The sequence below is a fragment of the Furipterus horrens genome, unplaced genomic scaffold (genome assembly GCF_987537825.1).
Source record: "Furipterus horrens unplaced genomic scaffold, mFurHor1.1.pri manual_scaffold_9, whole genome shotgun sequence".
Classification (NCBI taxonomy): Eukaryota; Metazoa; Chordata; class Mammalia; order Chiroptera; family Furipteridae; genus Furipterus; species Furipterus horrens.
The window spans coordinates 53006676-53078267 of record NW_028327179.1 but is presented as its reverse complement, the minus strand read 5'-3'; the positions used below and the strand labels follow the sequence as shown (position 1 = coordinate 53078267).

Genomic DNA, 71592 nt, shown 5'->3' with positions numbered 1-71592 from the left:
ATGAACATGAACTAAGGGGGGTGATATTCTGGAGGGAGGTGGGATGCTGGGCGGAGGGGAGCAAAGGGAAAAAAATTTGAGACTTCTGTAACAACATAATCAATAAAATATACTTAAAAAAAAGAAACAAAGAAAATCTCAAATAAACAATTTGATTTTATACCTAAAGAAAAAGAACAAACAAAGCCTAAAGTGAGTAGCAGAAAGGAAATAATAAAGATTAGAGTGAAAATGAATAAAATAGAAGTTATAAAAAATTAAAAATCAATTTATAAAGAACTAGTTCTTTGAAAAGGTAAAAAAAAAATTGATAAATCTTTAATCAGACTCATTAAGAAAGAAAGAGAAGACCCAAATAAATAAAAAAGTGACCATTGACACCACAGAAATACAAAGATTATAAGAAAATACTACAAAAAACTGTTTGCCAACAGATTGGACAATCTGGAAGTAATAGATACATTTCTATAAACATACTTTCTTCCAAGACTAAGTCAACAAGAAACAGAAAGTCTAATAGGCCAATAACTACTAATAAAATTTGATCAGTAATCAAAAATTCCCCAAAACCGAGTTCTGGACCAGATGGCTTCACAGGTGAATTTTACCAAATATTCAACAAATTAACAACTATCCTTCTGAAACTATTCCAAAAAATTGAAGAGGAATTAAGGCTCCCAAGCTCATGTTATGAGACCAGCATTACTCTAATATCAAACCCAGACAAAAATATTACAAGAAAACAATATTATAGATCAATATCCCTGATGAACATAGATACAAAATTTCTCAAGAAAAGATTACCAAACTGAATTTAGTAATACATTATAAGGATCATAACCATGATCAAGTGGGATTTATTTCTAGAATTCAAGATTTGTTCAATATCTACAAATCAATTAATGTGATAGAAAATAAACAAAATAAAAATTATATAATCATATCAATAGATGCAGAAAAAGCATTTGTCAAAATCCAACACATATTTATGATAAAAAAACTTTTGGCAAAATGGGGATAGAGGGAGCACACCTCAACATAATAAAACCATATATGACAAACCCAACTTAACATCATACTCAATAGGAGAAAGCTAAACACCTTTTCTTCAAGATCAGGAACAAGACAATTTTCCACTTTCACGACTTTTGTTCAACATAATATTGGAAGTCCTAACCACAGTCATCAGACAAGAAAAATAAATAAAAGGCATCCAAATTTGCAGATGGCATGATGTTATATATAAAGAACCCTAAAGATTCACCAAAAACCTATTAGAAATGATAAATGAATTCAGTAAAGTAGCAGGATACAAAATTAATATTCATAAATTGGTTGTATTTTATACACCAATAAGAAACTATTAGGATGAGAAATTAAGAAAACAATTCCATTTACAGTTGCACCAAAAAATAAAATAACAGGAAAAATTTAATCAAGGAGAGCCCTGGGTGGAGTGGCTCAGATGGCTAAGCATTTTCCCACAAAGCAAAAGGTCACCAGTTTGATTCCAGGTCAGGGCACATGCCTGGGTTGCAGGTCTGGTCTCCAGTTAGGATGTGTAGAGAGACAACTCTACACATGTGACTGATGTTTCTCTCTCACATCGATGTTTGTCTCCCTCTCTTTCTCCTTCCTTTTCCCTCTTTTTAAAAATAAATAAAAAATTTTTTAAAATTTTAACCAAGGAGATAAAAGATCTGTATTCAAAAACTATAAGACGTTGAATAAATAAATTGAAAAGATACAACTAAATGGAAGCATATACCATGCTGTAGATAAGAATCAACATCATTTTTAAATGTTCATACTACTCAAAATAATCTGTAGATTCAATGCAATCCCTATCAATATACTAATAACACTTTTCACAGAACTAGAACAAATAATCTTAAATTTTATATGGAACCACAAAAAGAGTCAGAATAGTCAAAGCAATCTTGAGAAAAGAAAACAAATTCGGATGTATTATGTTACCCGATATCACACTATAGTGCAAAACTATAGTAATCAAAACAGCATGTTACTGGCATAAAAACAGACAAATAGATCAATGGAAGAGAACAGAGAGCCCAGAAATAAACCCACACTTATATGGTCAAAGTAATCTATAGCAAAGGAGGCAAGAATATACAATGGGTGAAAACAGTCCTTTCAATAAGTGGAGTTGAGAAAACTGGAAGGAGACATGACAAAAAAATGAAATTAGAGCACTTTCTTAAACCATGTACAAGAATAAACTCAAAATGAACTATAGAAAATGTAAGATCTGAAGTCATAAAATTTCTAGAAGAAAACATAAGGAGTAAACTGTTCTACATTGTTCTTAGAACAATTTTTTTAGTATGTTTTCTCAGGCAAAGAAAACAAAAGAAAAAAAATGAGACTACATCAAACTAAAAAGGTTTTGCATAGCAAAGGAAACAATCAACAAAATGAAAAGACAGCCCACTGATTGGAAGAAAATATTCACCAATGATACACCTGATAGGAGGTTAATGTCCAAAATATATTATATCAAGAATTCAATTGTAACACCAAAAAAAAAGAACAATTCAATTAAAATATGGGCAGAAGATCTAAATAAACATTTCTCCAAAGAAGAATGCAGATCACCAATAGACATATGAAAAAATGCTTAATGTAACTAATCATCAGAGAAATGCACATTAAAACCATAATGAGATATCAGCTCACATCTGTCAGAATGGCTATCATCAATAAATCAAACTACAAGGGTTTGGCAAGGATGTGGAGAAAAGGAAACCCTTGTGAGTGAGATTGCAAGTTGGTGCAGCCACTATGGAAAATAGTATGGCATTTCCTCAACAAATTATAAATAGAATTACAATATAACCCAGAAATCCCCCTTCAGAGTATTTATCCAAAGAAATCCAAAATAGTCATTTGAAAAAATATGTGCATCCCTATGTTCATTGCAGCATTTACAATAGCCAGAATATGTAAGCAACCTAAGTGTCCATAGATCGATGAATGAGTAAAGAAGATGTGATATACAATATAGTATTACTCAGCCATAAAGAAGGATGAAGTCTTCTCATTTGCAACAACATGGATGAACCTAGAGAGTATTATGCTAAGTGAAATAAGTCAGACAGAGAAAGACAACAAATATCATATGAATCCACTTACTTGTGGATTCTAAACAACAAAACAAAAAACAAATAAAACACTTATATATACAGAGAATAAATTGATTATTGCCATATGGGAGAGGGGTTGGGGAGCTGGGTAAGAAAGGGAAAGAGATTTAGAAGTACAAATTGGCAGTTACATAATAGGGAATGTCAAGTACAACATAGGAAATATAGTCAATAATATTGTAATAACTATGTATGGTGCCAGGTGAGTACTAAACTTATCAGGTGATCACCTTGTAAACTATGTAAATGTCCAACCACTGTGCCATATACCTAAAACTAATATTAAATGTCAACTTTAATTGAAATATTTTATTTTTTCAATAAAAATAAAGTTTACAGTGAAAGGGAGAAAAAACGGCGGCAGAGTAAGTAGCAGTGTTGTCTACTTGCTCCCATTGTGGCAGGACTTGGAGTACAAACACAAGCAGAGTGAGTGAGAGCAGCTTTCAGGGAGAGCAAACAGAGATAGGAGTGTGGGAACAGCGAGGGAGAGGGCAAAAACCGCAGCCTGCACCCTCCAAGTAAAGACGCCAGGCTTCCCACCCCAGTGCCTCTGTCACACCACAAAGGGTCAGCTGCTAACTGGCTCATTAGCAGGGATCTGCTTGGAAACTGCACTACCGCCCTAGGTTCCCTGACCAGTGACAACCAGGAGGGAGTCAGCAAGAAGGTTTGGTGAAAACAATCAGAGGCGCAGGAAGACACAGGCCATCCCTGACTGCCAGAGACTTATGATTTTTGGAGTACGTAGACTATTTTAAAAGAAAAACTGAGGCAGGATCCAGGACTTGGTAGGGTCTACTGGGCCAGAAAGACTGCACGGGCATGCGCACAAGGGCTCCAGAGGCCAACACAGAGGAAAGCTTAGGCAGGACCTGGAACTTAATAGGGTCTCCCAGGCTGGCAACCCAATGTGCATGCATAAAGGCACTGCCAAACAGAACATAAATTGGTGCTGCAGTTTGGAAGCCACGCAGAGACATTTTTGGAAGAAGAGCTGAACCTAGACCAGAGGCTTGGCAAGGACAAAGGGTGTGCACACCAGTTCACTGGCATACTAGCGCTACTAAACGAAAACAAAGAAAGCAGAGGGTCCCACAGGACCAGTCAGGGGACTGAACTCAATGTGGCTCGCAGTGGAGAGCTGCACCAGATCTCCTCACAGACAACCAGCCAGAAAGGAAGATATGAAACCCATGCAACTTTGACTGGGGGCAGATCCAGAAAGATAAGAAAGTGGTAAAAACCAGATATTACTAGGATGACTTCCACCGTGGTGTTCTTCGTGAGTTATTTTCTTGTCCTCCCAGTTTATGCATTTTAAGTCACTAGTTGTTATATTATAGTTTATTCCAAATATCATATGTTGCTCCTCCCTTGTATTACCCCACCTTAACATCTGATCTCCTCTTTTTACTTTGGTCTTAAATTCTATCTTCTCACCTACTACAACTAGTATCCATTCTTTCAGCTTAAATTTGAAAATTTTTTCTCTTAGCCTGATTTTCACTCCGCATTCTTAGTATACCTACCCCTCTATCATCTCAGATTCACTTCCCTTTCCTTTGGACATCTCTTAAACTTTTATTTCTTCCTTTTTTCCCTCTTATTCCCATTCCACTTATATCAATAATAGACCAAAAGTTGTCCATAGTACTGGGGAAAATCTCTTTCTTTAATCTATTTCCTAACTTCTCTTCCTCTTCTTCTTCTTCTCTATTTTTTTGTTTTGTTTATGTTCCCTCTCACACTAAATACATATCCTGTAACTTCTGTATAAACCTAATACTATACACTTCCATTCTTTTACTTCATTCTGCCTTCTCCCCTCCCTTTTACAACATATTATGTAAATTTTACTTACTATCTCACATTGCTTTGTCCCTACTCGCTACTATTATTAATCTTCCATGTTCCCTCTCAGAAATCATCTTTTTTTCAGTTAGCCAACCCTTATGTTTTTCCTATAGTAATATAGTCTTAATCTCTTTACATCTATATTAGTACTGGCTCATTTGCTGTTGATAGTGTGATTGTGGGTGAGGGATATTTTTGAGAGTGTGGATTTCTTGCCTGGGTTGTGTGTTTATGCTTTAACAGCATCTCCACAAAATAATTCAAGATGGGGTAGGCAGAGTGACTCTCAGCTAGCTAGCCAGAGGGAAGATCCCACCAAAAAACAACATAACAATAACCAAAACTGAAACACAACCAGACTGCCTAAATAAATGGCGTAAAGGTCATCCAAAGAGCATCAAACCCAGGAGATCAAAGTGACTACACCACTGGATCCTCTAGGCCTCCTATTACAGAAGGTCACACCACAAAAACAGGGAATCAAAAGAAACAAATCTAAGGGAGAAAAAAAGGAGAAGAAGACTCCCTAAAACAGTAATACAAAGAAACAGCCCCCAATGAAAGGAAAAGAGGAATCCCCAGAAAGAGTGCTGGATGAAACAGAGGCAAACAAACTATGAGACATGGAATTTAAATGAATGGTTATAAGAAACCTCAATGAACTCGACAAACTCAGAGAAAACTACAACAAACTCCAGGGGAAGTTCAGAGAACTACAGGGAAATTCAAGAGAACTCCAGGGAAACTACAAAGAACTCTAGGGCAACTACAGTGAACTCCAGAGAAGCTACAAGAAACTTACTTCGAACTACACCAGCATTAAAAAGGACATAGAAACTATCCATAAGACCCAGGAGGAAATGAAGAATACAATTTCTGAACTGAATAACAATAGAAGAAATAAAAAGCAGGCTAGAGGAAGCAGAGGATTAGACCAGAGAGCTGGAGGACAACATAGAAAAAAATTTCCACACAGTGCAACAAAATGAAAAAAAAAAAAAACTAAAAAAGAATGCAGAAGGTTTAAGAGAGCTACAGGACAACATGAAACGTAATAATATCCATATCATAGGGCTACCAGAGGGAGAAGAAGGTGAGCAAGGTTTAGAAAACTTGTTTGAAAAGGTAATGACAAAAAACTTCCCTGACTTGAGGAGAGAAAAAGTCACACAAGTCCAAGAAGCACAAAGGGTCCCAATCAAAATAAACCCAAAGGTCCACTCCAAGACACATCATAATTAAAATGGCAATATTCAAAGACAAAAAGAGAATCCTGAAGGCAGCAAGAGAGAAACAGCAAATAACATACAAGGGAGCTCTAATAAGGCTATCAGCGGATTTCTCAACAGAAACACTACAAGCCAGAAGGGAATGGCTAAAAATATTTCAAGCAATGAAAAACAAAGGCCTACAACCAAGACTACTTTACCCAGCAAGGCTCTCATTCAAAATGGAAGGTGAAATAAGGAGTTTCCCAGACAAAAGAAAGCCAGCAGAATACCTTTCCATCAAACCAGCACTGCAAGAGATGCTAAAGGGACTGCTTTAAGAGAGGAAGAAAAAGAGAGAAAGAGAGAGAAGAACTCAGGTACAAAGGGAAGAAAATCACAATAAATAAGTACCTATCAAGGACTAGCCCTCTATATGAGGTTGGGGAGCGGCTGAGTTGGCCTTTTCCACCTGCTTCCCCCACCCCTAGAGTGCCGTTCAGGCTGCAATGCACTCTCTAGAGTTCTGGGCTCCTGCTCAGCCAGCGCCGCTGTCGTATTCTTCCAGCTGCCATCATGATCAACTACTGGGACCTGATTAGCCATGATGAGATGTTCTCCCATATCTACAAGAGCCGGGAAGTCGCAGACGGGCTGTGTTTGGAGGTAGAGGGGAAGATGGTCAGTAGGACAGAGGGTAATATTGATGATTCAGTTATTGGTGGAAATGCTTCTACTGAAGGCCCCGAAGGTGAAGGAACAGAAAGCACAGTAATCACTGGTGTTGATATTGTTATGAACTATCATTTGCAGGAAACCAGCTTCACAAAAGAAGCCTACAAGAAGTACATCAAAGATTACATGAAATCAATCAAAGGGAAACTTGAAGAACAGAGACCACAAAGAGTAAAGCCTTTTATGACAGGGGCTGCAGAACACATCAAGCACACCCTTGCTAATTTCAAAAACTACCAGTTCTTTTTTGGTGAAAACATGAATCCAGATGGCATGGTTGCTCTGCTGGACTACCGTGAGGATGGTGTGACCCCATATATGATTTTCTTTAAGGATGGTTTAGAAAGGAAAAATGTTAACAAATTGGCAATCTGAATCTATCACCTGTCATCATAACTGGCTGCTTTTCATCCACACACCAGGACTTGGACAAATGGGACTGATGTTATCTTGAGCTCTTCATTTATTTTGACCTTGATTTATTTGGAGTGGAGGCATTGTTTTTAAGAAAAAAACATGTCATGTAGGTTGTCTAAAAATAAAATGCATTTAAACTTAAAAAAAAAAGTACCTATCAATAATAACCATAAATGTAAATGGATTAAATACTCCAATAAAAAGGCATAGGGTAGCTGAATGGATAAGAAAACATGACTCACATATATGCTGTCTACAAGAGACCCACCTCAGAACAAAAGATCTACACAGACTGAAAATGAAGAGATAGAAAAAAGTATTTCAAGCAAACAAAAATTTTTAAAAATCTGGCATAGCAATACTTATATCAGACAAAAGAGATTTCACAGCAAAGGCCATAAAAAGGAAGAACATTTCATAATACTTAAGGAAACAATCCATCAAGAAGATATAACTCTGGTAAACATATATGCACCCAACATAGGAGCACCCAAATATATAAGGAAAATCTTGGAAGACTACAGAAGGATATCAACAGCAACATACTCATAGTAGGAGACTTTAACAACCCATTGTCAACAATGGACAGATCTCTGAAGCAAAGAAACACCAAGGATATTGAGACATTGAACAACACTCTAGAAAAAATGGACTTAATTGATATATATATATAGAACTTTTCACCTCAGAGAAGCAAAATATACATTCTTTGCAAATGCACACGGGACATTTTCAAAGATAGAGCACATGGTAGGACACAAAACAAGCCTCAACAAATTCAAGAAAATTGAAATTATATCAAGCATCTTCTCAGATCAGAATGCCTTGAAATTAGAAATCAACCTAAGGGAAAAACTCAAAAACATTCAAATTCATGATGAATGAATAACATGCTATTAAATAATGAATGGATTAACAATGACATCAAGGAAGAAATCAAGAAATTTCTGGAAACAAATGATAATGAACACACAACAGCCCAAAACCTATGGGACACAGCGAAGGCAGTCCTGAGAGAGAAGTTCATAGCAATACGGGCCTACCTAAAAAAGACAGAAGAATCTCAAGTGAACAACCTAAACCAAAGCTACAAAAACTAGAGTAAGAAACAATTCAAAAGATCAATAAATCCACAGGTCGTTCTTTGAAAAGATAACAAAATCAACAAGCCTTTAACCAGGCTCATCAACAAAAAAGAGAGAAGATACAATAAATAAAATCAGAAACAAAAGAGGAGAAATCATAACCAATACTACAGAAACACAAAGGTTTGTAAGAATTACTACGAATGCCTATATGACAAGAGATTTAACAACCAGGATGAAACGGACAAAATTCTGGAAATGTATAATCCTCTAAAGCTGAATCAAGAAGCAGCAGAAAGTCTTAATAGACCAATAGCAACTAATGAAATTAAAGCGGTAATCAAAAAACTCCCAGCACACAAAAGCCCTGGGCTGGATTGTTTCTCAGACAAATTTTACAAGACATTTAGGGAAGAACTAACTCCTATCCTTCTCAAACTATTACAAAAAATCCAATAAAAGGGAATACTCCCAAAATCTTTTTATGAAGTCAGTATTATCCTAATTCCAAACCCAGGTCAAGACACAACAAAGAAAGAAAACTACAGGCCAATATCTGTGATGAACATATATGCAAAAATCTTCAACAAAATATTGACAAACCAGATCCAGCAACACATTGAAAAGATCATATACCACGATCAAGTGGGATTCATCCCAGGGATGCAAAGATGGTTTAATATTTGCAAATCAATAAACAAATACACCACATAAACAAAATGAAAGACAAAAATCACAAGATCATATCAATAGATGTTGAAAAAGCATTTGATAAAGTACAACATCCATTTATTATAAAAACACTCAGCAAAATGGGAATAGAGGAAGCATACCTCAACATAATAATGGCCATATTTGAGAAACCCGAAGCCAACATCGTACTCAATAGGCAAAAACTGAAAGCATTCCCCTTAAGATCAGGAACAAGACAAGGATGTCCACTCTCTCCACTCCTATTCAACATAGTGTTGGAAGTTCTAGCCACAGCAATCAGACAAGAAAAAGAAATAAAAGGCATCCAAATTGGAAGAGAGGAAGTAAAACTATCAATATTTGCAGATGACATGTTAGTATACATAGAAAACCCTATAGACATTGCCAAAAAACTTAATCAAATAAGTAAATTTGACAAAAGAGCAGGGTACAAAGTCACTATTCAGAAATCGGAGGCATTTCTGTACATCAACAATAAAATATCAGAGAGAGAAACTAGAAAAAAAGTCCCATTTATTATAGCAACGAGAAAAATAAAGTACTTAGCAATAAACTTAACCAAAGAGGTAACAGACCTGTACTCGCAAAACTACATAACACTGAAGAAAGAAATTAAAGAAGATACAAATAAATGGAAGCATATACTATGTTCATGGATGTGAAGAATCAACCCCATTAAAATGTTCATACTACCTAAAGTAATTTATAGATATAATGCAATCCCTATTAAAATACCCATGGCATATTTCACAGACTTAGAACAAATACTTCAAAAATTTATATGAAATCAAAAAAGATCCCAAATAGCTGCTGCAGTCTTGAGAAAGAAGAGCACAATAGGAGGAATCACAATACCTGACATCAAACTGTACTACAAGGCTATTGTGACCAAAACAGTCTGGTAGTGGCATAAGAACAGACATATAGATCAATGGAACAGAACAGAGAGCCCAGAAATAAACCCAGGTCTATATGATTAACTAATATTTGACAAAGGGGGAAGAAACATAAAATGGAATGAAAATATCCTCTTCAACAAACGGTGCTGGGAGAACTGGACAGGGACTTGCAAAAAAATGACACTAGATCACCAACTTACACCATACACCAAAATAAACTCAAAATGGATCAAAGACTTAAATATAAGCTGTGACACCATAAAGTTCATAGAGGAAAACATAGTCAGGATATCCCACATTGCAATATTTTTGCCAATATATCTCCCATAGCAAGGAAATAAAGGAAAAAATAAACAAATGGGACTAGATCAAACATAGAGTTTCTGCTCAGCAAAAGAAAACATCAGCAAAATGAAAAGGGAACCAACAGTATGGGAAAACATATTTGCCAATGATACCTCAGACAAGGGTTTGATCTCCAAAATAAATAAAGAACTTATACAACTCAACACCAAGAAGACAGACAATCTGAATGGACAAAGGATCTGAATGAACACCTCTCAAGAGGACATAAGGAGGAGCCGTAGGCATATGAAAGAATGCTCAACATCACTAGCCATCAGAGAGATGCAAATAAAAACCCCAATGAGATACCACCTCACTCCAGTCAGATGGCCATCATCAACAAATCAACAAACAAGTGCTGATGAGAATGTGGAGAAAAGGGAACCTTAGTGCACTGTTGGTGGGAATGCAGACTGGTGCAGCCACTATGGAAAACAGTATGGAATTTCCTCAAAAAACTAAAAATGGAGCTGCCTTTTGATCCAGCAATTCCATTTATAGGATTGTACCCGAAGAATCCTGAAACCCCAATTCAAAAAGTACCTATGCACCTCTATATTCATAGCAGCACTATTCACAATAGCCAAGTGCTGGAAACAGCCTAAGTGCCCATCTGTAGATGAGTGGGTCAAAAAACTGTGGTACATTTACACAACGAAATACTATGCAGTAGAAAGAAAGAAGGAACTCCTACCATTTGCGACAACATGGATGGAACTGGAAAGTATTATGCTTAGTGAAATAAGCCAGGCAACAAAAGACAAACACCATATAATATCTCCTAAAACAGGACACTAATGAACAACACAAACAAATGAGCAAAATAGAATCAGAGGTAAGTAAACAAGGAGCAGACTGAAAGTGACTGAGGGGAGGTGGGTGGAGAGAAGGGGGGAAAGAAGGGAAAGGGTTTAGTCAAGGAACTAGTATAAATGACCCATGGACATGGACAACAGGGTAATGGGGTGGGGATGGTATGTGGGAGAAGGGGTGGGCAGGGTGGAATGGGGCAATGGGGGAAAATGTGGGACAATTGTAATAGAAAAAAAGAACTTAAAAATATGTAGGAAAAACTAAAAAAAAAAAAAAAAAAAAAATTGTCCACAATAAAGATCTCTCTAGAATTAAAAAAAAAAAAAAAAAAAAAAAAAAACTAAAGCAATTTAAAATCCACTCATTTTTTAGGCCACATATTTAATTTTAGATATATGTATCTATTTATGAAATTTTGATAAATTGATATTATTTCAGTGTTATAAAATGGGTTTGCAAATGTTTTGTGTGAAGGGACAGAGAGTAAATATTTTAGGGTTTATGAGACAAAAGACCTTGATTACAACTATTCTGCTCTGCTACTATGGCAAGAAAGCAGCCAGATACATAAGTGTACTGAGCATGGCTGTGTTTCAATAAATTTTATTTGCAAAAGCATGTGGTGGGCTGGATTTGGCCAAAGGCTATTGTGTGTTGACCCTATTACAAAAGGTAAAAGAATTACTGTGCTTATCTCTTTCTTCTCCCTCACTTCTCCAGATTTTCCTTATATTATTTTTACTTTGTTACTGCTTATGATATGTATATTCTTTTATGCTACCTTCATGTTCACACATGATTAGCCTTAGCTGTGAAATTAATAAAATTTTACGTCTATCTTTTAAAAAATAATAAAGTTTATGCCAATTTTTATGCAACAATGGCTAACCAAAACAGGAAATAATGGTAAAACTTACTAATCTAAATTGGAGGATATTAGAAAATTTACTCATTATTTTGAAAAATAGTACATAAAAGAAAGAATTGAGAATTTTTTCTGCTTCTCTTGTGCAAAATTGAAATTGGTATCCAGATATCCAAATAGTGCATGCTGGGAAGTTTCTCCTTATAGACATATTTCTGTTAATAGATGAAAAGAAGTAATAGAGTATCACCATTGTATAACTTCAAATAAATTAATAGATTTAAATATTGAAGATCAATGTTGTCCAACAACAGAGGAGTGACAACTAGACATTTGTACCTCCTGATGCTTCCTCACATACCATCTATGAGGTAATCTTGAAAAAAATCTAAGGATCAAGCCTCTTGATTTGCAGGAACTACCAATTTACAGAAAATAGAGTCCAGAGGAATAAGTGAAACTATATCACAGACCTGCAGTCAGCAAAATCCAGACCTACAGTGTCCAATACTGTAACCCCTAGCCACATGTGGTAGTTGAGCACCTGAAATGTGGCTAGTCAAAATTAAGATGGGATATATGTGCAAAATAAATACACACTGGATTTGTATCCAAAAAGAATGTGAAATATCTCATTAATAAGTTTTATATTGATTGCATGTTAACATTATAACATTTTTAATATATTAGATTAAATAAAATGTATTATTTAAATAAATTTTACTGGTCTCTTCTTATATATATATATTTTTTTAATTGTGGCTACTAGAAAACTTAAAGTTACACATGTGGCTCTTGGTTTATTTCTGTTGTGTACCACTGATTCAGACCATAGGAAACTACATGAAAACCTAATTTTTTTTAGTAAGTAAACTGCAAGGAAAGATATAAAATGAAAACCCACATATTAAAACAGACTTTAAAATATATCAACCAGTTGCAATATGTGGACCTTATTTGTGATTTTTCAACCTGTAAAAGATGATTTATGAAACAATTGGAAATTTGAGCACCGATATGATTCAGGAATTGTTATGATTTGGTTTGATAATGATCTTATGGATGTTTTTAAAAAGAGCATTTATCTCTTAAAGATCCATACTGAAATATATACAATCTAGGATTTGCTTCAAAACAATACATAAAATGGTAGACTTAACAAGATTAACCTTGAGTTGACAATTATTGAAGCTGCATGGTGGGTGCATCGTTTCATTATTCTACTGCTGTATATGTTTGAAGTTCTCAATCATAAAAAGTTATTTTAAAAAAAGGAACAAATAAAAGAAAGCACTAAGCCATATTCTTTCACAGAAGAATCCTAACAAGGAACTGTTATGTTGTACAAACTTTCGCAGAAGATAAGAAAAGATGCAAAGCTTCTCAACTCATTCTTCAAGACTAGTATAACTCTAATGTTAAAACCAGACAGGGATAGAGCTTGAGATAAAGAAAAGAAAATTTTAGGCTAATGTCACTCCTGAACATAACTGTTAAAAATTTAAGGTCAGCTGTAAGCAGGGCTGGCTTCCTGAAAAAAAAAAATTAAGTATAATATTAACAAATTGAATATAACAATATATTAAAGACTATAACATAAGGAAGTGGGGTTTATTTCAGGTAAACAAGGCCCGTTCAGTACTAGTAAATCATTCCACATAATTTTTTGAACTGAAAGATTAAAAGATAAAAGCCATGTGATTATTTCATTAGATACCAAAATAGTATTTTAGAAAAGTCAACACCCATTCATGTTTAAAAAACAAAAATTCATAGCAAGCCATGACATAAAAATCAACTTATACTTTTAACTCTATGTATACATGTACTTCTGAATCCTATATTACCAATGACTTTCATGTTCAATGCCTGTTTAATTAAAACATAACAATACATGCACAAAATGATCAATAAGTTGTATCAAAGTTATTACATAATTTTCCAGCTGTCCACCTTTATATCTCTGTTCGCACAGACTCTGTCACATGATCAAATATAATACAAACTTCTAAATGTATAAAAATAATTTAAATGAATAAGTATGAGTTCATTTCTTCTTTGATTTTTAAAATATATACATATGCTAATTAAAATTCAGGGCCTGTGGAGCATTTATGTCCTCCCAAATTATGCAAGTCATCACATCTCAGTATAGTCACACACATAAATAATTACTTTGAATAATTTTATTGTGAATAAACATGTGAATTCTTAGTAAATGTGATGGCTCTGGCACACAGATTTAAAGTCATTCCTAAAACTTGAATATTTTTGGCCCATGAAGGACTACACAAGAATATCCAGAACATGGGGATAGATTAAGGAAAAGATCATCTTCTGAATGTGAAAACAAAAAGCAATGTATTAGTTTGGCAAAATATTTTTTTGTTTGTTTGTTTCTGTATGATGGCTCTAGTAGTCCTTAGTTGTCTAACTTCATTTGAAACAATTTTGTTAGATTGTATTGTGTAGCTGTCATATCAGCGTGCATTTTAAAAAAAACTTATCAAAATTGGTGAATTTTTGTGTAGCCATATTAACATTGAAAATGAAAGAAAACACGCAACATTTTGGTCATATTATGTTTTATTATTTCAAGAAAAGTAAAAATGCAACTGAAATGCAAAAAAAGATTTGTGCAGTGTACAGAGAAGGTGCTGTAACTGATAGAATGTGTCAAAAGTGGTTTTTAAAGTTTTGTGCTGGAGATGTCTTGTTGGACGATGCTCCATGGCTGGGTCGACCAGTTGAAGTTGAAAGTGATCAAATCTAGACATTAATTGAGAACAATCAACGTTATAGCATGTGTGAGATAGTCAACATACTCAAAATGCCCAACTCAATAAAGTTATTGGTGAAAATAAAAAATGTGTCTTTCATTTTATGGAAAAAAAATGACCTTTTTGGCCAACCCAATGATAATTATAACAGTAAAATCTGAAGGGACAGCTTACAAATGTGCTAGTGGAAGGCCTGGAAAATGACCAATCCCCATGTGACGAACAAGGCGCAAGTATCACTAATGTAAAATAAAACTGCACTGTAACTTGCCTGGACATTGAAATGGTACCTGTGGAATTTGTCAGTGTTCTGATACTATCCAAATAGAGGGTACATTGATTCTAGAAGACCAACAGCCCTAACTTGGACAGAAATATCCTCAGAATAAAGAAAGCTACTTTTCAAGACTTAGATGGCTTAATGGAGATACCTTTTTAGAAAATCTAACACTCAGTGTCTTATTTTGTATCTGCCAAACAAATTATTGGTTTTCAGGGGGAACTTGTTGTACAAATAACAGGATCCCATTGTCAAGTGAGGTTCATTTCACATTGCAGTTACTTAAATTTTCCCTCAAAGAGACCAATGTATTGCTTGCCAATTTAGTTAGTGTTTCGCAGTCCTCTATAGCTTCATCACCTTTGAGTGACCTGAAAAAATTATTTCTGGACCAGTATCTGTGGGACATCCTGTCCACAAGCCCACGAGAATTCTGAATTTCAGAGCAGACTGCAGGGATTCCTCTTTGCATGAGGAGCCTCTCATCCTTGGATTAAAAAAAAAAAATGGGGAAAAGCTTTTTGGGTTTCATAGTTGGTCCCAGGATGTTATGATTAATACCTCTACAGAGATGGGATCCAAAATGTTCTCTCACCTCTGATTAACAGGTGTTTCAGGGGAATAGAAAATTTACCGCTGAGAAAGAAAGAAATACCTAGCCCAGACTCAGATAAAATTTAAGGTAGATAACACATGGTTTTTTCTGGGACCCACAGCCAAGTTCTAGCAGATAGACTATGGTTAGGCTTTCTTTGGAGAAAATACTCTCTCACCCTAACGCCAGAGGGAAAAATAAGAGGAATAATGATTAAATGAGAAAAAGAAACTTCTTTTTCTTTTACTGGTGTTACTAGCCAATATCTGTGAACTACAGCCATTGGGTCTGCCAGCTTATACGGCCACACAGAGATTGGTAAAATGAGGAATGAAAGTAGTAGAGATGGGAGTTGGAGACTTCTTTTTCTGGAAAAGGAAAGAGATATTGTGGTAACTGGGAAAGAGAAGGTGTTTTTTTGTTTTGTTTTGTTCTTTAAGATGGAAGAGATTCAAATATGTTTATGTGACAAGGAGAAGTTAGGAGGAAGGGGGTGTTTGAAGGTTCAGAAGAGAGAAGGGGTGATGACTAATGGACAGGACATAAAATAGGTGGGGAAGGGGAGGAGAGGATGTGGGATGGATCTAGAGCACAGGTGAGAAAGATTAACCTGGGGCACAAGGAGGGATACCTCTTTCCCTGAGTCTAGAGAAAAAAAAAGAAAAAACATGTGAATGTCTATATCTGTCAGGATAAACGTGGTCATGCTGTGGTGACAATCTCCAAAATCTCTATGGCTTACAGCAAGAAAGGTTTACTTCTGCCTGCGAGCCAAGTGTCACTGGTTCGATTCCCAGTCAGGGCACGACTAGGTTGCATGTCAGGTCCCCAGTTGGGGGCGCGAGTGAGAGGCAACCACACAGTGATGTTTCTCTCCCTCTCTTTCTCCTTTCCCCTCTCTCTACAAATAAATAAACAAACAAATAAATAATTTTTTTAAAAAAGAAAGAAAGGTTTATTTCTCACTCATATTACCTGGCCAGTGCAAGTTGGCTATGATTCAGTTCTCTGTTGTTCACATTTCAGGATTTAGGCTATGAATCAGCCCCTACCTGGACTACTGCCCTCTTTGTGAGGGAAGAAAAAGAGAGAATGACAAGTCATGCATGGGCCCTTAAAGCTTCTGATGGGGAATGATGCATATCACATCAGTCCACATTTCATTTAGGCAACTCCCATGATCATGCCTGAGTTCAGTAGAACAAGAACATAGGAGAGAAATAATGAATACTTCGAACAATATAATAGAGAGGGGCTTTGAATACAGGCAAACAATGCAATCTATCACAAGGTCCATCCTGCTTTTGTTGGTGATAGAAGTTGCACCTTCATTCATTCAGTAAATATTTACTGAAATCCTGTTTGCCTTAACCCGTCTCTGACGATCACTGACCTTTTTTTTCACTACAGAATTTCTAAAACTTAATATAAGTGAAATCATAGATCATGTAGCCTTTCATGTTTAGCTTTCTCAAGGAAACCAGTCTTATGTTGAGGCTATAAAAACAACTTATAGGTTTAAAAAAAGCAAAGAAAGTAGTAAGGTTCACCAGTCTGAGTACCCACGTACGTTGGTTTCATCCTACATAGTAATTCCCCAGAAAAAAAAAAAAATCAAGTTTTCTGTGCTAGTATATTTTTCTAAAACCTACTTAAAATAATTATTAAAGTTAAAAGTGTTTATCTGAGTACCACTGATATGCATCTCAAATAAGTAATCCTCACATAAGAAAACACTTCATTAAAAGATCTTGACAATTTTTTATACTTCCAACAGTTTCATTCACTCAGTCACTGATTTTGGCCATTGAGCCTTAAACACAGTGGCCATCAGCAAAATTTATAAGTAATTATAGCACCCAAATCTCCACACATAACATCATAACATGTACGTCTACATTTACTTTACTTTTAAAGATGAACTCAAACCTTTTCTTTTTGCTTTCTACCTTTATGTCCCATTTTATTTGGTTGTGATTAGAAGATTTTATGTTTGGATATAATGAAAACCAAAAACAACTTAAAAGGTTGGAAAATTGAGATTTGCCATGCAGCATATATAGACTGGGAAGACTTCCTGCAGGATATGAGATTTGAAGAAAGTTTAACAATAGATAGATAATCGAGCCAGCATTGCCCAGGCAAATATTTGGTTAAAGAGCATAGCATAGTCAGAGCACAAGGATGCCACAAAAAGTATACAGTGATAAAGACTAAGTGAAACTTTAAGGAAACATAATCAGTTGGGTCTATGGGAAGAGCTAGGGCTTACAGACGTTCTCATACTCTACCATACACCATGTAATCACAAAATCTCTAACTTCCCCTTCCCTTAACTTCCTTTTCCTTTATATAAATACTTGCCTATCTTGGCACACAGGCCAGAGTGTGCGTGTGGCTTGCTATGCCTGCATGCACTAGGTTGCAACCTCTTATCTTTTTTCTGAATAAACCCTTTTTGGTGATGAGACACCTGATTGACAATATTTTTTAGTCAACAAGAACATTTTGCAATGCCTGTAAACAACTCAGTGCATGCACTAATTCTTCCCATATATGGGTTACAGTTACTCTGTCACTTCCACACTTGTAGGCTAAGACTCTGCAGTTTTCTGCCTGTCTCTGTGTGATTATAGAGGATGCAGCAGACTGAATCATTAAAGAGTGTTTCAGGGGTGGTTAGTTAGCACTGGTAATTGGATCCATGAAGACCCATGTCTTTCTGTAGATGAGGCCTTTTCCTTAGGAAATTAGAACTCTGGGAGGTCCCTAAGAAACAATGGAAGTTTGAAAAAGAAAAAAGTCTAACTTTAATTTAAAAATTCCTTTGTTATGTTTGTCTTTTGACAATTGCTGCTTGGTAAGGCTGAAGGAAGTTTTGAAGGGTGATGGATATGAACACCAACACGACTTGCAGGCGGATGAGCCCTACATCTATTTCTCCAGTGTATTTTTCTGAGGTGAAATAAGGTCAGAATGGAATTCTGAGGCAACTTAGAAATACAAGTGTACAAAGGCTGTCTGGAAGGGTGTGTGGAAACAGGAATGGTGTGGTAACACACACTTTGCCTGACCAAATGTATGGGTCCAGAGGCCTTTCATAGCACTCTTGTGGGATATAAAGGAGCTGGATGCCCAATTCACCCTGCTTGACTGGCTGCTTGGTAGGAATGATAGATTAATCCAGGGCTTTGAATTAAGTGACAGGGTCCATCTGAGTTTTGTACTAGTCTGGTTTTTGTCATTTTGTGGGGACCTGTGAGAAAGTTTCTCAGATTTTTTACATACTACTAGGTATGCTAGCTGTTAAAACTGTATTTCATTTAAGCAAAGTAGGTTATGGAAATTTCAAATGAATAAAGAAAAAAGCACCTGAGAGTGGCAAAAAGGATCGTTTTCCTTCTCTGAACTGCACTGCTTGAACAAAATTAACAAAATCTCCCAAAATAAAAAATTTTAAATAATTTAATTTGTTTTTAAAAGCAATTTCCTTCAGTAAATACAGGATCACAGCAAAACAAAAAACAAACAAAACTTTCTTTGTTTTAAACCTTGTTGCTGAAAAGAATTCTAAACATATTATTTACTACTTGAGTGTCCTGAGAGCTATCTCACCACTTCTGTAAATTTTGACTGTATGGAATCTATCTATAGATGGAGGCGATTGTCAAGAATCTGTATGTATTCCAAAACATAGTCTGGACTTGTTAGTTTTATTGAAGAGGTCTTAATTTTCTTGTGATGAATCTCTAGTCACACTCCCCTTCTTCCCCCACAAAAAAATGAGACTTCCACTAACTTGAAGGATAATCTATAAAGTCCCTAATCAGTTTTCATTAAACCACTTTTTTCCAGCTACTTGTATCTTGTAAAACCCAAATCAAAATTAAAAAGCAGCAGCAGCAGCTATTGACTACGTGGACAAAGCGAATCTTAGTTTTACTTAAAAATGCAACCACATATGCGAACTGCGCAAGTGGACGGTATGCATTTCGGCTAAGTCATCCGACGTCGTTTCACTTGTGTATTTGGTTGCCAATCCGTTTCCACAGATTTAATTATTGATAACAACGGCAAATCAGTTTCGCACCCTGTCAGACTTGGGCCGTTGCCGTATTCTTTTCGGCAGCATTAGATTCAATTAGGTCTCGTCGTCTCTTTATCTGTGAGGACCGAATTCAGCCCCTGCCTTTCGGCAGTTATTTTCTCCAGGAAAGTCAAAACATCCCTCAAAAGATCAAAGAGCTAAGCCACAGAGCCGGAGGAAAGCGGGGTCGATATGTCAGTTTTAAAGGGGCCCCTCAGACCTTAATCCTCACGGCAGGTTTTCAGATTTTTAAAGCGAGGGTTAGGAGGATCAGGAGCTACAAGAAGGATGGAGGTAAAGGCTCGATCCTTAAGCTGGAGACAAAGGTACTGCGTGACGAGACGGGAAAACCGGCAGAGGGAGGCTCCTCGGCCCCCAGCCGGGTGGCGTGACTTCAAGAGGACTCCGAAAGTGGGCTAGGACTGGGTAGGACAGGAAGGTGAGCGCGAGGCAGGCGAACCCGGTGATTGCGGAGTGGCGATGACTAGAACAGCCCTCCTCCTGGCCCCGCCTTGCCCTGCAGGGAAACGAAACAGAGGCGAAGGCCTGGGTCAAGGGCCAGGGCTGGCATCTCCGTCTCCGAGTAGGAGCGCGTGCCTCACGTCGTCCCTGCCGGCCTCGCCCCCTATGCGCTGCGCAAGCGCGGCCTCGCCCCGCCCCTCGCGTTCCGAGGGAATAATGGGGCGGGGGCAAGGGCGGGGAGCCGAGGTGAAGAGGCTGTAGGAGTCCCTAGCTGCCTTTGCGCAGGCCGCCACCGCCCCTGCTACGTCAGGGCTCCTGAGCCGTTCCTCCTCAGGCCCCTCCTCCCCTCTCCGTTTTCCCCCTCCTCTTCCCCTCCCCCTCCGATGAGCGGTGACTTAAGCAACGGAGCGCGGTGAAGTCCATTTTTGTCTCCTTCCTCGCAGCGACGCCGGGGAACCTGCAGCTCGCGGCCCCCACTCCGGCCCGAGATGAATGCTGCCGCAGAAGCCGAATTCAACATCCTCCTGGCCACAGACTCCTACAAGGTAGAGGCTAGGGGCAGGGGCAGGTGAGGGAGGAGGAGAGGGCACACTGGGGGCGAGCGCGGGGTTGCGGGGCGGGGGAAGGCCGGTTGGGGTCGTGCAGCCGGGCAGCCCCAAGGGAAGGCGCAGGAAGTGGCGCGGTGCAGGTGAAGCTGGCGCTGCGGTAGGGAGGAGGTGGATAGAGGGATGGATGGCAGGAGGCGGGGCCTGGCGGTGCATGGTTGTGGGGGCGCGGCGAGGGGCTGAGGCGGGCCTATCCGGCGCTGCCTGCCCACGGGTTTGCCCGCTGCCCAGGGCTCGGGGCTCCGGCCGACGCGGAGGGCCTGGGGTCGGGCCGTCTTAGGTGTTACCGGCCGAGCGCACGGCTTTTTGGCCCTGGGTCGGGCTGCATTGGCCTGGGCAAGAGCTCGCCCGAGGAGCGGGTCAGTTAATTAAGTAACAGCCCCTGGGGCCCAGTGGTGGAGAGGAGCTGGGTTTGAGAAGTGGGTTTTTCCCGCGGAGCTGAGTCGGGTGTGCTCAGTCCTTGCTAGGCAGATAATGTCCCTGCTAGAAGAAGGTGTGGGCGAAGTCCTAGTAGGGGTACTGGAGCACCCAGCCACATTCCTCTGCCGTTGGCCCGGGTACGGAGGACAATTAACTGTCCCCGGTAGCTGTGTTGGATTTCTTCGTCCCATTCCACTGGGCTCCTTTTCCAGCTCCTTTGCTCTTGCTGATCATTCGCGAACCTTAACCCCTTGTTGCAAGCAAAGGCCCTATGCCCTTACGGCCACTACAGGATTTCTGTGAAAAGGAAAGCGAAACATGAGGATTTAAATGAACTTGTAATTTTAACCCTGGAGAACTTGTGTGCGTATTGGACTGTTTCATGTATAGCTGCCCCATTAATTTTATTTAAAATACACATTAGAAAGGAAAGAATGATTAGAAAAAATCTGGCAGATGTTCATTCCCCCTCGTTTCCAAATTATATGACTACTTTCCTAAGCTTTGTTAGCCAACACACTTAAAAGATAAAATGCCAGACCAGAAACCCGACTTGAGAAAAATATATTTTAGTTTTTACTTGAGCAACATGATGTTTTGGAAAGCAGTGGTAAAGCGTACATGCTCTCATGTTTTTGGTGTTCATTGTGAAAAATTTTTTTGCTTTTTGTTTGTTTTATTAAACAGTAAAAGTGTTTTGGAGAATCCCATTTTACTTAAGTTCTGTTTTGTCCATTTCTCTCCAATTGGCTTAAGATTCTACTTAGAATAGTTTAGATGGGTGATTACTTAAAGTAGAACCAAGTGTCATTAACGAGTGGTCTTTTTAATGGACTTGTAAAGTGGAAATCTACACTATTGAAAGATCATGGTATTATCAAGAATGGTTTATTTGGCCCTAAAACTTTCTACTGTGCTCTTAGTTCATTCATAGTGTTTTGAGTATCCTTAATAGTGATTTTAAAATGGTTTCATTCATAGTCTTTTCTTAACTTTTAACTTAATTTTTCTTAACTAAATCTTTAAAATAATTTTCAAAAAATTTTATGTAATGACATGATTTGATTGAAATGGGAAATGTAAACGGATCTTGGATTAGTCTTTTAAAAACAAAACGGTACAAATTTCTTGTTTGTAGTTCCTCTAGCCATTATATCTAAGGAATGTAAAACTGCTTTAACATCAGTTTCCTTAATTAGAAGAGTGAGAATGAGTTACGCTCAAGTTTTCTAATATCCTAGCAAGGTATGCTTAACTGCAGTACTAGTATTTACATTTATTTAATAAGGTTTATTCCTGTCAATTTTCAAGTGAGACTGAAATATTTATCCCCTTTCTAATATGAAAACATTTTAGAAGATTTCCATCTTAGTAAGATTTGACCTTTTTCCACAAAAAATTCCCTCAAGAGGGTTTAATCAGGTTGATATGTCTTTATACCAATGGTTTACAGCAGTACAGGAAAAGAGATTGTGTATTCCACACTCACATTTTAGTCTTTAAGTTTTATTTTCCTTGCATTTTTAGTGGTCCTTATAGCCTGTATTTCATTTTTGCCTTTTTATCTTCTTGGGTAAAGAAGAAACAGAAATGATCATTTTGAAATTAGAAGCAATGAAACTTATTTGGAAATTACATAATACTACATATACTTATTTGTACTACAACTATTGGCGAGTTAGAAAACCAATGGCTTTAGATGTATTGATGAAATAGAGCAGAATATTGTTGGTTTCTTTCTAAAACTGAAGAAAGGATCATTGGTTGTGTACGGACTATAAAAAGGTATTTTGCAAGTAGATGAGGAAATGTCCAAGCACCTGACAACATTTGGATGTTTTGTTTTTACTTGTATCCTCTTCAAAGAGTTCCGGACAGTTGGACCAAAGGAGGAACATTTAAAATATATATTCATTTCTGTAATCTCATACTTTACTGTACATAATAAAGAACTAGGACAACAGATAAATGTGGTGGTTCTGTTTTCATCCTAGGTTCTTGTTACAAATAAAAAAGACTTAAGTCTTGTGTTAATCATCTTCAATCATTTTCAAAATGGCTTAGAACAAAATTATCTACTGGATTGTGTTTATATTTTGCTAAGCTAGGTAGGGAAAGGTGCATTTGTCCTGGCCATGGCCATTGCAGTGCTTAAAAAGCATTTTGTAAAGGAGACAGGTTGTTTTCTTCACTTTTCTCTGGAATAGCCTTAAATCAGTTTTCTAATAACTGGGGATCATTAAAAGATTTATTTCTGCTCCATTCTTTCTTTCCCTTGCTTCTATGTAGATAAATGTTCATAACAAACTACTGCAGAGAATAGTTTTAACATTTCTGAACGTTTTACTTATTAGCAGATTAAAACAGAAGATGTTGCCAGTTGAACTATTGTTGAAAAATATATATAGTATATAAAAGTAATCCCTTAGCAACTTATAGTTTAAACCACATCACACATTATTTGTGAATTCTGCTGTCCAGTGTGGGTTGCCTCAAAAGGTCGTTTGTAAACAGGTAATCTAGAACTCTTTTCATTATTCCTTTAATAAATATTGGAGAACTTATGAAAGGTTGTATAATTTATGTGTGGTGATTAGGCACCAAAAGCAGCTTTAGTAGAAAATATTTTGCCTCCTTGTTAATGGCAGAATAGCAAGTCTTAAAAGTTTGGGCTTTTGGGAGGAAAAGATTTGGGGTTAGATGAGAGTCATCTTACAGCCAGTTAGTGTTGCCCATACTTCAGCTATCCAGTGGCTTCCTCTGAGCTATTCCTCTTTGTCATATTGCTTCCCTTTCACAACTTCTGAAGGGACACTTAATTATCACAGTGGCTCTCATGGCAGCCTGAACCTTGTGAGGAATATGGCACTGCTATAGTTTGTATGGCAGAGACTACCTGTGCATTCTTATGTTGCAGTTTTTTTAAATCCTCACCCGAGGATATATTTATTGATTTTAGAGAGAAAGGAAGGAAGGAGGAGGAGGAGAAGAAAGAAACATTGATCAGTTGGTTGTCTCAGCTGGGGATCAAACCCGCAGCCTAGGTATGTGCCCTAACTGGGAATCAAAATCATAACCTTTTGCTGCACGGGATGACGCTCCAACCGAGCCCCTGGCCATGGCTTATGATGCAGTTTTTACACTAAGTTTTCATTATAAGTTATAGGAAAAATTAAGGCAACAGAAATAAATCCTACATATAAATCATGACTGTACTTCATAGGAAAATTAATGTAGGTCAGTAATAATTGTATATCTTGCAAAACAAAAATACCAGAAGCTGGTGTCCTCTTTGTCAGTTGATTAAATCTTTTTTTGCCTTTAAAAAAAAATTTTTTTTTTTACTATTACAGTTGTCCCCTTTTTTCCCCCAAACTGCTCTCCTCTGCCCTGCCCACCTCTCCCCTCTCCCACAGTCAGTCCCCACCCTGTTGTCCACGTTCATGGGTCATTTGTAACAGTTCCTTGACTAGACCCTTCCCCTTCTTTCCTTGCTTTCCCCTCACCCCTCCCGCTTCTGGTCTGTCAGTCTGTTCCTTGTTTCCATGCCTCTGGTTCTATTTTGCTCGTTTGTTAGTTTCGTTCATTAGTTTCCTGTATTAGGTGTGATCATATAGTATTTGTCTTTCACCTCCTGGCTTATTTCACTAAGCATGATACTCTCCAGTTCCATCCATGTGGTAGCAAAAGGTAGGAGTTCTTTCTTTCTGCTGCATAGTATTTCATTCTGTAAATGTACCGCAGTTTTTTGATCCACTCACCCACTGATGGGCACTTAGGCTGTTTCCAGCATTTAGCTGCTGTAAATAGTGCTGCTATGAACATAAGGGTGCATAGGTTCCTCTGAATTGGTGTTTCAGGATTCTTCAGGTATAATCCTAGCAATAGAATCGCTGGATCAGAAGTCATTTTCCATTTATAGTTCTTTGAGGAAATTCCATACTGTTTTTCCCTAGTGGCTGCACCGGTCTGCATTCCCACCAACAGTGCACTAGGGTTCTCTTTTCTCCACATTCTCATCAGCACTTGTTTGTTGATTTGTTGATGATGGCCATTCTGACTGGTGTGAGGTGATATCTCACTCGGATTTTAATTTTCATCTCTCTGATGGCTAGTGATGTTGACCATCCTTTCATATGCCTATGGGCCCTCTGTATATTCTCCTTGGAGAAGTGTCTGTTCAGGTCCTTTGCCCATTTTTTTGATTAAATCTTTTTTAAAAGTGTGGAGGAAAGTACAAGTTGCCAGGAACTCTGTGTCAGGAGGTTTAAGGGAGGAGTCAACATAATGGTTATAGCTAGTTTTACAATTTCTCCCCTTCCCCAAAATAATGTAATCCAAAAAATTCATAAGATGTGTTTTTTAAGTTCTTGCTTCAAAAGCCAAATAGCAATGAATTATTTTCCGAGGAAATAGAGATATTTCCAGGGCTTGAGAAATTGTGTTATATTGAAAAAAAGAATTCAGTTGTGTTTTTGCTATTTCTTGCACATTAGTTTCGAAGAGGTAGGAAGTCTTAGCCAGCTGAGTGGATCCTCCTTTGAGTGCCCTTAGATATGCAGATTAATTTATTCTGTGACCTTGTGTATGTACCCCATGTGCTCTTTTATGCATATAGTATTGCTAAAATGTTGGCTGTGATTACTTTTTAGAAGTTAAAAATAAAATTATAATGGAAAAGTAGGTTAGTAATAGTTACCTTTGGTCATGTAATCACATTGTGGCAGGAAGGCTTTTGGGAAGATAACAAATCAACCTTATGGGAAATCTAGAGAAGCTGAGGAGAGATTTAGACTTCGCTTTCACAGAAATATTTTATGCAATCTAAATATTTATCATATTGTCTTTAAATGTAATACTTGGGATTACAGTTTTTAGAAGCTTGTCTTTTCATGTAGTAAATCAATCACATAACTAAAATTAAGTTTTATTTTAAGAACTATCTTTTCCTCTGTGCCTGTATCTTTACTGCACATATATTTATGCACTGGCAGTGCTCTATTAGCCGCAGGAAGGCCATACCAGTTTAGGCAACATTTTTAGGAAAAGTTTACTGAGGATATTTTGAGAAATTTGTTATTTTCTCTTCATCTATAAATTTTAAATTTATTGTGAAGCCATTTTTTCTGGTGATTGAAGTCAAAACAATGCTTTAAAAAATATGATTTGAACTCCCTTTTTGTAGTTCACTTTTAATTTTGAATACTATGAAAATTTTGTTAGTATTTCTTAACATTTAAAACTGAGCTCTCAATTTTCCTACGCATTCCTTCTAGAGCCTTCCGCATCTCAGTAAATGGCACCATTATTTACCCAGTCGATCAAGTCAGAAATCTAGAGACATCGTTAATTCTTCCCCCTCCTTATCCCCCATATCTAAAATATCAGCATAATTCTTCTTTACCTCCAAAGATACTGAGCCATTCTCTCACCTAACCTAGTCTTTGGCCTCTTACCTGATGCTCCTACTTCCACTCTGGTCAACCTGTAATCCATTCTCCAAGTCATCAGCAGGCTGATCCTTATAAAATGTGAATCACTCCAGCTTAAAACATACTAATGGCTTCCCACTGTACTTGATTTAAATTCAAGCTACTTATTGTAGCCTGTAAGTCTTACCCAGTCTTGTCTCTGTATCTCTCTCTGACTTGTACCATGCGCCTCCTTCTCCTCCCAATTCTCTAAGCACCAGCCACTCTGCTGTTCATTCTTTTCTGTACCTTGCGTTATTTCCTACTTTCTTGTCATTTAAGTCTTGCTAGCATGTCAACATTTCAGAGAAGCTTTCCTGGCCTGCTATTTAAAGTAGTCTCCCAGGTCCCTCTAGCCCATCATTTTCTTTTAATTTTTTCTAGTATCCATCTAGATCTAAAATTATTTTGTTCATTTATTTATTGTTATTTTTCCACTTTCCAGTCTTCATTAGTCCTATGGGAATAGAAACCACTTTGGTCTTTATATCCCTGTCCTCAGCATCAGAGACAGTGCCTGATACATAGTAGGTACAGCATATACAGGGTGGGGCAAAAGTAGGTTTACTGTTGTGAGTACATGAAACAGTTTATTCTTATATGTTAATTATTGTGTTATTTTCCATATAAACAAATAACTGTAGATCTACTTTTTGCCTCACCCTATATATTTGTAGATGAATTTACTATTTATAAAGTAACAATCTATTAATTTCAATTTTGCTCTATCATCTCAATTTTAGGTAAAGGTTCCAAGGGGTTCAGAGTGAACAGTTTAGCAGAAAGTAAAACAAAGAGGATGAAAAAACCTAGCAAAACTAGAATTATTATAGATCATTTATTGGCTGTATTTTAGAATAATATTTACTACGAAGCTCTGTTTAAAATGTTTGCCCATAAAACAATGTTATATGCCAGTATAAATCGATCTGAACATACTCTTTTATTCTTCTATAAAAGTATTGGGTGTTAGTAGGCAATCAGTAGTAAATTATGTTACATAGTTAATTGCCTGAGAGTTTACCTAGACAACTTAGATTATTTTCTTTCTTTTCTTCTTTTTTTTTTTTTGAGATCATAGGCTTATGCCCTATAAAAACAAAGCACACATGTTAATTTATGCAACATAACCCACAAACCAATCGCTAGACCTTCGAGACTGTCTTATTAGGAAGACATCCAGTTGCAAGGCATTTGACATTCTTCTTGCTTGTAAATTAAGCATCTTTGATGAGGTCACAGACCTAGTTTAACTTTCAGATGAAAACAAACTTTAAATGAAAATAAACTTTAGAGACAGTTAGCTGCACTAGTTTCTAGTCTGCCACTGAGCGTTGTGATTTTCCTTGAATTGTGATTTTTCTCCTTAAGATTACCTTCCTTGTCATTAAAGGGACTGCATTAAGTTCACTTTTAATTTATCCTGTTCATTTGCATAAACACAACAAGAGCAGCAAATGATCACATATGATCTTTAAGTCTGCTTTGCTGGAACTTACACCAGGAACCTTTAGGGTGACCTTCAGTCTGCCCTTCAGGGCACAGAAGCTGAGCCACATACCTGCCATTCAGCCGTGCCTGTAAACACCTGTCTTTTCCAAGTCCTTTGGGTTTTCCATTTTGCCTCAGGGTCCCCTCTAACCATCTTTCAGGAAAGCAACCTTTGTTCCTTCCCTGAAAAGATTGCCATGAACCGCACAACCAAGCAAGGTACCAGGCCTTTTTTCTCGTGGGCTTTTATCATCTTCGAAAGTCAATCCCAGTTGCTCAGGGCTTTGGTAACAACCAAAGCCCAAGCATGTCTCCTTTAGGCATGACATTCCAGTCAAAGTCTTGGTTAACAAAACCTTTATTAACAACTGGTCTTACTAGTTTTATGCAAAGAACCTTATGTCATTACTTCTTCAGAATGCCAAATTCTGGAGGGATCAGGTAGGGAGAAAAATATACAATGTGAAGGAAAATCCTTGTCCTAATATTCACTAAAATTCCATTTCCATACTTTACACTTTCTTATGTTCACTTTCCTACATGTGAAGTTTTTTGTAGGGAGGGGTGCTGGCTCATTTATTTATTTATTTTGCCTTCATTTCCCCCCCCCCACTAAAAATTTTTGTTTGTTTGTTCTTCTATTACAGTTGTCCCACTTTATTCCCCATTGCTCTCCTCCACCCCTTCTCCAGTCAATCCCCGCCCCATTGTCCATGTCATGGTCATTTATAGTTCTTTGACTAGACCCTTCCTCTTCTTTCCCTCCCCCCTCCCCCCCTTGTCAGCGTTAATCTGCTCCTTGTTTACATGCCTGAGGTTCAGTTTTGCTCATTTGTTTGTGTTGTTCATTAGTTTCCTGTATTAGGTGATATTATATGGTATTTGTGTTCATTGCCTGGCTTATTTCGCTAAGCATAATTCTCTCTAGTTCCATCCATGTTGTCGCAAATGGCAGGAGTTCCTTCTTTCTTTCTGCTACACAGTACTTCATTGAGTAGAAGTACCACAGTTTTTTGATCCACTCATCTACAGATGGGCACTTAGGTTGTTTCCAGCACTTGACTATTGTAAATAGTGCTGCTATGAACATAGGGGTTCATAAGTTCTTTTGTTATTATTGATAGGTACTTATTCATTGTCATTTTTCCCCTTCGTACTTGTGTTCCTCTCGGTCTCTCTTTGTTTCTTCATCTTCTTAAAGCAGACCTTTCAGCAACTCATGCAATGCTGGTTTGGTGGAGATGTATTCTTTTAGTCTTCTTTTGTCTGGGAAACTCCTTATTTCACCTTTCATTTTGAATGAGAGCCTTGCTGGGTAGAGTAGTCTTGGCTGTAAGCCTTTGTTTTTCATTGTTTGGAATATTTTTCACCATTCTTTCTGGCTTGTAGTGTTTCTGTTGATAAATCTGATGATAGCCTTATCGGAGCTCCCTTGTATGTTATTAGCTGTTTCTCTCTTGCTGCTTTTAGGACTCTCTCTGTCTTTCAGTGTTGCCATTTTAATTATGATATGTCTTGGAGTGGACCTGTTGGGGTTCATCTTCATTGGGACCTTCTGTGCTTCCTGGACTGGCATGACTTTCTCATCAAGTTAGGGAAGTTTTTTGTCATTAGTTTTTCAAACAGGTTTTCTATCCCTTGCTCCTCTTCCTCTCCTCCTCCTTTCTGTGATATGGATATTATTACAGATATTAATGGATATTATTACAGATATTAATGGTTGAATAAATCTTGGCAATCCAAATTTCCTGGATGACCACTGTGAACATTAACCATTTTCCCTATTTAGCTCTGATCTCAAGTTTAGGGAAAACAGTATTTTCCTTGTTTGGCTGTACAATCTTAATCCCAGTAAAACTTGATTTTAATCTAAAGAATCTCTGCAGTTTAGCACAAAAATTCTAAAACAAATATACTCTGTATAGAGAGAAAAAAAAATCCACAATATTTAAAATGTTTTCTCTCAGCAGAAGCACCTTGCAACTCTATAAAAATAGCACCCTCATGTTGCTTATTAGGCAACCTTGTAGGTGACTCTTTATATTGATATGTGGTCTGATTGCCTAACTCAGGCAATAGAGTCAGAACTTTCTATTTCACTCAGGTACAACAGAGATCTATATATGACAAGGCATTGGGAGGCCTCATAAAAACCTAAAAGTATTTGCCAGTTTCTTTCAGGTTAGAACCCAGGGACTGATACCACTGGAAATCTAGAGCAATTAAATCTATTAGACAATTCACTAAGATGCAAAAACATACATACATATATATATATATATATTACTAGGGTAGTATATATACATACTACCCTAGTAACAAATGATTACTATTTCAACTATTTAAGAAACTAATTGAAAAAGATACCACTACCTAAAATGGACTTAAGATGTATACAAAAATGAAAATGTCCAGTTTACAATCTAAATAACTCCAACTACTTTAATGGGAATAAGCAGTGAGATAAAAGAAAAGCCAATTATGATGACGTAAAATATGAATAAGGGTCTGGATCACATCACACAAGTTTATAAAAGATTCTTAGTTGTGATTCTCAATAGTTTGACATTCTTCACAGTTCAGATATATAATGGTGCATCTTTATAAACTGATTTTTCAATAGATTAGAATGCAAATGAATTATTTTCATCTTCTCAGTAGACCAAGCAGTCAAAATCTAAATGGAAATGTCCCTAAACAATGTAATCCCATCTTGACCTAAAAGTATAATAAGCATTTTTGATCTTACAAATACAGTTCCAGTACTGGACAACAGTTTAAATATGTTAAAATTTTAAAACTTTATCTGAGTTCTTTAATTATGGTACTTAAAACCTGGGATAAATATTCAGAATGCCTTCTCTGAAAACAAATGTGAAAACACAAAATTGTCTAGGCTGCTATATTAGAAATGAAGTATGACTTCTAAAATCTTCTTTGGGAAAACTTTAGAGAATTGTTTTAGGATTTAGCTAAAGAATCTAAGACATAGAAGCTATCAATAAGATCCAGGAGAAAATAAAGAATACAATTTCTGAATTGAAGAACACAGTAGAAGGAATTAAAAGCAGGCTAGAGGAAGCAGAAGATCGGATCAGTGAGCTGGAGGACAACGTAGAAAAAATTCCCAGACAGTGCAACAAAATGAAAAAAGAGTGAACAAGACTGAAGAGGTTTTAAGAGAGCTACTGGACAACATGAACTCTTTCAATGGGGCAAATAAATACACATTATTCTTCCAGTTATTTTTTTATCAGTAAAATGTTTTAACCACATTAAAATATAATAAAATTCAAATTATAATGAGCACTCACTTTATTTTCTTAAAAACAGGTAAATTTCAACAGTGACTCTTAACCAAATTCATGGAAAAGAAATCTATGATACCTCTTCATGTTTTTAAATTTATAAGGATTTGGTGTTGCATTTTATAGACATTTCTTTCCTCTCAGAGGTAATTTGAGTAAAAGATTACAAAGACAAAAAAAAAATTTTTTTTCCTGCTATTTCTTCTTTTGCTTTCATTTAAGCTTTCAGAGTCACTATGAAGACTAGAAAAAGATCATTCTTACTACTTCATTATACAGATAAACAAGTAGAGTCCTGGGAAGTCACTGAATATGTATTGACTTATCAAACATACCACATTTAGATAGTAATAGTACCAAATCCTGCTATCATGTCATTCTTTTATATCATGTGTGCTGTGTCCCCACCTCCCAACCCCAGCAGTTTGCATCTCTCTTCCCCTGAATGAAGACTGTTTCCCAAGGTCAAATAAGATACCTGTCTTTGTACTTCTGTTCCAGCTGTGCAGCTTAGAGGCCTTGTACTTCCTTAAGTTCAGTCTGCTTGTTTATAAAATTTAATGGTATCCTGTGGTTTCGAACTTAAGATACTGAAGTATTAAAAGTATTTACTAAGTATTTTTCTTATTTTTTATTTTTTTATAGTCAGGGGAAAAATCTGATCAATTGCAAATAAGTGTAGTTTCTCTGACTTAAATAATTTCAAGCCCTTGCTGTTGTGATTTATGGTCTGTTCTTCTGGTATTTTTAACTCAATATTTCTCTTTTATATAGGTTACTCACTATAAACAGTACCCACCCAACACAAGCAAAGTTTATTCCTACTTTGAATGCCGTGAAAAGAAGACAGAAAATTCCAAAATAAGGAAAGTGAAATACGAGGAAACAGTATTTTATGGATTGCAGTACATTCTTAATAAGTACTTAAAAGGTATTGTTTGTCTCAGTACATTTAAAGCATTGCTTTTATAATTTTTCTCCAGTGTTGTTATATTCTATTATCTGAAGTATAACTTTTTGAATTGCCCAATTTTCATATTTATTTAATTAATTTACTTTAGGAGTTCTTTTGGAATTTTTTAAAAAATCTTTAATTTTGAATACATTTAGTCTTACAATTTTGTGTGGGTGCTTGGGGTTCTCAACAGGAGAAAGATTTTCTGAAACTAATAAGTTTAGAAAAGTCACTAATTTTCTAAGGCTAGTCTGGTTTATTAATAGACTTTAGTCATTGATTCAAAATAAAGGATTTGTTACTGACCTGGGAACTCATTTTGAATTATGGTACCAATTGTAATATTTTTATGCTAGTCAGTTTTACCTTAAAAGCCCAATTTTCAAAACTACTTCTAACTATGAACTTAGTCTCAAATGCATATTAAAGCGGAAAAATGCCCAAAATAATTCCCTTTCCTTTTTACTTGAAAGTCCATTCCTAGTCTGTTTTGTAATGTTATTTCTAGGAGATGAAACAGTTCCCAAGGGTTTTAAATATTTTGGAAATTTTTATATCTAACCTTTTCAAATAAAAATAATCAGAATTAAATACAGATTAAGTTGAATTTTATGTAATAACCTTTTTCCATAATCTTGGCAATTTTAAGATTAGAAAGTTCAGATATATTATACTACTTGAAAACCTACTTGGTATCAAAAGTACTTCACGAGCAAGACTACCCAAGATATTTTAAAGGAGTTTACTAGTGATCTTATTTTGAGAAAGTTACCAAAGACTGATGTCACACTTCAATTCTGTAGCTCAAAAACTTCATAAGATGTTAGTTATTAATTATAGCTGAAACATATTGATTGCCTATTGTAGGCCAGCATTATTCTAAATGCTTCATATGTTGTAACTCATTTAGTCCTCACAACCACTCATAAGTAGGTATTCTCCAATTTTACCCTCATTTTACAGATAAAGATAATTAACTAAAAGTGTATTTTGGGTACAAAAATGTAGTATTTGTGAAAATTGTTGGATTAACAGCCCTGAAAATTGTTGGATATCTTTTATGAATAAAGTGAGAAGTTTCACTTAGAAAATTATCTATATCAAAGGCTTACTCTCTCATATTTGAAGGGTATAGAAATTAGTAGGAATAGGAAAGATATATTCTTAGAAATTAATTTATTGTGGTTTTTAAAAAATACTATCCATATTATAATTTCTTCTGCACATTTACTTTTCAAATAAATTAATATGCTTAGACCGAGTGATTTAAAGAGCAAAATCATTTTCTGGTTTTGCTGTTGTCTGTGGGTGAGTTGTTTGACCTCTCAGATCTTGCTTTTTTTAATCCATAGAATGGGTGAAATATCTAGAGACATTAATCCTGTGACACCTCAACAGTTCACAGAATGCCTTTTGAAATATAAACAGATGTTTATGCTTTCAGGTAAAGTAGTGACCAAAGAGAAGATCCAGGAAGCCAAAGAGGTATACAAAGAGCATTTCCAAGATGATGTCTTTAATGAAAAGGGATGGAACTACATTCTTGAGGTAAAAACTGGTTTCATGGTTTGGTCTACTATTTTGGTTTTGCTTTTACTTCAAAATTTCTTGCAAACGTGTTTGAATAGAAGGATTAGACTGTAATTGCAACTCTTTTCCATCTATGACCTAAGTATGATGGCTATTTTAGACATTCTTATGAAAAGTTAAGGATAACATTTAAATCTTTTTTCTGGTGGCAAATTATTAGTGTCTAGAATCCACAGCAGGTCAAATTTGTTATAATACAAATGAATTATTTAATTAACTAGCATTTTTGAAAGAGAGGTGATTTAACCCTTTCTTTGAAAATACACTAAGAAAGGGCATGGTTATTTGGCAACATTATAATAACATCTACATTTGTCATTTCTATCACATAAGTTTAGCTTCTGTAAAATACAAAGAATTATATAAAAATAGGTCACTGAACGTCACCTGTTGAATGACATAAATTCATTATTGTCTCTTACCAGAAATATGATGGGCATCTTCCAATAGAAGTAAAAGCTGTTCCTGAGGGCTCTGTCATACCCAGAGGAAATGTTCTGTTCACAGTGGAAAACACAGATCCAGAGTGTTATTGGCTTACTAATTGGATTGAGGTGAATGATTTTGTTTTTATTTCTTATTTAACAGTAATTGAAGTTGTAAAACCCATTCAACAGGGGTTCTAGTTTTTTAAATGCTACTAATAAAGTGATGTTACCTTCCACAATTTAATAAACCTTTCCATTCCTCAATTTCCTCATTTATAAAATGATAGTTGGACTAAATAATCCTTAAGGTTCCTTCCAGTGAAATCTAATATTCTGAGATTTTATCTAAACCAAATTATTAAGAATTATAACTGTTAAAGCTCATTTGGCTTCCATTTTATTTGTTGCAATTCTAAATGTATATTATCATAGAGAAAAATTAGAAAAACGTGATAGGAACATTTTTAGTAACTTACAACAATTTTTAGATATTCTGTTCCAGTTAGACTAAAAGAATTTTGTTCAAATTTTTAATAATTGCTTTCTTTATTCTTAACTAATCAGTTAAGGGCCTAGGCTCTGCTTCCTGCAATTTCTCACCTAAATACATTTAAGATTGACTAATTATTTTGATTTCTGAGGGTAAAAGGAGGTTGTATTATAGACTCTGAGTTTAGATTACAAGGCTTTTTGTTTGTTTTTCCTTGCATCTATACCTAGGCAGTCATGTTTTTTCACGTGTTTATAGTTTTGATATTAAATATCTACTTAGCTCCTCAACAGCTTAATTTACACTTGATCATAGCCAAAAAGCAGAGAAGTGATACCAGCTTAATTTATATTTTCTCTAAAATAATCTGAAAAGTGACTATAGAAATACCACATTTCTTTTTGAGAGGTGTTTACCTAGTGCATAGAACTGACTGTCATATTTATTACTTAAACTAATTTGTTGTTATATTATAAAATAATACATTTGAGGTTTATTTTTAAAACTGGAAAAGATTTAGAAAACGAAGTCCAAAAATATGTTTGAAATTCATATTTTTGCTAAGTTGACATGAAATTTAAAACTTTCATATCAGATTCTTAATGGGCCATCAACTAATAATAGGCTAATGGGTTCAAAAAATTTACAGTTAACTGAAGTGGAGATTTTAAATTGTTCACCATTATGTCTTTAAACTTTGAATTAACTGTGAACTCAAAAAAAAAATGTATCTTTAGTTTTTGTATAGTTGTTATAATATTTGTACTGTCCAGTATTTGATTTTAAGGGGATGGTATTATAATAAACACAAGATAGAAGGGTTCTTAACCACATAATCTAATATATCATTTTATGTTCACTGACAAAAGATCCTAGACAGATAACTCTCACTGTCAAAATCATCATCTTTGCATAACCTCTTTTTCACTTTTTCTTCCTGGTTTTCTGATTGAGGAGTTAGTCATTCAGTACTCTTTCCTTGTGTCTAATTGTCCTCTGTAAAGCAGATATTTATGGACATAAAGAACTAGTTCCCAGTCTGCCTTGCTTCATGTACATTTTTACTTATCCTCTTCAGAAAGTCAAAAAACACTAGCCTTAAAAAAGGATTGTTTTAATAATAATTATTGTTTTGGCTTATTTCACTGAAAAACCATAAAGTAAAAAATTTTATATATAGACATCTTAGAACAATAGTTTGTTAGAAAATTATAAATATTTTTCATTAAAAAATTTTAAATGTAATGACTCAGTGGATTGAGCATTGGCCTGCGAGCCAAGTGTTGCTGGTTCGATTCCCAGTCAGAGCACATAACTAGGTTGCACGTCAGGTCTCCAGCTGGGGGTACGAGTGAGAGGCAACCACACAGTGATGTTTCTCTCCCTCTCTCTCTCCTTTCCCCTCTCACTAAAATAAATAAACAAACAAATTATTTAAATTAAAAAAAAAAATTTTAATGTAAAATCCAATATGAGACTTAGATTTTGAAAAGAAGTACATCGTTCTTTGTTTTTATTTGCTTATAACCTGAAACAACTTATGTCAAGTTTATCTTCTATTCTTCTAATATATATTATTTTCTATAAGTTCAGGTATTTTTTTCTAGGTGAAAGCATTTATGGTCTGAAAATTCCTTATTGTTGTTTCTGAGCAATCCATGTTTTATAAAACAGTGTTTACTCTCAATACCAGGTCTCTAGAAGAGACTGGGTTTTTATTTGGGGTTAGAGGAGATTCATTCTACTCTTACTCATCCCAAAGTTTACCACCTTATAATATGAAATCTTTTACCAAATTCCATAAATTTGTTATTTAAAAACTTGAAGATTGTTCTTAGGCAATTCTTGATTTAAAACATTTTAAATAATAGTAGTAAATAGTGCTCCTTCCAATTCTCCCTGTTTGTGTTCAAAGTTATTAATACCATTCTTCCATTGTTATTCACCATACAGTGACCTTTAAAACCCATTAAAGTTATTGAATTGCTTTATCAATTTCATTGTTAGTGCTAGAAGAAATTATAGTCTTCAAATCAAATTTCAAAATATATTTAAGAGAGCCTGAGGGTTCTGCAGTAGTGTCTCAGACTTATGAGGGGCCAAGGATTGAGCACGTTAGGCTAAACTTACCAGTCTCTGCCAACCAAAAAACAAAAACCATTTGCTGTTAAAAAGAAAAGATGACTTTAAAAACCATTACATTAATCAGATGCCCTCATTTTACACATGGGGAAATTGAGCCCTGGGAGGTGAATGGACTAGAGTTGTGGACAGAGTAGGTCCAGTCCCCTTTCTGCTATACCACACCATTTTTTATTCTTTAAAATTCTTCATCCTGCACAGTAACATTATAATAAACACATCTGAGATGAAATTTGCAGGTTTATTTAATTTAGTCTTAGTTTTCAGCTAAAAATTTAATCTTGATTTGTATGGGCAAATTGCTGTTTTGGAAGTTTCCAACAAGGCCTATTTTTATTAGACCTTGGATTAACCCAAACTAACCTGCCTTTTTTTTTTTTCCCTTGCTTACACCTACAGTGATCTTTTTTAAAGGGGACTGATTTTATTAAGAGTATAATTTAAGCTGATTTTGTTGGACTATGGAAAGGAAATGGTGATGTGAAGGATCACTGTGTCTGATAGTTATTTCCTTCCTTCCCTGGCATTTTTCGAGGGGTAAGGTCAATCTTCTACCTTTATAACTCAACTAGAGTTGTTCACACTATGTTTTATCTTTCTCATACTCCTAGATAATATCAATCTAAGTTAAATTAAAATGTGAGAATTGATTGAATTAAATTCAACAAGTGAACATTGATTGAGTTCCAGCTATGTGCAAAATAATGCAGGACACAGAAATTAGGGCAAGATATGTCTTATTTAAGGGCCTTTGCAGGACGAGCAATTCATTCTTAACTAACCACTAACGTAAGTAAGAATCCTAAATTGGTGGCAGGAAAATAGGTAATTCTGTCTAAGGAACCTGAGTTGGAAAACATATTGGGTTGGCCAAAAAGTCTGCTATGTTTTTTCTGTAAAATAAAAGATACATTTTTCATTATCAGCAATAACTTTATTGATTTGGCTATTTTGAGTATGTCAGCTAACTCCCACTATTGGCTTTTAGTGGGTAGAGGCCAGGGGTGCTGCTAAACATCTTCCAATGCATAAGATATTCCCATAGCAAAGAATTCTTTGGCCAACATGTCAATAGTACCAAGAAACCATGCAAACCACTTTTGATACACTTGATCAGTCACAGCACCTTCTCCACACACTATGCAAATCTTTTTTGCATTGCAGTTGCGTTTTCACCTTTCTTGATTAATAAAGCATAATACACCAAAAATGTGGCAAATTTTCTTTCATTTTCAATATTAAAATGGCTACACAAAAATTCTCCGATTTTGGTAAGTTTTTTTTTTTTTTTTAATGCTGATATGACATCTGTCACAATACAATATAACAGAATTGTTTTAAATGAAGTTAAAGACAACTAAGCCCTACTAGAGCCATCATACAGAAAAAAACAAAGGAACTTTTTGTCCAGCCCTATAAATGAGCTTTAAGAAAGGAAAGGAATAGCTGAGCAAATGGCACAATATTTTTGAATGGCAAATAGCCCAAAGGGAACTGCAGCATAAAAGTGGGAAATCAACCTTTAGATGGTAAACAAAGCAAGATTTTAGGAAGCCTCAAATTTCCATACAAATTGGCTTTTTCCCTCTATGGATGATAGTCATTAAAGGATTTTAAGGAATAACAGGACCTGAGTAAAACATTGCTTTGGGATGATAATCAGTGGTATGAAGAGGAAGTCAGAGAAACTAAAGATTAGAGGTAGGATAATCATAGGCAGTGACAGTGAAATCAGAAGAGTAATTTCAGAAACAGTGGTTAGAGAGTAAAGGTTATTGGTTATAGAGTTTAAGTTAGTAGTTGCTTTAGTTTTCTATTATTATTTAACAAACTATCCCAAAATAAAACAGCTGTTATTTCTCATGATTCTGTGTTAACTAGATGGTTCTCTGCTGCCCTTGCTTAGACTTTTGTATCCGCATGCAGCTGAGGGTTCAGCTGGGACAGGACAGTCTAAAATGGCCTCCCTCCACATCCGGGGCCTCTCTGAGATAGCAGGGACTGCTGGGGCTCTCTCAGTAACCTAGGTCCTCCACAACATTGTAGTCTCAAGGATCCAGGGGAACGAGACCTGTAAAACCTGTTGAAACAGTAGCTAGAAAGTCATACAATATGACTTCTGCCACATTCTTTTGGTTAAAAGCAAAGCATAAGTACAGCCCAGAATCAAGGGATGAAGAAACAAATTCCATCTCTTGATGAGAAGAGTTGCAAAGATTTGGGGCCATATTTAATCAGTCATAGGAGTCTAATGCTACAGCTTTTTTGTTTGTTTATTTTTTCATTTTATGTGACTGAGTTGGAAAGTCCAAAGTTTAAATAATCTTTTATGTTTACTTATTTATTGACTACTTAACCTGGTATTCAGTAAATGATAATTTTGTAAAACTTAATTCGTACATTAAGTAGCTTTTTGATTGAGCCAAACATTATTGTCATTTGAGGTCTTTCTGAAACAAATTTGAGACTGCTTCTAATAACAGACTTGTCTGGTTTATAAACTAAAGATGTAAAATTATCCTATTATGGAGAAGGAATGAATTCCTAAGCCATAGTAATTAATATATTTGTCATGATTAAGCATCAGACTTACTTTGGAGTTTACTGGCAGCCAAGGAAAAAAAGAAAACCAAGGTGCAGTTCTTATCAGAGAGCAGGAACCTAACAATTCTTTCACGTCCTCGTTTGGGAACTTACATAATAGGTACTAAGCATAATGTAGACAGTGACCTCGCAGTTTTACAATACATGCAGAAATGTTTCATGTGGCCTTCTTATAATGACTTCTGATAAAAACCATGGACATAAAGTATAACTCAGTGAATAAAATTGTCTAGTGCTAAGCAAAAGTATTCAAGTATATAACCTACCAATAGTCATTTAGCTGTTAAGGAAAAATTAGATCCAAGTCTACCTAGAGGAGTAAATGAATAATCTTAGACCCATACCATAGTGTTCAAGGTGTAGTCCATGGACCAGCGCTGGTCCATGAACTGTTTGATGCAGGTTCATATTAAATACAGAAATCAAGGATAAGCATTTAGAAACTTTTAATGATAGTTTCCTCACCATCCAAGTGTGTATGTATCTTATAAAACTATTGGTCCATGACAGATTGAAAATCTTTTTAAAAGTTGGTCCTTCATCACAGATAGTCTTTCTAACTATTATTTGCTGCTTTGGAGATTTGGGTAGAAATGTGATGATCTCAACTGTTAAGGGCCTGATGTGCTTTTCTTTCATGTTGCTGATTTGAGAGCCGAACTATGCACTGTATCTGGAATGCATGTGTTGGCATCCTGCTATACAGTTGAAATGTCTAAATGGTATTTCCGGTAGTGTGGAAGTGCAGAACATACCTCCAGAGAAAGCTAGGATTTTCCTGAGAAAGAACCCAATATTTTATGTATTAATAATTGTGCTTAATTTTATTACTACAGACTATTCTTGTTCAGTCCTGGTATCCAATCACTGTGGCCACAAATTCTAGAGAACAGAAGAAAATATTAGCCAAATATTTGTTAGAAACATCTGGTAACTTAGATGGTCTGGAATACAAGCTGCATGATTTTGGCTACAGGGGAGTCTCTTCCCAAGAGGTAAGAAACTGAAGTAAACCTATTTGAATAAAATGTAGATTGCAGTAAATTATCATTATAAACTTTCTGGGAAGTTACGAGGTTGATGTTGGTCTACATAGGCCACATTTTGAAATTCCAGACGTTTAGGGAACAGATAAAGTACCTACTGTGTGTTAGGCTCTGTCGAAAGTTCATGGAATATAGCCTTCAACAAATGTTTCTATGCTTTATATATTAGATGAGAGGGTGAATAGACTGACAGACAGACAGACATAATAAATATAGCCAATGTCAGATAGTGCTACAGAGAAGCATTGGGCAGAGTAAGGGAGAAGAGAGTGATGGTAAATGGAGGTGGGTCACTATTAAATAGTTCCCTTTGAGGAAGTAACAATTGAATCCTTAAACACTTAAGAAAAACTATCTTTGTCATAGGAACTATTATCTCTTGATAATAGTTAAGTGCTCGCTAAGAATAATAGAAGACAGTAATTCTTTGGCAACTATATGATCTATACCTTAAGTATGGGTCTTTTTTTTTCTTTTTGGGGATTTTGGTTTATGGTTTATTTTTCAGACTGCTGGCATAGGAGCATCTGCTCATTTGGTTAACTTCAAAGGAACAGATACAGTAGCAGGAATTGCTTTAATTAAAAAATACTACGGAACTAAAGATCCTGTTCCAGGCTATTCTGTTCCAGCGGCAGAACACAGGTAAAATTCTGTTTTCATTCTCTAGTCATCTAAACATTTGTTTTCTATAATTACTAAGTTTTTTCCTTCATGTATTTGTAATTCAGTAATATTTTGCTTAACTACATAGCTTGTGTTCGCCAGTAAATCTTCATGAACTTAAGCAATACAAATTCATTATTTATATTTTGTAAAAAATTACTATCAGGGAGGTAGAGAACTTTTAACCATCCTAATAGAAACAATTTAAGAGCCTTTTTCCAACTGGTATTTTGCCATATAGGTTTTTCTTTAAAGGACTTTTTCAGCTGCTCTGTTGCCACATGCAGATAGATTTTATATGTTAAGTCTAGAAGCACTCAAACCTGATCACTTTTTTCCTTTTCCCTGCTCTTCTACATGACTTCACCTATCTTTGCCTTGGAAATTGTCACCTAGAGCCAGTACCCTCAATTGTAGATGAGCAAGTAAGCCTTTTCAATGAAAGGAAGAAAGTTCAGATTCTTCTTTTGATTCCTTATCTAATCTTACTAAATCATCTCAAGTTGAACTAGAAGGCAGTTGCAATCTAAGCAGCAGTTGGTCTGATCCTAGAGTTCACTTGTTTTTAAAGGATATGCCAGATATATGGTGGTGGGGGAGGGCGGGTTTGTAGAAGAGGGTATGGAGGAATAAATAGTAATAGAAAAAAACAATAAAATACAAAGCAAACAGAGGGCTTCCAGCTAAGATGGAGGTGTAGATAGACATGCTGCACCACCTCCGGACACAACCATAAGAATAATTACATTTACAGTCGTCGGCAGCCGTCCGTCTCGAGAGACGATGGTGTAGCTTCTTAAGAGTCTATCTGCACCGCCGAGAATGGCTGTGCAGTCCGACTCGGGAGTGACACGGTATCTGTCTCCTCCCGTGTTGAATCGACATCTTGCGATGACGCTGAAGCTACAGAGCCTGGGCAGGGTAATATGGAGGGTCTGCTGTTGCCCATGCAGCAGACCCCCCCTCTCTTCGCAGCTGAAGGGTCCAAGGGAAAGACGGAGTCAATACAGCTTGGCTTCAGGTGCGCTGCAGGAGTTGCCGGTGTTGACTACAACGTCAAACCGCCTTAGGGACTCCGGCTCCGGATTTTCTGTCAGGGTTTACTCCCTTAGCCTTTCCCCTGAAGAGGTATGCCGCAAGGCAGCGGAGGTTTTTTGGAGTCAGAGTTTTCCTTCTCTGATGTACCCTGACTGGAAGATCGAACCAGCGACACTTAGCTCGCAGGCCGACGCTCAATCCACTGAGCTAAACCAGCCAGGGCCACATTTACAGTAGTCCCTCTCTATATTGCAGTTCACTTATTGCGGCCTCACTGTATCGCGGGATTTTAAAGAATATTATATTTTTAAAAAATATATTTAATTATCACAGATTTTTCGCTATATCACGGGATTTTGCAGTACTGTATAGGTATGTTATTAAAGTTACATAGGTTTAAGAGTATAGAATATGTTTAAGAATATAAGTAGTGTTTATAATGTGGAAAAGGTTAATAAGGGACTGGGAAAGGTTAATAAGGGACTGGGAAGGGTTTATAAGTATGTGGGAAGGGTTTATAAAGCCTTAAAAAATATGTAAATACTAAAATAAATGTAAGGTTCCTACTTTGCAGATTTTCACCTATTGCAGGGGGGTCTAGAATCTAATACCTGCTATAAGTGAGGGAATACTGTACTTCAAAGCAAAAAACAGCCAGAACTGCTAGAAAATCAAACTGTACAGAAGTCTGACAGCCAGGGATTTAAGAAGAAATATTCATTCAGACAGGTAGAATGGGTGGAGACAAGGAGCCGGGGTGGTGTGGTGGAGGCAAGGCAGGGGTAGCAGGCAGAACAAGCAGTCCTGCATTCATGTGTGGCAGATAAAGACAGGAGAGACATGTGGAGAGTGATCCCAGCCCCAGGCTAGACCAAACAGCTCATGGTTCCAGCAACAGGCAAATAAAGCTTCATAGCTTCTGACTGTGAAAATCAGTGTGGGTTGGAGCAGCAGAATAAACTGCCCTTCTCTCAGGAGAGTCCATATAGAGGGCACCCATGGTACTAGAATATACACAGGGTCACCCACTCTGGGGACTATCACCAGGGCAACAGCTAGAGGGGCACCAGTTTCATATAGGAAGTAGGTGAAGTACCTGGAAAAGGGATGAGTGCCAAGCAAGCAGCATTTGTTCCCTCTCTGACCCCTCCCCCACATGCCACCACAAGGCTGTGAAACAGGTCACACTGACGAACACCTAAGGCTCTGCCCCTTACAACATAACAGGTACAGCAGCTCTACCAAAGACACAGAAGTAAACACAGGGAGGCTGTCAAGTTGAGGAGACAAAGAAGTATGGCCCAAATGAACAAAACAAAACTGTAGAAAAGGAACTAAGTGAAATGGAGACAGCCAACCTATCTGATGCAGAGTTCAAAACACTGGTGTTACAGCTGCTCAGGGAAACGATTGAGTACATCTACAAAATAAAGGAAGAAGTGAAGGTTATACAAAGTGAAATAAAGAAAAATATACAAGGAACCAACAGTGATGGGAAGAAGCCAAGATTCACACCAACAATTTGGAACAAAAGGAAGAAATAAACATTCACCCAGTACAGAAAGAAGAAACAAGAATTGAAAAAAACGAGAGAATTAGGAACCTCTGGGACAACTTTAAATGTACCAACATCCGAATCATGGGGGTGCCAGAAGAAGAGGAAGAGCAAGAAACTGAAAACTTATTTTAAAAAATAATGAAAGAAATCTAATTTCTTCTTAAATCCCTAATTTGGCTAAGGAACTAGACATACAAGTCCAGGAAGCACAGAGTCCCAAACAAGTTGTACCCAAAGAGGACCACATCAAGACACATCATAATTAAAAGGCCAAAGGCCTAAGATAAAGAATCTTAAAAGTAGCAAGAGAAGAGAGTTACCTACATAAGACTGTCAGCTGATTTCTAAAAAGGAACTTTACAGGCAAGAAGGGGCTTGCCAGAAGTATTCAAAGTGATGAAAAGCAAGGACTTAACAACCAAAATTACTCTATCCAATAAAGCTATCATTTAGAATGGAAGGACAGGTAAAGTGCTTTCCAGACAAGGTAAAGCTAAATAAGTTCATCATCACCAAGTCGTTATTATATGAAATGTTAAAGGGACGTATTTAAGAAGAAGAAGATCAAAACTGAACAGTAAGATGACAACAGACTCACAGCTATCAACAACTGAATCTAAAAAACATAAAGGAAACAACTAGAACAGGAGCAGAATCATAAATAGGAGATCATATGCAGGGTTATCAGTGGGGAACGGGAAGGGAAAGAATGGAGGAAAAGGTACAGGGATTAAGAAGCATAATTGGTAGATACAAAATAGATTTTAAGAATAGTAAAGGATATGGAGAAGTCAAGGAACTTATATATATATACGACCCATGAACATGAAATAAGGGGTGAGAATTGCTGGAAGGAAGGGGAGTAACCAGGCAGAGGGGGCAAAGGGGCAAAAAGGACAACTGTAGTAGTATAATCAATAAATATACTTTAGAAAATGAAGAGTAAACAGACTATCATGCCAGTGCTTATTTCTGGTTCTTATAATAAATTTATTTGCTCTTTGGGGAGGTTTATTAAGTCCTACTTATACTTGAATATTGCAAAACCAGTAATGAATTTAGAATAAACCTGAGCTTTAAAAAAAAAAAAAAAATTCTATTTGTTAAGCACTTGTTTTATACGATGCAAAAGCTAAACTTTTATTCAAATCTACTGAGTGCTACAAGGGACAGAAAGATAAAAATCTGACTGTCTTCAGGATAAAATAGTACAGTAGTGACATTCTGCTCTGTTTATTAGGTACTTTTAAAGAGGTACAATTTAAGTGTTCTAGTGATGCAAGGGAAAGGAAGGAAGAATTGTATTCCGATGGCAGAATCAAGAAAGGTTTTATAGAAGTAGGATGTGAAATCTTGACTTTGAAGGAATGGTAAAATTTAATGGCAGTCACAGGGAATTATTCATTCTCTAAATGAATATTTACTGCATTGTCTGCCATGTGTTGGGCATTGTCCTGAAAGAGCAGAATGATAGAGGAGACTGAATGTGTTGAGGGAATCAGGGATAAAACATTGAGACTGGAGGGAACATAAGGTAAACTGGGAAGACAGGTTAGTGAAGACTTTCAAATTTATGCTAGGTTATTCTAATTCTGTTTTCAAATGGGAGTGGGCATTGAAGTTTTTGAGCAAAGAAGCTATGTCAGAGAAATATTTAAGGAATATTGTTTTGATAGCAGGATATATTTTGAATAGGAAAAGAGAAATGAGAAGGTACGAGGCTTTATGGGATGCTATTACAGCAGTTATGAGAGGTGACAAGGTTCAAAACCAAGTGGCCAAAATGAATGGAAAGAAGCAGATAAACATGAGCAATGGCTTGGGAGATGAAATTGCTAGAACTTGATGATTTGAATTGGGGCTCAGTATAGAGTAGATTGAGCTAACATTTATGAGGATTGCCATATTAGTAGGGCCTTATTGAATACCACATTTAAGACTAGTAAAACTGGGAATATTTATCAACCAACAATGGTTTTAGTGTTAACAGTATTTTTATTTCGGACTTAGATGTATTTTTAACTTAATGTAGTATCCATGTGTTAGACTCTTGACTTTTGTTTCAAAGTAATAGCATCATGAGTACGGTACTACAAATCCGAGAATAAAATAGGGCATGTTTAGGTCTTTCACGTTAAAACAGTGAAAATCCATTTTACTTATACAATCACATATTTACTACATTTATAAGTGTTCAGGTGTCCTTAAATATAGAAGTCCTTTAAACAACAGTATAGTGAGTAGAACTTTACAGCTTACATACCAGGTGGCCTTGGGCAAGTCATTTATCTCTCTTTTTTTTTTTTTTTTAGTTCCTCCATCCAACGAAAGGAGGAGCTAAAATTTTACATCTTTAACATCAGGTCATTGAGAATAAATGAGCTAATATCTAAAATAACTTTAAAATAAGAGAACTCTAAATTTTACAGCACTGCCATTGTTATAAGTATTTTCTTAAGGAATATATGATTCTGGATTTAGAAATACTCAGTTACATAACTTTTCCTTCAAACTTGGGAAAGGTATCTAATTTGGTACTGGAAATTGGAATGTTAGCATGAGTAGAGTTCATTGAATAAATATTTTTCATTTCCATGCACCAAATGCTAGAAGAATAGGTGTAACAAATGGATTATGTAGAGGGTGCTTTAGGAAATGTCTGGAATAATGAGATAAGGATAGTCATCTTCCTACCTAACAAAGTGCATCTGGAGTACAGGAGCAAAACCTGGACTGGGGTACAGATTTTGGAGACCCTCATCACAAGGTATTTTTAAAAGCTTAGAGTGTTTTTCATACATGGAAGTGTATAAAGGGAGACAAGTGCCCAGATCAGAGCCTTTGGTCAGATTAAAGAAAGGAGAAAGCATAGCATCTGTTGGAGACTGAAAAGCAGCCATACTTCAAAAAAAAATTGAAACGTGGGAAGTGTCATTGAAGTCATGGGAGAGAAAGCTTCAGGAAAGTTCAAATGCCACAGAGAAAATAAATAAGATAAAGGCTGAAAACGAACAATTACATTTGCTAGACATGATAAACACAAATAACAGATTAGATGATTGATACAATGCCAGTAAAACAACTGCATGAGCAATGACCTCTAACTGTAGGGTTTTTTTTTTCTTCAATTACAAAGCTCTCCAGTACTGATATTCTTTGCTCTTAATTATCTCCCTTATAATGTAGACAGTAGCAATTTTTTTTTTTTAATCCTCACCTGAGGATATTTTTTAAATTGATTTTTAAGGAGAGAGGAAAGGAGAAAGACACAGACACACACATGCACACACACATCAGTGTGAGAGAGAAACATCAGTTGGTTTTCTCCCATGCGCGCCCCAACCAGGGATCAAACCCACAACCTTTTGGTGTGCAGAACAACTCTGACCAACTGAGCCACCAGGCCAGGGTGACAGTAGCGGTCTTGATATGAAGAAGGGGCTTCTCTTCATCATGTCTTAATTTTCTCTTAGCCTGCAGATGTTTATGTAAATTAGAGAGTTGGCATTATAGCTACTGGCAGCCTCTGTAGTAGTTAGAAGAGAGTGTTCACCATATGAATAAGCAATTTTTCCATTTCAGACTAGAGTAGCATCTCTGGATAGTTAAGTCTTTTAACCCTGAATTGTATATGCTCTGCTATCCCCAGCATACCATTGACAGTACAGAAAAAGTTGGTTACTTCAGTCCTTCAGCAAAAAAGTAAAAATGAAATGACAATTTCAAACATAAGTTAGTATGATTCTTCAAATAGTTTTGAGATAAACTTATACCTACATTGGGTTCCATAGTAAATGAATGGGTTATCTTCTCATTATTTTACTTATGAAAATGGGGTAGAGGCAAAGACTAGAAAATTCGGGAATAAAGAAAAATTGGTTGGCATGAGGAAATGGCAATTTTCAAATTCATTCTGTTTAAGAATTTGAAAAATTATAGGAGTGGACAAAAGTAGGTTTACTGGTGTGGGTATGCAAAACAGTTTATTCTTGTATTATTAATTATTTATTATTAACCTACTTTGCCTACCCCTGTATTAGAAAACCCACAATACTTAAATTACATATAATTAATCTGTTCAATAAGAGGAACCATTATTGAGGACATTATAAAAATCACTGTAACCATTCTTGCCTCAGAAACTCTCACACTTTATTTCCCATTAAATTATGTTTGGCACAAACTAAATATTAAAATTTTCATTCCCTGGGCATATGTTAATTAGTAGTGGATAATCTATAAATGAAATAAAGGACTTACTGGCCATTTGAACATATAATAGGTAAAGTTAGTTGACTGTGTGTATCTGTGGTATAGCTTACCTTTAAGTGTAAGATTTTGAAAGATAAAAAGATCAAATATATGTCTGCTATTATTGGTATGTGGTTTTGAAAATTCACAGGCGGGAGCTAAGTGCTTTACATTGTCTAGCAAATAATGGGAGCATGTGTTCTTTCTAGCATCTTGGCATAATGAATAGAGTGCATTTAATAAGTGCTTTTTAGTTCACTGAGTTTAAATGAGTAGGTTTAGGAATACCCTCCAAAAATTTGAATATGACTTAAAAGCTAAAATAACTGTTTGGGAAGAATAACATTACTTTTAGTCTTTAAAAAAATTATTGAAGGGGTGGTTTGGCCCAGCTATTTAACTAACCTGATGTGCATTCATTAAACTAAATCACCCACTTTCTCTGCAGTGTTGGTGGTATAGTATAGTAAACATGAGATGTGATTCAGGAACAGGTAAGGTATCTGCCTAAGTAAATCTGTATTTTCATTTTGTTTTCTAGTACCATAACAGCTTGGGGGAAAGACCATGAAAAAGATGCTTTTGAACATATAGTAACACAGTTTTCATCAGTGCCTGTATCTGTGGTCAGCGATAGCTATGATATTTATAATGCGTGTGAGAAAATATGGGGTGAAGATCTAAGACATTTAATAGTATCAAGAAGTACAGAAGCACCACTAGTAATCAGACCCGATTCTGGAAATCCTCTTGACACTGTATTAAAGGTAAATTTTAATACATAACTTGATTATTAAAATATCTATCGACCAGCTACATCAACACTACTTTTGATTTTATTTATACATTCCATTTCAGAGCTCTCTGGACCTTCCTTTAGGGCTGCAGCCAGAGAGAGTAATAGATTTGCCCAACGTCACACATTAATAACAGAAAGGATACCCAGAGTTATGGGTTATTTATATAAACTGTCAAATACACAGTTAAGTACTGTTGATATTTTCTACTTTCAAAATTAATTAATAGCATTACCATTTTAAGGAATTCTGTGATTTGGTTACCAAGTTTATAGTTTGTTTATTTTCCTTTATCACAGATATTGCTATACCTTTGAAGTTCTTAGTCCAAAAGAAATATATACAAGATGATGTGATAAAAGATATTGTTGAAAATACTCTTCAAGTAGTGATTCTTTAAAGGTACATCAGTCCTCAGTGTAGCAGTGTTATCTACTAGTGGTCAGGACTTGGTTTGCCTTCTTTGAAAAGCAGTAAATAAGAGCAGGTTATTTGATCTTTACTACTAGAAAAATATTGTTAGGTGCTTTACTTAAGCTGTCATTTAATCTCTATGAAAAACCTATGATAAATGTTACATTCTCTTTTTATAGACAAAGAAACAGAGAAGTTTAAGTAACTTGCTCAAGGTCATATAATATGTAAAATAAGCCAAGTATCCATTGTCACCTTCTCATTTTACCACAAGTTTCCCAGCTAATGATTAGATGATAAATCACCACTTAAAAAAAAGGGACACAGAATCAAGGAAGTCTTTTCTTAACCTGTTACATAGTAGGCCAATCTTAAAGTCTTATCTTAGCCTGAAATATTAACAGATTTGGTTTCAGCAAACTTAACAGGTTTCATGTTTTTCCTATTACCTGATAAAAAAATGTGTAGACCTAGTTTTAGGAATAATAACATCATTAATATGGAATTTTCTCATTGTTAAAATCTTAAATCTGCTTAGAAAAAGGGAGTGATTGCTGGGGAGGAAGATTGTCTGATAGGTCTTTTGAATCTCTGACTAAGCTTTCTGAGAAATTTTAAGTCAATGTTCAGATATTTTAGCTGCTATACAACTTTTAGTAGTTAATGAATGAGTTTTATGACTTGCATATTATACAGTTTAGCTTAAAATTTGGATATCATCCTTAGTTGAGAACTTCAGAAAAACGGGGTTATATATGGTTCATTTCCAACTTTGCCTTACATATCTTATTTCTCTGAACTTTGTAATTCAAATGGATTTATATTTATTTTTATCAAAATTAAACCAAACAAAACTCTTTAGGCACAAGCAGAATAAATCCAAATCAGATGTATAATCGTGAGTTTAAGTGGTACTTTCCATACCTTTTAAAACTTTTATTATATTTAGTGTTTTAAGCTTCTAATGTTAGAGTATTTTTATGAATTAATGTAATTTGAAAGGTGTTTTGAGCCACTTTGACTTGACAGAAAATAGAATGCTTGTTTCTAACATAATCAAAATGAATTGAGACTAAATTTTAGAAGGTTTATAAATAGTGTTGTAAAAATTTTTAAGTAAATTAATTTTTATATTCTAAAGATTGTCTAGAATAGCAAAGTCACTTTTTTAACTTTGGAAAGCTTTTACACTTTTTTTGTTTTTTTTCATTTTTAGTTATTTTATGTTGGGTGTGTATTTTTCTGTACAGGTTTTGGATATTTTAGGTAAGAAGTTCCCTGTTACTGAGAACTCAAAGGGCTACAAGCTGCTACCACCTTATCTTCGAGTTATTCAAGGGGATGGAGTAGATATTAATACTTTACAAGAGGTATGTGTTTATATTAAATGTTCCAATAAGGTAAACATTAAACTCCTTTTTATTAATTTGATAAACATTTATAATTTCAGCACAATTATGATTCTTTTCATAAGCGTTTATAATATGTCTTTTTTGTTGGTTGCTTAAATTTTATAAATAATAGTAATTTGAAGTATAGAAGTACCAGCCAAACCACATTTACTGTTCCCAGTTCTCCCTGGCCACACTGGATGACAAGCCTAACAAAGTATCACTATGAAACAAGAAAATACCAGTTAAGAAATGTTCCTTGTATATAAAACAAAAAGTGTTGACACTGCTCATATAGGTTTTTTAGTAGAATGGAGCTTCACATTCTCTAACAATGTGAAATTCAGATGTATTCTGTGTTTTTTCAAAATTATAAAATGGTTTGTCAGCTCTTCTAAATTAAGCCTCAACTGCCATCACTATTATTGTTTAGATTTAGTCAAATAATGTATTATATTAAAATCTTTGCCTCTTTTATTCTCAAATAAGCTTCTGAAGAGCTATAATTTCATGAGATATACTCCATAAAAGTTAAGGATATCACTGATTTCATAATGTGGACTGTCTGCCATTATAAACCATTGACATTTTAATGTATACCAGTCTCCAGTGGTATCACTTACATAATGCAAGTTATCAAAGATTTTTCTGTTTGACAGAGTTTGGTGTGGTTAGAGGAAGATCAGTACCCAGATTTTAAATAGCTTATTTTCCAAAGAGTCATTTAAAAGGAAGAATGACTGAATATAATAAACAGTATTTCTGTGGTGATGTGGATTTAAGAGTTCCAAAAGGAGGTTATCTGGAATAGATTTCTTGCAATAACATAAATGAGGTTTCTTCCACCAACTCTCCCATACTGCTTTGCCTAAGGAAAGTGGAAACTCCAAACTCCTGTAAGACATTTGGTGTTAGGACATTTGGGGCTTTCCTGTGAAAGGGAAAGAAGAAATAGAAGAAAAGTCTGCAGTGAAGAGGAGGAGAATCTGATTATAGAAAACTCAGCTGGCATATGTAATTGCTGTTGTCTCCTTAGCTCAGCTCAATTAAAGTTTCTTATCTTGGTATCAATTAAGAACTAAGACCCATTTCTACATTTTAGGCAGTTTAGCAGGTACCCTCTTAATCCCTCTTTCAGATGAAGAAACATGGACAGGGTACTGTACCATTTTCAGAATACCCATTAGCCCCATGCTCTTCCCATACCTTATATCTGCCCTTCCTTGTTGTAGTGGTGAGCTCTTTTAGGTTGGGTTGTTCAATCAGATATTTGAACTTCCCTTTAAAAACTGAAGCTCTTGGCTTTCCTTTCTTTTTCTTTTTTTTTTTTTAACTATGAACAAGAAGTCAGGTATTGAGACAGATATACAAATATTCTTTGACAGTCGTGAAACCTTAAACAGAACGATCAGGGAATGAATAATTTGTGTAATGCAAATGTACTTGTGTTGATTTACCTAAAGAGTGATACTTGCTCTCTTCTTATTGGAGATGGGTCAAAATAAGTTTTTAGAAGCAAAAGGAAGAATTAATATAGTGGTTTTGCTTTGTACATATACTAAATTAGATGCCTTAATTTTGACAAAATGAAAAATCTGTTTAATTTCAAACAACTGACTTCTTTCTTTGACTGTCAGCCTCACTTGTTGGACTGCTTATTCACAGTCAGTCTTCCCTGTGACATCCCCATAAAATTTACAACATAAGCGTACTTTAGTTCGTGTGTACCAAAATCAATCTGCTTATATATGAAAAGAAGCAAAAATCTCTTTTGTGTTGAACAGAATACAGATTATCTTCTCTTTCTGTTTGTATCTTGGTTAGGGATTCAGTCATCTTGATTATCATGGAGACCTATCCATTGGAGTGTTCGTTAATGACATTAAAATGATATCAAATTCTCAAATTTGGTGAAAAGATTTCTTTGCAAGTGAAGTCCCACATATTTTAAATATTTTTCTTTCCTTTTAGCTAACCTAATTTTTTCCCTTGAGCCCTTTTCTCTACCTTTCTAGGAAATTTCCTCTGACCCTCATACCTTTGGGCCATAGACTATATAGAAGATTTATGTAAATCTTAATGGTTGGGACACGTTAATATTTTTATCTAAATATAATGAATTGTGGAAACAATTATAGATCATAGTGCATGATTCAGATGTATGGATGTGATAAAAATATTTTAAAATTTTTTATTGATTGATTTTTAGAGAGATGAAGGGGGTGAGAGGGAGGGAGGGAGGGAGAGGGAGACAGAAAGAGAAAGATACCAATTTGTTGTTCCACTTATTGATGTATTCATTAGTTGATTCTTGTATGTGCCCTGACCAGGGGTCGAACCCACAACCTTGGTGTATTGGGACAACACTCTTAACAACTGAGGTACCCAGCCAGGGCACAAAAACATTTTATTTAAATTCTGATGGCATAATACAACTCTTCTCATTTCAGTTAGATACCTTGGACATAAATAAGAAAATAAATAGTGTTGAACAGTTAAATTTTGTCAATTTATGTCTAGTCAGATTTCCTTCTGATTGTATGTGTAAATATTTTTAAGTAGTAATTTTCTCCCAAATTCTGTAATTTCCTATACTCTTACAGAACAATTCACTTAAACTTTAAATTGTCTGAATTTTATAACTTTTGGTGCAGCTATATTGGAAAAATATCTTAAAGAAACTGGGCCAGAAGTACAGAGATAGGGCATTAGTTGATTACTGTTCTTAGTAATTTCCTCATTCTTATGCTTCTGAGGCATATCTAAACTCATGAAATCATGTGACAGGTTTGAAACTATTTTCTCTCTCTTTTCTTTTCTTTTTTTTAACTAATCCACCTTAACCTCCTTTTATATGTTTCCCTTTCTTTTCCTCCATTTTTGTTTTCTACTTTACATTTCTTCCATGAAATTTACTGTTGGAACGTTTTTTAATTTTGTATTTTTTATAAGGTTTTTATTGTTGTTTTACTTATACTTTTAAGGAATCGCTTTAAAATAAATTGTGTATGTTTTCATCTTGATTCCTCACATATAGTAGTAGAATTACATGAGATTTAAGAAGAAACTTGCCTTTTTAATGTGGGATTGTTAAAATATATTTATTATTCATTGTTTAATAGCTATGTCAGGTCAAGACTCTTACCTATTTGAGGGGAATATGGTGAATTTATATTAATGATTTATATAAAATATTAAATCTTATGATTTTTAATTTTTTTGGAAAATTCTGTTTCAATAAAATGGAACCATTTCCCAATACTTTGTTGTGACTATTCTCATGAAATTAAAGGAATGATTACTAAATTTCACTTGCAACCTTCTATCTTACAAGTGATTAAATATGTTGAATAAGACAGATGCTGGGTGAATAAGTCCTACTTAGGAAAAGGAAATATAAATGACATTAATAATAATGTCGTTTAACCAATCAATGTAACTTAAGTTATGTGTCCCTTGAAAAAAACTATTTTAGTTGCCAGAACTATGTGTTCATACAGGTCTCTCCACCTGGCTTGTATTCTGCCAAAAATGATCCAATGATAAATGTTAATGCCCAGTCTATTCATAATTTTGCTTATGGCACTGGGATTCTAATCAGAGTAAAATGACTGCCAGTGTCTGAACTGACATGTAGGAGAGAATATTTTATTTTGTTTTGATACCAATATCTGTTGATTTTTTAAATGCCCCATTACATCTGACATGCATTATGACATGTGATAACATGTAGTAATTCAGGGCAAATGTCTAGGTCTCATTGCTTGTGTTACTGGCATCTGGGCTACAACTACAGGAGGCAGATAAGAGAAGTTTACTCATGTAACCTTAGAGCCAACTTTTTCCTCACTCTCTAATTTCCTTCATTTTCTTAACCTTAACCAATTATCAATAATGCCCATGAAAAATTACCTCTTTTTCTTCCAAATTACTTATCTGGTTTTTCTTTTTTATTTTTCCTCTTCCAAATTACTTAGTATTTGTTTGTTTTATTTTTTAATCTTCTAGATTGTAGAAGGCATGAAGCAAAAAAAATGGAGCATTGAAAATGTTTCTTTCGGTTCCGGTGGAGCTTTGCTACAGAAATTAACAAGAGATCTCTTGAATTGTTCCTTCAAATGTAGTTATGTTATAACCAATGGCCTTGGGGTATGTCCTTTAACCTTATTCCTATGTTAATACCTTCTTTATGTATCTAGGTAAAATTCAGTTACAGAGGATGAAAGGTCCTGAACTATTAATATATTGTCAGGCATCACTGACCTTGGCTCAGAAAAAAGGAAAGAAAAGAGACATTAGGTAATAAATAAGAGAATAAAAGAGACTAGGAAAAATAAGATGAGAGATTAAGAGACAATGCAGGGTAGTCATTTTCCACTGCTTTTTATAGTATATAACTTTGAATTAAAAATTGACCATATTTGATTGAGAACATCAGCTAACCTAGAAAGTGGAGTATGAGGTTGGAGTTGTGATACCAGAATCATGTTCTAGTAGCCTTAGAATAGAGGAACCCAAGCTGTTAGGTAGCTGAACAACAATCCCCCTAACTCTTCATGGTCTTGGGTCAAAGGATGGGGGTGGGGAATACTCACCTAAGAACACACTGTTTGGTACTCTGCTTTATTCACCTCCACTTTTCTTTGGAGATTACTGGGATTGACCCATCTCCCTCCTTTCAAAGCCATGACTAGTTGCTTATGTTTTGCCTCCTACCTTCTGATCCTGAAGCAAGCATTCTGCTCTTGGGTTCTCGAGGTCTTTTTTTGCTTCTGACAGTAGCAAGGTTATAGAGTAAAAAGTAACAAATGGAAAGTTTATGGAATAGGAAAGAAACCCTTTGCCTTAGTAAAAATCCTAGTTCTGGAGCCACAGATTATATAATTGAGTTGACCTAAATTTGTTTTTCGATAACATTCCTGTGCTATCCTTCAATCAGTTTAAAGACAATTTGTAATAGAAAAGGAGATACCTTAGGGATTACATGCAATGACTTCCTACAGAAAGGAGTACTTGGTATTCTACAGTCATAAGAAAGGATAGCCAGGGTTTGGATTTCATTTTTGCCTGACAAAGTACTCACTCACTCTGTCCTCCAAAATAGGCTAGAATTATATTTCTAAAAGCCTGATGTTGATTGGGTTCATTATGCCTTAAAATTTATATTTAAACTATGTATATAGTTTTTTTAAAGAGTTGAATGACCATTTCTGATGATTAGTCTTCTTTTTCTCTTTCTGAATTTGGATTTCAGATTAATGTCTTCAAGGACCCAGTTGCTGATCCCAACAAAAGGTCCAAAAAGGGTCGATTATCTTTACATAGGACACCAGCAGGGAATTTTGTTACACTTGAGGAAGGAAAAGGAGACCTTGAGGAATATGGTCATGTATGTATCTGTGCTGATTGGGTTTTTGTTTTGTTTTCAATGATAATAGTTTGGCTCTCCAAATTAAGAAAGGACTTTATGTTGTATTTTAGTTTTAAATTATTTTCAGAACAAATTTTTTTGGAGGACAAAGTAGTTTTATTATAAACTATACAATATCTGACTTAGCCTACCAAAATAAAATGGAAAACATAAAGTGGTTAGATCATAAATATGAGACTTATACATATAGTGGGTGAAATATTTTGCAACATTCAAAAAATAATAAAAGTTTTTCCAGATAGCAACCAGCAGGGTAGTGACTAATACCTTCAACAAGCTGTATTTGATCTTACTCCTACGACCAATTAGCAGTGATTTTTTTTTTTCTTTTTCTGAAGAGGAATAGTTACAAATATTTTAAGGATGCTGTTCTTACATTTCTCGTAACTATTTGTATTATAGTAAACTTTGGTAATTTTAATAGTTAAAAGAAAGGCTATCCAAATTCTAAAATGTTGTTAAAGATAACTCCATTTTTTAAAAACAACAGACTCTAGTTTAGATAGTTTTCTTTAGTCTTATTTGATTGTCACAGCAACTCTGTGGGCTAAAGAGGCAAATTGTGTTATCTTACTGGTGTAAGAGGTGAAAACTACAGGACTTGATTCAGATTACATAAGGATAAAAGGTGAAACCTAGACTTAACTAAGTTTTCTGATTCAAGTCAACCAAACTGGGAAAATTTATAGTATGCTAAAGTCCATATGATCTAAAGGTCTTTAACATACAAAAGTACATTTATATTTGTTAACTCAAAGTTATAAAATCTTTATTTTTTAAACCACTGGATTGAAAATACTATTCATCTTTAGAGGGAAACTACTCATGAATATTTATATTCTCAGAGAAAATTTACATTAAACATAAACACATTATTACTTTAGATTCATTATACCATATCAAATATTCTGCTTGTTACTTTCATTATATATTAAGATTTTGAACCAGAGTTAATAAAATAACATTTTTGTTACCTTTAATTTAAAAAAAATGTTTCTAAACAAATTTTAGAATTAGATCACTGTATATAGCCTGTTAATGCAGTTCTTTGAGTAGTTTTCACTTAGCAATTGTAGCTACCAGGAATTTGATGAATTACTTTAGATATAGTCATAACTATTATTGAAAAAAGGCATTGATTTTAAACATATGTGAATGATACTCCAGAATACATAAGGCAGTAGTTAACTTATAATTAAGCATTTTGATAAGCATTTTGATAATTATATTTAACCTTATGAAAGAAAATGCTATAGCTAGAACAGTGCGATTTGAAACAACACGATGGCAAAAACATTATATACAGTAGTCCCTCTATATCACGGTTCACTTATCATGGCCTCACTGTATCACAAAATTTTTTAAACTATTTAATTATTTATCGCAGATTTTTCGCTATATCATGGGATTTTGCGGTACTGTTATTAAAGTTACTGCGGTATGTTTTAAAGTTACGTAGGTTTAATTAAGAGTGTAGAATATGTTTAAGAACATAAGTAGTGTTTATAAAAGTGTGAAAAAGGTTAATAAGGGACTAGGAACAATTTATAAGTGTGTGGGAAGGGTTTATAAAGCCTTAAAATATATATAAATACTAAAATAAATGTAAGGTTCCTGCTTCGCGGATTTTCACCTATCACGGGGGGGTCTAGAATGTAATACCTGCGATAAATGAGGAGGAAATACTGTAATGTCATATGTAGCACAATATTCAGACTAGATGGAAACTTAAGCATGATAGATTACTTACAGATTTTTCAAAGAGAAATTAGAAGGAGATAATTCTTCATTGACACAGGAGTGACTTTATCAGCCCCAAAAGGGAATTTAGTCCTAATTTCTTAAATTATCTTTGCTAATTTATCTTTGCTACCCTTGAAAGGATCAAATGGATTACACGTATCAGTGATTTTTGGATATAAACAAAGTCTCTGTAAATCAGTCACTGTGCATTAGTTAAGAAATCAATAATTATTTTTGTTTCTGCCTACGTTTGGTTTATTGCTTTTTAGGGATTTTTGGTTTGCTTATTTTAAGTCAAAAACTCAGTAACTAACAAATTTATTAAATTCCAGGCTTATGCATTTAACTGGTGTTGAGTCTGTTGGCTGGGAACAAGGAGATGTGTGGTGGGTTTTTGTTGTTGCACTATCAGTGGTGGTTATCAGCAACAGTCAGGATTCTGGGCAACACATTTCCCACCTGAAAAAAAAAGAGTGGGTCAACTAGGTGTTTTGGTTTATCCTTTAAGGAAAACTTTTAAGAATGTATTATTACGTCATTCCTGTTCATACAAGTTAATAACCATTTTAGATAGTGTCTTGTTCTCTGCCTCCTCCACCAGTATTCTTTGTATAAAAAAATTTTATAACTGAACACCATCAACATCTTGTATTTAACTAGTCAATCTTAACTCAGCAAGCATTGCATAAGTATTTTGCTTGATAGTCTAATCATTAAATTGTACTATTGTTATATTTGTGCAGGATCTTCTCCATACTGTCTTCAAGAATGGGAAGGTGACAAAAAGCTATTCATTTGATGAAGTAAGAAAAAATGCAAAGCTGAATATTGAACTGGAAGCAGCACCTCATTAGGCTTTGTTTTATGACTGTGTGTGTGTTCTTGTGTGTGTGAGCGTGAATTCACACGCATATACAGCTGTGTGTGTGTGTGAGTGATACATAATGTTCTTTGTACAGATGAGTGGAGTTTCTTTGTTTTATGATACATTACAGCCAAATTATTTGTTGGTTTATGGACATACTGCCCTTTAATTCTTTTCTTTTTTCCCAGTGTTTAGGTGATCTCAAATTAGGAAATGAACTTGACCATGTAAAAGATTAATGCTAAAGTAAGCTTTTTAGGGCCCTTTGCCAAAATAGATAGTAACTTAATCTGGACCGATCTTTTCTCAAATAACAGAACTAAGAAACTTTTATATATAACTAAAGATCACATAAAACAGATTTGCATAAAATTATCATGATCGCTTTATGTTTATATTTAACTTGTATTTTTGTACAAACAAGATTGTGTACAATATATTTAAAGTTTCAGTGATTTAACAGTCTTTCCAACTTTTCATGATTTTTATGAGCACAGACTTTCAAGAAAATACTTGAAAATAATTTACATTGCCTTTTGTCCATTAATCAGCAAATAAAACATGGCCTTAACAAAGTTGTTTGTGTTGCTGTACAATTTGAAAATTATGTCAGGACACATCCTGTAGAATTACTAACTTCACTGCCCCTTGTAGAATATGTATTAACCATTCTACATTAAAGAAAATAATGGTTCTTACTGGAATGTCTAGGCACTGTACAGTGATTATATATGTTGGTCATTGTATTGTACCAGTGAAATGCCAAATCTGAAAGGCCTGTACTGCAGTTTTATATGTCGGATATTGCCTGTGGCTATAATATGCACCTCAAGATTTTAAGGAGATAATGTTTTTAGAAAGAATTTCTGCTTCCACTATAGAATATATACATAAATGTAAAATATTGACAAAAGTGGAAGTAGTGTATTTTAAAGTAATTACATGTCTGAATTTATTTTTCCTATTCTGTAGTCGATATGACTTAATACTGGAATGGGTAGTGAGTGTACTTATCTTAAATTTTTTGATTCTGTTATATTTTTCATTAAGTTTTTTAAAAATTAAATTGAATATTAAACTGTATGGACATCATTTGTTAATTTTAAGATGAGTTCCTTAATAATATTTCATCAAGTTTTTAAATGAAGATGTAATATCCCCAATGAAAAGCATGATGGCATGTTTGAATAGAAGAATCTTAACCAAAAGCAGAAAGTTGACTAAATTCAAAGTGTTCAACGTCACAGTGTTGTTAAGTGATTAACTGCTAGATTCTGAGTCAGTCATCACATCCCACAGGAGGCCATATTTTTGTTTTTTTGGATTTGTAAATGATTCCTTTATTTTAGGTCTGTTCTTCTAAGGCAGGGAGTTGGGCCACCACTATGGCCCACAGGCCAATTTAGACTGCTTTTTTTCTTTCTTTCTTTTCTTTTTTTGTAAATAACATTTTGTCTGTGGCTGCTTTCTTAGACAGCAGCAGGAGTAGTTGCAGTAGTGATCACATGGCCCAGAAAGCCTGAAATATTTATTATCTGGCCCTTTAGGAGTGTGCCTTGAATTTTAAGAGAAATTTTATTTTTCAGGGAAGGGAGGAGGCTAAGTTGATACAGAGATTCTCTTTTGTCCTTTCTTTTCTCATCTAAGAATCTGATATTGGAAGATTGGTTTAGAAAAGCTTTAACAACACGATATTAAATGTGAAATTTTATAAATTGAAAAGCCATAAATCATCTGACCTGAACAGTTACATGAGAAAGTATTTTGTGAGAATAATCTGAGAGGTGATTTACCTTTATTAAATGTCTTTTATAAGCATCATTATAAAGAATTCAAGTTTTTGCAGATGATTCTAAACACTTATTTAATGTGAATAATAAGCATTATTCACTTTCAGTAAAAGTTTTCATCCTGTAATTTCTGGTAGGAAATCATTTTAAGCTGATTTTTAAATGTATCTAAATAAAGATTAGTAGCATTAAGAAGAACACATCTTCGCAAAATGTGCTAAGGGGCTTACAGTGAATTAAAAGAAAATATATTACCAATAATACCTGATAACCACCCATAAGTTTGATTTGGTTTAAACACTGCAATTACAATACAAACAATATTCTTTTGTACTATGAATTTCAGCAGTTTCAGAGTATCTAAAGGAGTTTTATTTTAAAACTTTCAGTGAATGCCAAAATCTGTCCATTTGGACGTGGCCATAGATAACTGGATGGAATGATTAATTCTGTTAGCTCTTAGCCACTTATAACTGACTAATCCTGAATTTCCATCACTAAGCACTTAGTATTAGGACCATTCTGAGTAGCAGTGGTTAACATAGATAATCAGAACTCTACTGTGTCACCCTTAAATCAGCCTAACTATTCCAGACAAAAGCAAATGGCATGTGGGTTTGCTTAAGTGTTTAGATTTGCAGCTGATGTCAGTTAATCCTCAATTCGTAACATCGTGAAGTATTTGTATTTTAAATAGGAGATAGGAGTTCTGTGTTAAGACTCTTTATTTGTACTTTATACTTAAACTAAAATGGTTTTAGAGATTATCCCTTATTTCCGTTCTTGAAATAAGTTGTTATGAAAAATATAATTTGGAAAACTAGAAAGAGAAAAATGGCACGGTATTTATTGTTCTGTTTGCCATAATTTAGAATTCAACATTTAAACAAGTATTTTGTAGTTTTACATTCCTTTTTAACCCATTCAGTGGAGAATGTCCGCTTTTCTCCGAAGTTGTATGTTAAAGCGATTCTAATATGTATTCAACATCAAAGATAAACATTTAATAAACATGGAAATAAAGTTTAGCTCTATTAGTGAAATGTTAAATTTGACTGTGTGCTTCCAATAATAGCATATTTCCAGACTTGCCTTTTTTAGGTATTTCTTCAGTTCAAAGAATTATTTAGAGAGGGAGAGGTGTCAAAGACGACTCCTGTTTTCTACTTTGTGCAACTATATGAATGGCAGTGACTCTTACTAAGAACACTGGAAGGAGACCAGCTTTGGGGAGAAAGAGCACAATTCCTATATTAAGATTTTGAGATGTCTTTCAGACATTTAGAAGTGTATATTTGGTAGCTGGATATACAGATTTTTGGACAAGAGGGTCTCAAGATAAGAATTTGATGTATAGATGGCCCCAGGAGACATAGGAAAAAAGTACTTCTCAAGGGAGAGTGTAGTCCATGATCTATTTTTGTAAATAAAGTTTTATTGGAACACAGCTGTACTTGTAGTTTAATTATTGTCTATGACTGCTTTCATGCTACAGTGATAGAGTTGAGTAGTTATGACAGAGACCTTATGGCTTAAAAAAACTTAAAATAATTTACTATATCGTTCTTTAAAGAAAAATATGTGCCCATTTCTGCTTACAGAAAGAGGACCTAGAGCAAAACCATATGATCTCTAAAAGTTAAGTGGCAAAAGGTGAGCAGGCAAAGGAGGTTGATAAGCAAAGGTAAACAGAAGAAAATTGGTAGGAAGAAAGTCATGAAAGCAAAAGGAAGACAGTTTGCGCAGCTGTTTAAAGCTGCTAAGAAGTCAAATAGAGTGAGGAACTAATAGCATCTATTAGATTTAACCGCCTGGCAGTAATTAGTGGCTTAGAGATCTCCTTCCAGGTAGTAGAGGAGGTAGATCTCAGAAAGAATCTACTTCACAACTCTGAATTTGGGATGTGAAAAGGAGAGAATGAGGTAATAGTGTGTCTTTCTTTCCTTTTTTAGCTATGGTTTTATCTTTGAAAAGGACCCAAGAAAGAGGGAGAAATTGAAGATAAAAGAGCCAAAAGGGATCAGTGATGGTACTGGGTTCCAGAGAAGGTGGAAGAGGATGGCACTGGTGGAGGGATTGGCTCTTAAATGGGGGTGCTTTTATGTTATTTTTTTAAGTATATTTTATTGATTATGTTGTTATAGTAGTCCCAATTTTTTTTCCCTTTGCTCCACTCTGCCCAGTAAATCCCTTTCCTCCAGCGATTCCACCCCGCTTAGTTCATGTTCATGGGTCATTCATATGAGTTCTTTGGCTTCACCCTTTCCTATATTATTAACATCCCCCTGCCTATTTTGTACCAACCAAATATGCTTAATCCCTGCACCATTTCCTCATTTCTCCCCTTTCCCCCTCCCAGCTGATAACCCTCCAAATGATCCCCATACCTATGATTCCGTTCCTATTCTGGTTTGCTTAGATGGATTTTCTTTTATTTTTTAGATTCAGTTGTTGATAGCTGTGAGTTTGTTGTCATTTTAATGTTCGTAATTTTGATCTTTTTCTTAAGTCTCTTTGACATTTCATATAATAATGGCTTGGTGATGATGAATCCCTTTAGCTTTACCTTGTCTGGGAAGCACTTTATCTGCCCTTCCATTGTAAATGACAGCTTTGCTGGATAGAGTAATCTTGGTTGTAGGTCCTTGCTTTTCATCACTTGGAATACTTCTTGGCAGTCCCTTCTTGCCTGCAAAGTTTCTTTTGAGAAATCAGCTGATAGTCTTATAGGCACCCCTTTGTAGGTAACTCTTTTGCTTTTCTCTTGCTACTTTTGAGATTCTCTTTTTATCTTGAACCTTTGGCATTTTAATTACGATGTATCTTGATGTGGTCCTCTTGGGTCCAGCTTGTTTCGGACTCTGTGCTTTTTGGACTTGTCTTATTTCCTTCACCAAATTTGGGAAATTTTTCTTCATAGTTTTTTCATTTAAGCTTTCAATTTCTTGCTTTTCCTCTTCTCCTTCTGGCATCCCTATGATTCAGACGTTGGCATGTTTAAAGTTGTCCCAGAGGTTCCTAAGCCTCTTCTCATTTTTTTTTCAATTCTTGTTTCCTCATTCTGTACTTGCTGACTGTTTATTTCTTCCTTATGTTCCAAATCATTGATTTGAACCCCAGTTTCATTCCCTTCACCATTGGTTTTATGTGGATTTTCCTCCGTTTCATTTAGCATAGTCTTCACTTCTTACCTTATGTATTTGCCGTACTTAAGCATATCTATCAAGCCTATTAGCATCTTTATGACCAGTGTTTTGAACTCTTTAATCTGTTAGGTTGTCTACCTCCTCATCGCTTAGTTCTCCCACTGGAACCTTGATTTCATTCCCTCCGTTGGGCCATATTTCTCTGTCTCCTTATCTTATCAGGCTCCTGTGTTTGTTTTCCTCTGTGTCTTAGAGCTGTCGCACCTGTTACATTGTAAGGGGCGGAGCCTTAGGTATTGGTCAGTACAGAGTGACCCGTTTCACCACGTTGTGGTACTGTATGTGGGGGAGGGGTCTAAGAGGAAACAATGCCATTTGCTCAGCACTTGCCCCTTTTCCAGGCACTTCTCCCACTTCTGTATGGGACTAGCTCCTCTCTAGCTGTTGCACTGGCTCTCTTTACCCAAGTGGGTGGGTCTGCAGATATTCTTGGTCGTGGGGGCCCTTTAAACAAGCGGGCTCTACTTAGAGACTGGCAGTTTCTTCCTCTGCCCCAACCCCCACTGTTTTGCACAGTCAGAAGCAATGAGGCTTTATTTTCCCTGGCGCTGGAACTATGAGCTATGCAGTCTGATCTGGTACTGGGAGCACTCCCTAGGTGTCCCTCCTGACTTTTTAAAACATGCGACTGTGCTTTCTGCCAGCCTGCTGCTGCCGCCACCACACCGCGTCCTCTGCCCTGGCTCCCCCCACCTAACTGTCTGGATGAGCATTTCTTCTTGATATCTTTGTTTGTTGGACTACCATGCAGCTCAGTTTTCTGGAACTTCTGGTTGTCTCTAGTTTTGAGGTGGGTTGTATTCCTTAGTTGTGGAGGGAGATGCAGTATGTCTGTCTAAGCCTCCATCTTGGCCAGAAGTGGGATGTACTTCTATTTTAGGAGAAAGGAAGAGAGACTAGGTACATGTGCAGGTTTTCTCTGCCAAGTCGGAGACAGAGGGGATAAGAGTTTTTTAAATTGAGATTTTAAAAGTTATTGTGGCGAAGAAAGTGACCAGAGATGAAATAGGACTATAGAACAGTGTAGAGGACCCAACTCTTTGGTGATTGAGAACTTAATAGTGAAAATTTGCCTACTCTGATTTTTTAATTTTGTAATTGGCTACTGAGCTCTTTTTTTTTTTTTGACTTACTGTAAGGAGGTCATTCTGTGATTTTTATTAAAATAAATTAGCTCTGTGCTTACAAGCTTTGTTGATGAGTTAGCCAAAAGTTTAATTCTGATGCGGTCTTCCTGAGTAATTGAAGATTTCTACCAGATTTCTGAGCCTGGGAAAAGCAATCTCCTAACATTCAACCTCTCCTTTTCTATTCCTTTCTACCAAGCCAATAAACACGTGTTCCTGTTTCTCCCATCCTTTTTTTTTTTTTTAATATGCCACATTGATAGCACTAACTCTGGCTCTCCCTTCTCACATTCATATCCAGACCATGCCTCATCCTTCATTTTCTGTGCCAGCATCACTAACTTACTCTGCAGCATTCACACACATGCACACAAAAATATTACACCATTTTGTTTCTCTGCCTTTGCTTATACTGACCCCTCAAGCAGGATGCCGCCTTTAGGCGGGTCATTGTAAGTATTAGGTGATGACACCTCCAAGAAACATTCTGCAGGCTCATTCTGCTATCCCCACCCTAGGTGCCCTTCCTCATCTCCATAGGTATTAAGTCTATTTGTAAAACAACATTCAGAATCCATGCGTCTGTCCTGCACAAGGCAGCAGAGGATGGTGTTTTATTCATCTGTGCCTCCTACATTCAGCGCAGAGTAGACTGTCATTTGTTTGGTGAGTAAATGTCATTAAGATAGACACTTTTCTACAGTGTTTTGATACCCTCTATAATATACCCTGAACCTATTAATAAGTATTTCAAAAAGGTGGAACATTTCACTGACTTTTTTTAGCTATACATAACTTATAAAGCATGTTCACATATTATTGTCTTTTTGAAAAATCCTTACGTATTTTCATGAATTAAGGTTGTTTCTTCAAAATATAGATTAGAAAACTAAGGTTGAAAGAATAAGTTACCTGCCTGAGGTTGCCTTGTATGTAGTTTAGTAGTTCATAACTTTCCTTGGGTATTAGACCTCTGAGAATTTGCTTAAAGCTATGGGTGCTCATCACAGAAAAATTCTCATTTACAAATAAAACAATTTGAGTATAATTTAGAAGGACTGTTCCGCAGACCACATTGAGAACTCTAGTTAACTGCAGAGCCGGGATTAGCATTCGGGGTACATGCTCCCAGGTGCCCTTCCCTCTCTATTTGAACATCTAGTGGTGCTCTTCGAAATTTTAAGATTTGAATCATGTTAAATAGAATTTTAATTCAACTCTCAAGGGATTCTATAGACTTCATTGATGTGGATTCCAAGATTGGTGGCTATTTTAAATAACTTTTACAGATGGTGAAAGAGAAGCTTAGAAAGTAAAGGAAATCTGATCATGTGCTATGGGAAGATTAAGGAGAAATTCCAGTATTCTTCTATGCAATGCAGCAATACCAAACTTGACAAAAGCTTTCTTTGTATTTTTATCACTAAAAGATTCTATTTACAGATATGTAAGCAGGCTAGGTAATTCTGACCACATTCCCACTAAAAAAAACAAAAACTAATGGGTCACTTTTTTTTTATTTAAAAAGTATTGAACTAACCAGACAGAAGTTATGAGGTCAAAATCCAAGTGAAAATGGGACTGAAGTGATAGTCAATCACTGAGAGTGCTTTTATATTGGGGTACATACCAAACCTGGTGCCTCTGACCTTCAATTTTTAGGGCCTGACAAGACATAGGAAACAAATCAAAAATCCTCCTGTTATGATGCAAGCTCCCCAAATGGCTATACTCAGGATGAGGACGAACCAGTAGTAAGTAGTAAGCCCCTAACCCACACCATTAGGGCACTACAAGGAAAGTTGCTTTAACTCTGGGCAGACCAAATTAAGAACAGTCACCAAGAAGTTGTCATTGCAGATAAGCCCTTATTCCTACTTGCAGTCCAATGCACACCCCTACATGTTACCAAAACTCAAGCTATAAATGTAAAGTGGACTGGTGGAATTCCCAAAATGGCTGACAGAATATACATCCTTTCTGAAGGGAAACTCTCATCCTGATGCTCAAACAATTCCTAAGTTAACTTTCTAAGGAAAATGGGCAACTCACAAAGTAATCATGCAAGGAAACAACACCATGAATGAGGACAGCAGAAATAGAATCCATAAAGTGTATTGAAATTATGAAATAAATTATGCTTAATATGTTTGTAAAAAAATAAAATATCTTGAAAACATCAGCAAGGAATAAGAAACTTTAAATGACCTAACAGATTTGAAAAGGGGATTGGTAGAATTTGTAGAAATAAAAAAAAAAAAAAAACCCGGAAATCAACAATCAGACTATACAGTCATAGAGGGAACCAAAGAAAATACAGGTCAGAAGAAATTATTCAGAATGCAACACAAAACAAATGGACAAAGTCAAAAAAGCTAAGCAACAGGGAAGAGTGAAAACACCAAATGTAAGTCTCATCAAAGCTATAAGAGAAGGGGGAAAGAAAATGGAGTAGAAGCTATTTTTCAAGAGATAAGGGTTTAGGATTTACCTGAACTGGTAAGCAACAACCAAAACATTAAAGAAACTCAATGAATTCTAAGCAAGATAAATTTTAAAATCCACACCAAGACACATTAGAGTAAAACTGCAAATCAACAATAGCAAAGGAAGTGTCCAAAAAGCAGCCAGAGGGGAAAAGATGGCATTCTAAAAAAAAGAGATAGATAGCTGAACTCTCAGTAATGGTAGCCAGAAGTCCATGTTACATCATAAAAGGAAATGACCACCAATATAGAATCCTATTCCCAACTAAAAATATTTTTCAAGAATGAGGATAAAATAAGGACATTTTCAGATCACCAAACAATGGGAGTTTGCCACTAGCAATTGAAGTAGTAAATATATATGGGGAAATGAAACAAAATTGACTGTATGAAACAATAATGATATCTTATGGAATTAATATTTAAAATCTGCAAGTCAGGAGTAAGGTAAATGTAATTAAAACTTCAATGTCATGAGGTTAAACTTCCTGGTCAATTTTAGACTGGTATGATGTATGTCAAACTAATAGGATTAGTAGCAAAGTACAGTAGTCCCTCAGAGAAGGAAAACTCTGATTCCAAAAAACCTCCGCTGCCTTGCGGCATACCTCTTCAGGGGAAAGGCTAAGGGAGTAAACCCCGACAGAAAATCCGGAGCCGGAGTCCCTAAGGCGGTTTGACGTTGTAGTCAACACCGGCAACTCCTGCGGCGCACCTGAAGCCAAGCTGTATTGACTCCGTCTTTCCCTTGGACCCTTCAGCTGCGAAGAGAGGGGGGGTCTGCTGCATGGGCAACAGCAGACCCTCCATATCACCCTGCCCAGGCTCTGTAGCTTCAGCTTCACTGGAGACGACACTCCAGTGTCATCGCAAGATGTCGATTCAACACGGGAGGAGACAGATACCGTGTCACTCCCGAGTCGGACTGCATAACCATTCTCGGCGGTGCAGATAGACTCTTAAGAAGCTACACCATCGTCTCTCGAGACAGACGGCTGCCGACGACAGTAGTCCCTCTATATCGCGGTTCACTTATCGTGGCCTCACTATCACGGGATTTTTTAAAATATTTTTTAAATTTATTTTTATTATTTTTCTATTGCAATTGCCCCACTTTTTCCCTCATTGCTACCCCCAACCCAGCCCACCCTTTCTCCCACAGTCGATCCCGACCCCGTTGTCCATGACCATGGGTCATTTATATTAGTTCCTTTAATAAACCCTTCCCCTACTTACCCCCCTCCCTCCCTCTTTCCCGCCTCCCCCTGATAACTGGTATTCTGTTCCTTGTTTAATTTTGTTCATTTGTGTTGTTCATTAATCTCCTGTATTAGGTGATATCATATGGTATTTTTCTTTCATTGCCTGGCTTATTTCGCTAAGCATAATGCTCTCTAGTTCCATCCATGTTGTTGCAAATGGCAGGATTTCCTTCTTTCTTTCTGCTGCATAGTATTCCATTGTGTAAATGTACCACAGTGTTTTAATCCACTCATCTACAGATGGGCACCTACGTTGTTTTTGGCACTTGGCTACTGTAAACAGTGCTATTATGAACATAAGGGTTCATAGGTTCTTTTGAATTGGTATTTCAGGATTCTTTGGGTATAATCCTAGCAGTGGAATCGCTGGTTCAAAAGGCAGTTTCATTTTTAGTTTTTTGAGGAAATTCCATATTATTTTCCATAGTGGCTGCACCAGTCTGCATTCCTACCAACAGTGCACTAGGATTCCCTGTTCTCCACATCCTCGCCAGTGCTTGTTGTTTGTTGATTTGTTGATGATGGCCATTCTGACTGATGTAAAATGGTATCTCATTGTGGTTTATTTGCATCTCTGATGACTAGTGATGTTGAGCATTTTTTCATATACCTCTGGACCCTGTGTATATCTTCCTTGGAGAAGTGTTTGTTCAAGTCCTTTGCCCATTTTTTAACTGGCTGGCTGTCTTCTTTGTGTTGAGATATGTAAGTTCTTTGTATATTTTGGAGACCAATCCCTTATCTGATGTATCATTGGAAAATATGTTTTCCCATATGGTTTGTTCCCTTTCATCTTGCTGATGTTTTCTTTTGTTAAGAAGAAACTCTTTAGTTTGCTGTAGTCCCATTTGTTTATTTTTTCCTTTATTTCCCTTGCCTTAGGAGATGTATCAGTGAAAATATTGTTACATGGGATATCTGAAATTTTCTGCCTATGTTTTCCTCTAGGATTTTTATGGTGTCACATCTTACATTTAAGTCTTTGATTCATCTTGAATTTATTCTCATGTGTGGCATAAGTTGATGATCTAGTTTCATTTTTTTGCACGTCCCTGTCCAGTTCTCCCTGCACCATTTGTTGAAGAGGCTCTTCTCATTCCATTTATGTTCCTTTCCCCTTTGTCAAATATTAGTTGACCACAGACGCCTGGGTTTATTTCTGGCTGTCTGTTCTGTTCCATTGGTCAATATGTCTGTTCTTATGCCAGTACCGGGCTATTCTGATTACAGTGGCCTTGTAGTATAGTTTGATATCAGTTATTCTGATTCCTCCTATTGCGTTCTTTTGTCTCAAGATTGCTGTGGCTATTCGGGGTCTTTTTTGGTTCCATATAAATTTTAGAAGCATTTGTTCTAGGTCTGTGAAATATGTTGCTGGTATTTTAATAGGGATTGCATTGAATCTACAAATTGCTTTGGGTAGTATGGACATTTTAATGATGTTGATTCTTCCCATCCATGAACATGGTATATGCTTCCATTTATTTGTATCTTTCTTAATTTCTTTCTCCAGGGTTATGTAGTTTTTCGAGTACAGGTCTTTTATCTCTTTGGTTAAATTTATTTCTAGGTACTTTATTTTTCTTGTTGCTATAGTAAATGGGAATTTCTTTCTAGTTCCTATCTCTGATATTTTATTGTTGGAGTACAGAAATGCCTTTGATTTCTGAATATTGACTTAGTACCCTGCTATTTAGCCCAATTCACTTATTAGGTTGAGTAGTTTTTTCGTGGAGTTTATAGGGTTTTCTACATATACTATCACGTCATCTGTAAATAGTGACATTTTTACTTCTTTTCCAGTTTGGATGCCTTTTATTTCTTTCTCTTGTCTGATTGCTGTGGCTAGAACTTCCAACACTATGTTGAATAGGCGTGGAGAGAGGGGACATCCTTGTCTTGTTCCTGATCTCAGGGGGAATGCTTTCAGTTTTTGTCCATTGAGTATGATGTTGACTTCGGGTTTCTCATATATGGGCTTTATTATGTTGTGGTATGCTCCCTCTATTCCCAGTTTGCTGAGTGTTTTCATCATAAATGGGTGTTGTACTTTATCAAATGCTTTTTCAGCATCTATGGATATGATCGTGTGGTTTTTGTCTTTAATTTTATTTATGTGGTGTATTACATTTATTGATTTGCAAATATTAAACCATCCTTGAATCCCACTTGATCATGATGTATGATCTTTTTGATGTGTTGCTGGATCCAGTTTGCCAATATTTTGTTGAGGATTTTAGCATCTATGATCACCAGTGATATTGGTCTGTAGTTTTCTTTCTTTGTTGTGTCTTGACCTGGTTTTGGAATTAGTGTAATACTGGCTTCATAGAAAGGGTTTGGGAGTCTTCCCTCTTCTTGGATATTTTGGAATAGTTTGAGAAGAGTAGGTATTAGTTCTTCCCTAAATGTTTTGTAAAATTCTCCTGTGAAGCCGTCCAGTCCAGGGCTTTTGTGTGCTGGGAGTTTTTTGATTACTGTTTCAATTTCACTGTTTGTTATCAGTCTGTTCAGGCTTTCTGCTTTTTTCTGATTGAGTTTTGGAAGATTATATGTTCCTAGAAATTTGTCCATGTCATCTAGGTTGTCAAGTTTCTTGCATATGGTTGTTTGTATTAATTTCTTACAATTCTTTGTATTTCTGTGATATCGGTCATGATTTCTCCTCTTCCTGTTATGATTTTGTTTATTTGGGTCCTCTCTTATTTTCT

General features: G+C 35.7%; 2 protein-coding genes across 2 annotated transcripts; both read left to right on the top strand.

Annotated features, from left to right (window-relative positions):
- The first annotated feature begins 6805 nt into the window (after positions 1-6805).
- On the top strand, positions 6806-7525 carry LOC150001759 (translationally-controlled tumor protein-like). The gene has a single exon (XM_090286746.1). The coding sequence runs from the start codon at positions 6806-6808 to the stop codon at positions 7337-7339; it is 534 nt and encodes a 177-aa protein (XP_090142872.1). The 3' UTR covers positions 7340-7525.
- Positions 7526-20692: 13167 nt separating this feature from the next.
- Positions 20693-60017, top strand: NAMPT (nicotinamide phosphoribosyltransferase). The gene is made up of 11 exons (XM_090287334.1): positions 20693-20851; positions 32376-32532; positions 34001-34104; positions 34572-34700; positions 40647-40805; positions 41365-41501; positions 48911-49136; positions 50831-50950; positions 54980-55120; positions 56226-56360; positions 58889-60017. The coding sequence occupies exons 1-11, from the start codon at positions 20795-20797 to the stop codon at positions 58997-58999; spliced, it is 1476 nt and encodes a 491-aa protein (XP_090143460.1). The 5' UTR covers positions 20693-20794; the 3' UTR covers positions 59000-60017.
- The last annotated feature ends 11575 nt before the right edge of the window (positions 60018-71592 follow it).

Bases quoted from the DNA above. Each gene is read 5' to 3' on its own strand.
- LOC150001759 (XM_090286746.1), top strand. From the start codon at position 6,806: ATGATCAACTACTGGGACCTGATTAGCCATGATGAGATGTTCTCCCAT.
- NAMPT (XM_090287334.1), top strand. From the start codon at position 20,795: ATGAATGCTGCCGCAGAAGCCGAATTCAACATCCTCCTGGCCACAGAC. The intron at 32,533-34,000 runs GTATTGTTTGTC...TTATGCTTTCAG, and splicing joins TCTTAATAAGTACTTAAAAG to GTAAAGTAGTGACCAAAGAG. The intron at 41,502-48,910 runs GTAAAATTCTGT...TTTGTTTTCTAG, and splicing joins GTTCCAGCGGCAGAACACAG to TACCATAACAGCTTGGGGGA.